The 72,089-nt window shown below is 42.9% G+C and overlaps 1 protein-coding gene across 1 annotated transcript; it reads left to right on the top strand.

Moving 5' to 3' along the window:
• Positions 1-37,018: 37,018 nt before the first annotated feature.
• Positions 37,019-53,137, top strand: EDN1 (endothelin 1). The gene is made up of 5 exons (XM_086966877.1): positions 37,019-37,440; positions 39,830-40,016; positions 47,462-47,608; positions 47,773-47,886; positions 52,018-53,137. Exons 1-5 carry the CDS (start codon positions 37,380-37,382, stop codon positions 52,157-52,159), a joined length of 651 nt encoding a protein of 216 aa, XP_086823003.1. The 5' UTR covers positions 37,019-37,379; the 3' UTR covers positions 52,160-53,137.
• Positions 53,138-72,089: the final 18,952 nt, after the last annotated feature.

The raw sequence follows: 72,089 nt of genomic DNA, 5'->3' as shown, positions 1-72,089 counted from the left end.
GGGGCCCCAACGCTTCAAGCGGGTCCCCATTCATCCCAAAGCAGATAAACATTTGTGAGATATAGGAGGGGCACGTCAAATTCTCCAGGGCGCCCCCGCCATTTTGGGTTATGCCACTGATTCGCATAATCAAATCGTCCCCAATCTTCCTTTTTAATTGTTATTCTCTTGAATATCAGAGCACTCGTTTGCAGTTTGTTCTTTCTGCCATCTGCATAATTTCACCACTTCAAAGTAATTCACAGAAAAGGCAAGTCTGCGCTTTTGAATAAAGTGCGGTAACAGGCAGCTAGAATCCCACTCTTATGAACTGAACCCCAGTGGGGCATTAAATAGATGTACTACCGTGAATTGACTGCAAATTACTGCGACTCTTCGTGAAGAAGAATCCAGAAGGGAGCTAAAAAAAAGCCAGTCTTCCCTCGCACAGTTTAAATGGCATTTATAATCCTGCTCATAAAGATCCTGTTACCACTGACTGATCGCTCAGATAGCAGTAATGTGGCTGCAGCACTCATCTGTAAAGAGATATTACAGTACAGCGCTGATGTCATTTCCGGTGAGTAGTGAAGCTTGATTGTAAATAGAAAACTGGATGCATATTTTTCTATCCAGGAACTTTAAGCTGTCAAGTTATATGATTACAAATGTAGAGCAGGGCCTAAAAACACTTACTTGTTCCAATTTACAGGTCCAGTTTAATTTTATTTGGACGCTCAGGACAAAAAAATATTCAATAATTTAACAGCCTATTGAAATCAGTTCGAGTACCGAACGCGCTCAGTACGAGCTTTCAAAATATTATTTAATTCATGATACCAGAGGGCTTTTTTCATTTCAGGTTCAATGCTGCCATCTCTTGGCCTTGCACTCCTTTACACTACTTTCAACTGAGCCCCACGAGGATAAACTGCTAATGAAAGCATAAGAAACTTCAGCGCGACTTTGTTCTGCTTGTTACTACCACACTGTCGTTTCATGAGATTATGAGAACAACATTTTCAAAGTAAATCCCAAAATAGACAGTAGCACACTCAGGTCCCTCTAGACCGAAAATCTGGGTTGGCCCCCTTAGCCAAAGCAAGCATGCTTTTCTAGAAACAGCAAAGATTAATTTAAAGGCCTAATCAAAAAATCTATTTTGGAGTACGTAATGTAGTTCTACTTTACTTACCTCATAATGCAGTTCAGAAACCTCTGGCCAAAGATATCTGCCTCTCCTGTCTTTTCTGTAGGAAGATCTCCACCTGGGCGAGGGAGAGCTCTGCACAAATATAGGATTTCCTAGTAAATGTGAGAGCAACAAGGGGTGAGTTTGGAAATTGGAGGATAAATACTACAAAATGGGTGGAATTTACAGAAATGTAAGGAGGAGATTAGAGAGACGTAAATACAATAACGCAACCACAACAAAGTTAATTGTTATTTACAAAATAGATTTTTAGTTCCACTCAGCTCTAAAACAGGTTTGGACCAAGTCAGGCACCACACTCGCCTAAAAATCATTGAGGGAAGGAAAAACTATAACAACACATGGGAAAAATATGGAAATAAAAAGGAAATAGTACTTGTTTAAATTTCTAATTTGTATAAATAAATAATTAGCATAACTTGAAATTACAATGAACTTTTTTTAACAAAATATTGCAACTGGGCTCGCATGATTTGTAACACACCCGCTATTGCAAGGGTAGGGAGTGAACAGTTGGGACTCCGCCACACATGTACAGGCGTACCTCATTACAACAGCAACCAATCACATACAGGCTACCACATACAAACTGAAGTCACACACCAAAAAACATGTTTGGTTTACTACGTTGGTGAATATCTTTGTAGCTATTCCCCTCACTTTAAAGAGTAATTATTTGACAAGGAGAAAGAGAGTTTACAGACAAAGGATCAGCATCTTTGGCATGTCCAGGGAAGTAGTCATTACCAGGTATAGCTTCTCATGTAAATTGATCCTTTCAGACTGGGAGTAAGAGTTTGATTCACCTGTAGTCCACTCCGACGCCATACCTGCCGATATCAAAATACTGGCTGCACTCCATTTCATAGTCTCTTTGTCTTTCGAGAGAGTCAGTGGGGACACCTTGGGTGTCTCACATACAAGCCAATCTTGATGTTTGCAACAGGTATGCAGATGCAACTCCAGTAGAGAACACCCGATTATTGCCATGCCATAGTCCCTGGCCGAAAGACAACAGAACACAAGCATATTTTATGCCATTGAACTCTTCACTCAGGTTTTAGGTGCCATTAATAGCACCATGTGACACTTCAGCACCACACCACAGGAACCAACATTTCTGCAACAGCCGTCACTGGTATTCCATGATTGCCAGGGGCTGCTACACTGATGTATGAACTACTTTTCCTGAAAGCACACACAACAGCTGAATCTTCCAACAGTCAGTCATCTCTTGCACGTTCAATGTTAATGGGCATGTTGGTGATATGTGGCTCATAGGTAAATTATAATAACTTACACCCTCTCGAAAGACCATAAGTTAAATGTACACCCAAACAAAAACAATGTCCTCCCACTTGCCATGGTGAATGGTTGCAAGACAGTGTAGCTTGCACAGATGAACACATTTTCTTACCCTAAAAGAATTGCAAACTTTAAAAATATGCCCAATGTGGACAATTTCCTCTTGGATTCTTACACATAATGGCATGCAAACATGAAATAATGGTTTAAAAAACCCAATTTTTCCATATTCATGTGTCAGAAAACTTGAGCACTTATAGTGAATGATCAATGTTTTACTACCATATGTTCCGACACTTCTTCGGAATCAAACACTGCCCTCCAAGTGTGGGTGGACCCAATGCACATCATAGGAATTAACCAAAGTTTGATGTTTGCAGGCCATTCTGGGTAAGAAAAAGTGGTAGAATCCAAGTAAGCCACACCATCTGGGCTTTATTTCAGAAATGTCTGAAGATGGGCAGTTTCCCAGGGTGCTGGCTGACCCTGGGCCCAAATAAAGCTACTGCACACAATTCCAGAAAGGCTGAAATTTCAAGGAACGATCTTGAGGTAATTGGGGGCCTTTCCTGTCACTGGTGATTTGTCCAGCCACACAAGTGGGGTATCATGTTTATCAGAAGAAAGTGAGCACACAGGTACTAGGAAGTGTGTTGATCCCCGCCAATTCTGTAAAATTTCCCTATTGGGAATGTGAGGAAATTCTGTATTTTAGCCAAAGTCCGATTTTTGAATGGCATTCTGGTTTAGACAAAATGGTGGGATCCAAATAAACAACACCATCCTGGACTTCCCCAGGTGTCTAGTTTAAAAAAATGCCTGGGGCTGATAGGTTGTCCTGGTTGCCGGATGACCCTAGGGTCAAACATCGCAGGCACGCACATTACCAGACAGACAAACATTCCAAGGAAAAATCTTGATGTCTTCTCATTGCATTTGGGGGGGCCTTTACTGGTGGGGGTGATTGATCAGGCTAGACAAGTGAGTGACTGTTTTTTAGAAGAAGAGTGGAAACACAGAATACTACAACATTTGTTATCTATTGAATTTCAATCCATTTTTGCACCAAATGTACGTTTTTATGAAAGAAAGAACACATTTCTCAAACCAGCTTCTGAATAACATATGTGTAACTCCAAATTCATTGATATAGGAGTAACCACTATTGCAACATTTAGATCATTAGGCTCGTTTCGAAAAATCCATCTTCCATTCCTTGGGTTTCACATTATAAATTGATGCATGACCTCTACACAATGAAAAATAATTATAAGCCGCAACGTGGTTGTTGGCTCTAGGTATCACGTTTTCAGACAAGTCGCGAACATTGTATATCCCTGTGAAGAGTCTATTTGACGTAGCAGTATGTTAATTTTGTAAATCAACCACCAGGGAAAACAATTGCATATGAAAACATTGTCACTTATTTCTATTTTTTTGTTCCTTCTTACTGTCATGAGTTTTTGTTTTCAATGATAGTTTCTTTAGTAAACTATGAGCAGTCTACACAACTGACAAACTGCAAACGAATGAAAAATATGGACTACCACATCAAAAAGTGGACAAAAGTAGTGACAAAAATGTTTCTTTACACCTCTACCTCTACCTGAGAGCTGGTGAGAGGGTGATCTTAGCACAGCATCCATTTTGCTGAGGCCATATTAAGAAACATACACACGATTTCTTGCACAGCACTTTTTCTTTTCAAAAAACAATTACTACATTTTTATTATTTTCCCAGTTCCCTCAAGGGGAATCAGCAAACCCTTTACAATGCCCAGCATGTGTGAAAAAGAGTGAATGCAAATTGGCTTAGATAACTTTTGAGGAAAAGGATTATGCACAAACTGCCCAAACTATTTTAGAGAAATTGACTCATCAAAGGGAGGGAGGAAGGGAGGAGTTGAGCAGTTATGAGGTTGAACCAAACACAAAAGAGCAGACGGTAGACCTACCAGCCTCTACCCTCTATCTGCTGTCTGTGGCCTGTTGAAGGGTCTGTGCAGTACTAGGAGCAGTCGTATATGTGATGGAAGGTGGTGGATGGGAGGATAACATAAGTCCTGGAAAGGGGAGCCAGTAATTAAGGACTAGCTATTAGAGCCATTACTAGACAAAGTAAATGACAGTTGAATAAATAATCAAAGCTTAATCAGTCCAAGAGTGAGTTCTGCATTGTTACTTTACAAGTAACAATAAAATACAAATAAAGCATATTTTGGTGCTGATGTGTAGCGAAATAACATGATTGTGTGTTGTACGGCTGTGTTTTGAAACAGGCGCTCTGTGTCCCCCAGAAATGGGTGGATCCACTTATGCCCAGTTATAGCAACCAACGCGTTTGTAATGGGGATGATATAGTACAGAACCATTGCATGAAGATTAATATAAACAGTTTATAAGATTCAGAGTGGAGGGGTTTTAGTGTCTGAATATGACGGATGTGTGTGATTTATGTGTTTCTGTGTACGTTGAGGTAGGACAAAGTAGTTTGAGTGGTTAAATGAGAACTAGTTGACAATAGGGGTGTTCATTTCTCGCCTGGCCTAATGCTAGGGTTCTCTGAAACAGGCAGGCCATCTAGCAGGTCAGGATGCATGGTGGAGAGCCCTCAATCCTCAAGGGTGGTGATTTGGAGACAAATGTATGACGTTACAACGCATACATTTACAACGCATGCCTTTACAACACAGTTTTTACATCGCAACATCCTTTACAACGCATTCCATTACATCGTATGACACTACATCGCATTTTTGGAAACTACCTTTACAAAGCATTCCATTACATCGCATAAAACCTTTGCAACGCATACCATTACAACGCATACCATTACATTGCATTAAATGTAAGTATTGGATAGTATGGGGTAAAAATTACTATTCCAACTCCAGGGGGTGCAACCGTAGGGTAAGTGGTTGATAGTGTAGGGGTTAAAAATTACTATTCTAACTCCAGGGGGTGCAACAGTATGGTAGGTGTTGGATAGTGTAGGGGTACTATGCGTTGTAATGGTATGCGTTGTAATGGTATGCGTTGTAATGCCTGCGTTGTAGTGACATGTGTTGTAAAGGATGTTGCGATGTAATGGCTGCATTGTAAGTGTAGTGAGATGGAATGACTGCGTTGTAAAGGTTGTTTCCCGATGGAGACGCGGTCCAAGTTGACCTCTAGGAATAGATGTTACCACCTGAATCCTGAAGAACTTCTCCTTCACGTCACCTGCCTTCACTCATCCTGCAATTTCTTTTTAATGTCATGAAGAGTGCAGGTCTCCTCCCCCATGAATTAACTGAGTCTGTATCTTCCTGCCACGTGACTGCCTTGATCCACTTCTGTGTGGTTGTTCAGAAGAATACCAAGTCCAAATATAAGACGATAGAAACTCGGGCGCAGGATGTCTGACCTGTTGGCAGAGAACTCCCCAAACAGGCGTATGATAGTAATACGAGTATAGAGTTACTATTAGTAACTCCACGGTCGTACATCCAGTTGTAAGAGACTCCACTTCCTCATTTGAGGGTGCGGAGACTCATAAGTGCATATCTAGGTGGAAATCTGTACATGGAAATGGTAAACTCTATCAATAAGGAAATATGCACCTAGATATAGGCGTAGATTTCCAAATGAGAAGATCTCCATATTTAACTTACCTTTGTGGGTAGTCCATTAGTTTCTTCTTCTAGTTCACCCCTTAAGCTTCAAATACATTTTCTTGACCTTTCTCTAATTGCCAATGGACGCATCACTCTGGATGCAAATTAAATGTTGTTGTAGACTTATCGTTTCTTTACATTTTTCTGGGTTATTCGTAGCACATACTCTTTAGACTTCACAGACACTTTTTCAGTCAGCTACAATGATGTAATGTTTCATAGGGTATGGCTAGTTTAAAAGACTGCATTTGGTGTGAATATATTGCAGCTGTATCATGCGGTAAGTAGAGTAAGTCAATCAAGAGCAAGAAACTAAGGAACATAGGCGTTGTAAAATTGAAGCAAAGGAGGGGATGTACAGAGCGCTGTGCTCCTTAGTGAACATAGAAGAGTATTTCATAGTTTCAGAAAGTAGAAAGTTGTAATATTTGCTCCCGTAATTTTCTGAGGAGGCAAATATTCTATTAATACTGTTACTGCTGCTACTACTACTGCTACAATTAGTATTACTACTATTACTACAACTACTAGTACTACTATTAACCTTTTCGATACGTCGGACAGCCGGGGGCCGTCCGACGTCAAGGTGGGCGTGTGCGTTGGACGGCCGGGGGCTCTCCAATCTGCACACTTGTCGGATTCGGCTGCACCCCGGCGGAATGTCCGCTGCGGTGAAGTGATTAATAATAATAATATTAATAATAATTATATTGCTGTTGTGTACTAATAATAATGATGATGATGATAATAATAGTAATGTTATTATTATTATCATTATTCCTCCAACTACCCTAAATATCATCTGTATGTCAAATTATCATATACCGAAATCTCGTCTGACATACATATTGCTTCCTAAAAATTGTTTCCAAAAATATTGTGCAATTGTGCAATTGGGTGTTGATTTTCTATTATTATCTCAGTGGGGTAATATGTTGGCCAACATGTATATTTGCTGTTATTCGCTCAGTGGGGTGATATTTTGACAGCAATATTGTAGCATCATACCCTAAATATCTGCCGAAGATATCTAGCTCTATACATTTACAACTTTGGCCAAGAGAATATGATTGATTGCTTCTGTGTATTTTCCCATTTTTCAGTTCTGTTCCATGCATCTACAAATTGTACAATAGGGGGCACATTTACTAACATTTCCTGTAACACGGCGCAGCAAAGGAACTAGCTGTGCTGCATTGTGTGAAAGGGAGAGCACAGAAAGGATCCATACATACAGAGATCAAAGCCACTCGCCTCCAGTGAAGAAACAAAAGAGACACAGCGGGCCGATTTCAGAGATATGGAGCATTTCTGCTCTCCACATGCACTGGCGCACTGTGTGCCGCCTAGAGACAACACAGGCACCCTTGCACAATAGTGCAAGGGTGCTTGTGTTACGAGCAGGATTGTTTTTGTGCAGGAATGCATACCTTCCAATACAAACACAATCCTAAGGCATATTTCTATTTCTATGTGTGCTGAAGAATGCAGCACACATGGAAAGGGGAAGTAGCAAAGAGAAAATAAGATAGTTTTCCTTGTTACGCCTCTGTCAGGTAGGTGCACCATTTTGGCCAAACTCATGTTTACAAGTCTTTGTAAATCTGGGTTTGCTTCACAGTACATGGATGTGAGTTTGAGAACACCCATACTCCATCCACATAATGCCTATCCGACGTAAAGTAACACAAGGCAGCTTTGTATTTATTAACTCCTTCGCTGCAGCGGCTATTCCGCCGCAGCGCTAAGGGTGCGGGGGGCCGCGCGGTGCTCACACGCTGGTGACAGAACCGCTCCGTCACCAGCCTCGGTGAGCTGTGCTGATGACGGAGCGGTTCCGTCATAGCCCCGCCCGCTCAATAGAACACGCCGCGCAGGCGCGAAATCAGCGCCGCGCAGGCACGTCAGGCGGGCCATGACGGAACCGCTCCGTCATCAGCTCAGCACCACCGCGGCTGATGACGGAGCGGTTCCGTCATCAGCATCAATGTGGTTAAACTCCTCCATTTGCGTGGAGCAGTAAATGGCCAAAAAGATTTTGCGGAGGGCTTTGAGCCACAAAAGTGATGCAACCCCGGCGCAAATTCATAGTAAATATGGACATAGGTGTTTAACGCAAAAAAACAAAACAAAACAGGTGGTTCTTCTTGATGGTAGCATTTAGTTTTGAGTCCAAGTTATTTTTCATGGAAATGACTTGAGTGTCTAATGTGTAATGTGAGTTCTAATGTCTTTCACATTGCAACTAATCCCTCTTGAAAGACCACCCTCTAAGTTCCTTTTTCAAACTCAGTTTGCATTGCAACTTACCCAGATTAAACAACTGGTTGCAAGAGTTGACTTTTGTCATATAAAGGCAATAGCAAAAAAAAAAATAGTGCGCTTATCTCCATAATAAGTTTGTTATAGATTACTTTTTTTTTAAATGATCCTCACTAGCTAAAGATAATTGGAAAGTTACATATTGTAAGTTGGTCAGAAACACGTTTGGTCATGGGTAATTGTAATTGTAATTGTAAAAGCATTTGTAGAGCGCGTTGCTGCCCGAGAGCGTCCAAGCGCTGAGTAGAAGCAGGGAGTACCTGGAGGGGATCTAGGGGGAGTCGGATTTAACAAACAGCAGGGTCTTTAGACTTTTACGGAACGAGAGTAGGTCTGGGTTGGACCGAAGTGAGATGGGGAGAGCATTCCAGAGCTTGGCAGTGTTCAAGGAGAACATCCTGCCCCCGGACCTAGCTCGCTTCACTCTGGGAACAACAGCGAGGAACGCTTCTGTGGACCTGAGGTTCCTGTTAGGTTGGTAAGGGATGATAAGGTCAGTATTGATGGCTGGGGCTGTTTTCCAAAAAGCGCGGTGCGCCAAGCACAGAGCCTTGAAGGTCACTCTCTGCCTCACTGGCAACCAGTGGAGAGTTTTCAGAGCAGGTCTGGCTGATTGAGTGCGCGGGAGTTTCAGCACGGTGCGGGCCGCGCAATTCTGGATGACCTGTAATTTCCGTAGGGTCATCTCTGGTGCCCCTAGATACAAGGCATTGTTAGAATCCAGGCGCGACTGGATAAGGCCTTGTACCGCCACCCTTTTGGCCTCTAGGGGGAGTAGCGGGAGGACCTTCCTCAAGATCCTAAGTAGGCCAAAGCAGGTGGAAGACAGTTTTCTGGCCTGAGTAGAAAAGGAAAGTTTGTTGTCGAGCCATATCCCCAAGCTTTTGACGCTGTCCTTAGGGGTGGGGGGGGGGCCCAAGGCACTGGGCCACAGTGAAGTGAATGGTACGGGAGAGGTTGGACCTAGGAGCATAAGCTCCGTCTTATCACCGTTTAATTTTAGGGAGGAGTTGGACATCCATCCCTTAACATCCACTAGGCAATTTAGGAGGTCGGCTGCGGAATGCCTACTGTTCTTGGTGGCCAGCGAGACCACAAGCTGGGTGTCGTCGGCATATGACACAATTTTAATGTCATATGGCTCGACAACACCCGCCAGCGGCCTCATGTAAACGTTGAACAGTACAGGGCTCAGGGAGGAGCCCTGTGGTACTCCACAGCTCAGGGGTTTACTCGAGGACACCATCTCTCCGTCAAAGATCTGGAACGACCTCCCAGACAGGAAGGAGTGGAACCACCTTAAGGCGTCACCTGAGACTCCGATGTTATGGAGACGGTCCAGCAAGGTGGTGTGGCTGACCGTATCGAAGGCAGCACTTAGATCAAGGAGGATCACTGCCACTGATCCTCCCTGATCCAGTATCCTTCGAGTCTCTTCGGTGACGGCCAGCAGAGCGGTTTCAGTACCATGCTTTGGTCTGAAGCCCGTCTGGGATGTGTGAAGTAGAGAGTGGTCCTCCAGAAACTGGACCAGCTGCAAGTTTATGTGTTTCTCTAACACTTTGCTGGCCCAAGGAAGAAGGGAGATGGGACGGTAGCTGGAGTGGTCGTCTGGGTCCAAGCTGGGCTTCTTCAGCAACGCCCTCACCATAGCCTGTTTCCAGGCCGTGGGGACTGAGCATGCGGATATAGAGGCATTTAAGAGATCCAGAATGACAGGCAAGGTGGCTAAACTTGCCCGCATTAGGACCTCTGGAGGAGCAGGGTCACGGGGGGAGCCGGATTTTACTTGTTGTGCCACTTTGCTTAAAGTATCTAGGTCCAGAGGCAAGAAGTGGTCCAGTGCAGGCTGATCTAAGTGCCGAGGTGATTTGGGGGGGGGAGCGTGGGATATATCCGGAGTGGTGTCTATGGCGGGGAAGGTGGAGTAGATTTTAGTGACTTTATTGTGGAAGAAATCCGCAAGCTCGTTACATTGATCCTTGGTTTTGTTAGGTGGAGGTGCAGTGCTGGTAGTGGAGCAATGCTTTATTATCTGGAAAATTTCTTTAGGTTTAGATTTAGCTTCTAGTATTTTCTCAGAATAATAAGTTGCCTGGGCTGTTCTGATCCCTTCTTTATAGGCTTTAATCGCCTCTTTGTAAGAGGCCTTTTTGTCTGGGAGAAAGTCTAAACGCCAGGCTCGCTCTTGTTGCCTACAAAGTCGTTTTAGTTGTCTAAGAGAGTCAGAAAACCAAGGGGCAGTTTTCTTTTGTCTGTTAGCGGATGATTTGTGGATCGGGAGAATCGAGTCTAGCGAATGGGTGATCCAGTTTTCGTAGTTGGAGTTAGCTGCGTTGGGATCTGGACAGGGTGAAGGGCAAGTGGAGTCTAGTTTATGTAGCCAGGCCTCCAATGGAAGTTTGGACCAGTTCCTTCTAGAGGAGATTTGGGGAGGGAGCTGGGGGGTTTTGTGTTTGACCCAGGTGAATGGGACTAGGAAATGGTCCGACCATGGGAGGGGGGTGGGAAGATCAACAGTTAAATCCGGACAGTTGCTGAATATGGGGTCGAGTAAGTTGCCCTTTTCATGGGTTGGAGCAGCAACCAGTTGGGACAGTTGGAGGGCTTCGAGATCCTCTAATAGTTCCTGGGCAATGTGGTCTGAAGGGGAATTGAAGTGGAGGTTGAGGTCTCCTAAAATCGTGTAATTGGCAGCGGACAGAGATCTTCCAGCTATGATCTCAGGAAGATACCTGTGAAACTCTTTTACAGGCTCAGGTGGCCGGTAGATCAAGGTACCGGAGAAAGTGTTGTTCGCATTGAACTCTATATGGAATGCTATGCTCTCACATTCAGGAATGGTCTCTGCTGTGGAGCGACATCGGTACTGGTTCTTCAGAATGATTGCCAGACCTCCGCCTCTTCCTACCGGTCTATCTGCTCTAAGGATATAGTATCCTACGGGTAAGGCTTGGACTACGTCCGGCTCTGAGTGCCCGGTGAGCCACGTTTCTGTCAGAAACACCACATCTGGCCTATGTTCTTCAAGCAGCATGGCAATCTGTATACTGTGTTTGGGCAGGGAACGGCAGTTTAGTACGTACATGCGGTACGTTAGTGCTGTTGCTGGCGGGGGTTTGCGGAATGTGTGCTTACACCCTGGACATTGGGCGGGCAGCTCCAACGGAGCGAAAGTGTGGGAGCACTGAAAAGTGGCAATCCCACCTATGCTATGTAGGGCTGCCGAGCTGTATGTCCTGCTATGGATGTCATGGGGGCCAGGGTTTGGGGCCCCGGGTCCCGGCAGGTCGCGGACGGGCGCAGACGGGCTTGCCTTTGGCGCGCCTTCGGCGCACCGCCGGCGCGCCCGCTGCGCCCGTCCGCTGCGCCTCCGGAAACAGCACATTCTAAAATATCCGAAGGAAGGGCGTGGCCTGATTCGGTGGGCGGAGCCCGGGAGGTCGCGGCGGTTGCCTGCTGGCTGCTTCAGCGCCTCACTCGGCTGAGCAGTTACACAGGGCAATCAGGTGAGCAAGTGCAAATAGCTTTTTAAAAACACAGGAGTCACAATAACAGTTTTAAAAAATCTCCGCTTCAGGAGTTTCCCTCGCTCTCGGCTTTCCGCCTCAAGAGCTTGCAGCTAAAAAACGGTATCCAGGACATGTGGGAATTGAACAATAGCACAGGAGTCTGCCTTAACCTCTTGCTGACTGGTACCAGGTTTGGTTAAATCTGTTGTGCTGTGTTAAGACGAACTGGATTGCAATAATACAGATCATGCACTTTTTGACATTTCATCTACTTGGGCAAACTGAAACAGTCTTGGCACTTATGTGCGACGTTTATGACTATTATGAGTAACACGTCTGCCGAACTCTAAATCAGTTCCTTAGTCTCTGCCTTCGTATTACAACTTTTATTGTGGCTACTCTTTGGGGGAGTGGGGAAATGGCTCATGTGTTGTTTAAAAACTTTGAAGAAATATTTGAACCTGTTTTCATTACGTACAATTTTTAAACACATTTTGCGCAGGCACTCATATGCCGCACGTTGCTTAGTAGGAATTAGGTTGAGTTAATATCTATAGGTGTTTGCACAGTTCTTAACTACAAAAGGCCTACTCTACCTGCATTATTGGGAATTTATCCCTACATGGTGCAAAGGTTTCCGGCACTTCACTCACATCAAGTTCTGGCGCAAACAAGGGTTTGCTCATGAAAATCAATCATGCACATAGCCCCACTCAGCATTGCATGTCAACCTGTGGTGACATAGTAAATCTTGGCCATAGTGTATGGTTGTGGATTGACAGTATTCAAGAAATAGGGCCTCATTATGATTGTGGTAGGAACGCCACCGTCAGGCTGCAGGTGGCGGCCCCAACGCCATTGGACTATGCAACATCGCCTGCCACATTTAGATGGCGGGCGAATGGTCGAGGGCAGAGAGACCGTGTGACACTAATATAACGGGCTCAAGGAGCCCATCGGACAGACTGTAATCCCAATAATGGTGGTGGTGCCTGCTCAGGCACCACCATAGTGATTACAATGTCAGCTTCCGCCGGCCGTTTCATGGTGGTTAACCCGCCATAAAAAGGTAGGTGGAAAGTGACTTGTGGGCCCATAGTCGGCGCCCCTTTCCCCCTGGACCTCTGCAATGGGTCCTGGGGCATCTATGATGCACCCCCTACATAGCCCTGCACCATGTGGCAGGCACCGCATGGTGCATATGCAAAATGTGTTTATGTTGTATTGCGGCATGTGATGCAGCCCGCGGGACACGCCGCAATACAAAAGATACACATTGCGACCGCCTTGAAGGTGGTCACATCGTAATACCCAAGGTGGGACTGCCGACAGCTAGTCGGGCGGTCCCGTTCCCGACAGGATGGCAATTGGACAAAAGTCCAACCACACTTAACACAGTGAAGGCATAATTTTCTAAGCATTTTAGCGCATTGCGTTAGCATTTAGCTTTCAGATGTGGTATATATGTTTTCATTTACTTTATGGTAAATGTGCTATTTTATCCCAAGGTCTGTAGCTATTTCGATGTTTTTGTGCAAATACTTTTGCTTGGGAGGAGGGTGGGTTGGACATAGGTGGATACAATTGTTATTTGTAACACATTCAACTAATTCCTTGAATTAACTTTAGTGTGCTTGAAAACGAATTACCTCCCAGGCTGCGTTTATAAAATATTTTCCACATGTCTTGGAAAAAAACAAGAATTTGAGAAATTACATATTTTATGCCGCCTTGCCTCTTCCTCTGTTTTGCCTTCAAGCTCATTGCTGCATGGCATTCGGATGATTTTTCCACTAAAATGTTTCTATTGTACAAACATCCATTAGAGGTACTGAAAGACAGTTAAGAAGTAGGAGTTTACATTGTTTCGCCAGAGTACGCACTTTTCACAACCACCACCTGATGACGAGTCTTACTGGACTACCGTTGATTTTGAAAAGGATTTACTATATTTGTCTATTCTGGCAGAGAGCGTAAACTGAGGAACGCACAAGTTGTCTGCCACACGTTTTTCTTTCTTGCAACTCAGTATCCCCTCACTCAGACTAGATGGGAACTTCTTTTCTAGGGTTCGTGACTGAGATATCACTTGCTCAGAGATTAAAAATAGGTTCTTTTGACAAAAGTGTTTTGGGACAAGTTTTACATGCGCTTTTCTATGAGTGATCCCTTTATTTCTCCTACAGAACATACAGTACGTGATGTCTTGGGTGAGAACCACTCCCGAGATTCTAGAACGAATTTACACACATTTTTGTGTGACACATTTTTTTTTCTTACAATTCTTTTTTTTCCGCGGCTTATGTGTGACTTACTCATAAATGTCTAGGAATATAAGTCTTCCTCATGAAAAAAAACATTTTAAATCAGGTCCGAATGTAAGCATGTCTCATTTTAGCGCAATTCTTCTTTTACTGTTGACGCACAAATGATTCGCATTCTGACAGCTGTCAGTTCTATCATTGATTACTGCAAAGGGAATCCAGGCAAGAATCTCTGATAGATTCATCCAAGCGCTCCAAAGATCTCAAAACTATGCCACTGGTCTGTTCCTTGGCCTGGACAAAATCGATTCCACCTCTTTGGCACTACTGTTGCTCTGTAGTTATTAGTTAAGCAGAATTATATTGTATTTATATAGCGCTTACTACCCCTGATGAGGCATCAAAGCACTTTTTCGTAGTAGCACGCTACTCTGGAACCCATAAAGCATTAGAGGTGAATTAGTATAGTGAAATATGAAAGTGATTTGAGAGATGGATATGTTAGTCAGTTATTTGGATTGAAAAGATAGTGGAGGGATAGAAGAGAGAAAATGTTTTTTTAATTCAAATCTCTTTCTCTTGTCGTCCATGAAGCCAGCCTGTCCACCTTCTGCCTCCATGCTGACACCTGTGACTCTCCAGCTATATATCACTGTTCTCGATGAGGTGCAAATGATTTGTGAGGAGATGTCTGAACTTATCAGACTCGTTCCTTTGGACCGTGTTACCGTGGCCGAAGTGCCTCAAGGAGAACTTCAGGGAGGAGTGAAAGAGCTTAAAGACTTATGGGGCTTATTTACAAGGCCCTTGCCCCACCGGTACGTCACTTTTCCCATGCGCTGCCGGCACTGGTAACAGTTTTCTGGCGGGGCGGGTGGGAGTTGAAGTGGACAGACTATCGCTGCATTGCCACTCGCCGATGCAGCGAGGGCAAGTTTGTGGGTTTTTTTTGCGTTCCCTACCCTGTTGTCCGTCCACCATTCCCCCACCTGCCCCGCCCCGCCCGCTCCACTGCTGGTATCTGTGCCAGCGGCTCCTAACTTTACCCCATTATAAAAGTGACATACCTGCGGCACAAGGGGCTTATAAATAAGTCCCATGTATTTTGACAACCTGTTGCATCAAATGACTTCACTAAGCATATCTCTCGATTCAGTCCAATCATTCAACTCCCCAACTGTCCCTCTTCCCATGGTTTTACCCCTCCCTATTTTTCAACTGCCATGTTGGTTTCTGTATTGCCCTACAAAGAAATTAATTCAATAAATATTTACAGATATTGGACACTTTTTTTTAAATATTGTGATTTGACGCGGTTAGGTGTAGTAAACCCCAGACAGATTCAAAGTCTGTTTTAGGCAATCAGAATGGTCATCCAAGAATGAAACAGCCACGAACGGCATCGTGGATTAAACAAGTGAAAGGATCCCAAAAGATCCGTTCCCAAATGAATCAAGCAATGGCAAATGAAAGTACCATAAGATCCACTAAAAACGCAATAGTACAAACAACAGATACAGCTTGTGCAAGTATCTAGAAAAAGCTTTTTTGGAGGAGCTCTTTATATCCACAAAAAAACATGAAAAGGGGCACTTCTGAGTTAGACTTCGACAGATCATAAAACATTATATTTCAAAGAATATGTTCACACCAAGGGAAATCATTACAGAAATAAACTTTTTTTTATGGAAACGTATTCTAGCAATTCTTTAGAAACAGTTTCCTAATATAGGTTCATCCGTCAACTCAGGCTCGGTCATGTATTCACGCAATTGAGAAGCCACTGATCAAATATGTGGAATGAAAATATAAAGAGATTAAACCTAGATTACATTTTGTACCTCCAGGAAACCACAGAACTCTTGATTTGTTTGATGAAGGAGGTATGGAAGATTTCTGAGCACTTACAATACATAAAACGTCTGAGCAATAACCATAACACTACATTAAAAAAAGGCATGGCTGATAAAGGGGGGGGGGGCAATTCTTATGTAATGAGAAATGCATTATATGAAGGCAACATGATGGAACATTTAGGAGACAGCAATGCTTATGCCAAACTGATGAATTCAAAAACATTTTGAACCACATTTTGAAACATACAAAGAGCACAGATTTGAGTTATGATAAAACGGAAATCTTCCTAAAACAACATTCAGTTATCCTTTAAGAACTCCTCTTATTTCTACTGTAAACAATATGTGGGAGCGTTCTATGCAACCCATCATTTGACCCATAAATACAGAACAAGAACCTGTTAGATAAGAACTAGTTTCACAAAATCCACCCTGCATATCACATTATTATTACAGAACAGATGCACACAAATCTATGCCCCCCCCTTCACCTCAGGACCTCACCCGCTCTTCTGAAATTCAGGAAAGGGCTCAAGACCTGGCTGTTCAACTGAGCCCCTCCACCCCAAGCTTCAAGGTTCTCAGCGCCTAGATACCCTCTCAGGGGATTCACCACACTTTATAAAGCCTGTTTGATTGATGTACAGCAGACGCCAATGCTCTGGTTACTTCCATACCAAATAAAGCGAAACTAGCATCAATAGTATGTAGTTTGAAAGACGCGGCTGAGGAATTCAACATTTCATTGATGGATAACAGACGACAATATAACCACTTCAAGTATAAGTTTTATTACATAAAATCTTCAACTTCAAAGCACTCATGTTGATGACCCCCATGCCATTACCTTCATATTCGCTTTTGCACTCGCACCTTGATCGATCTTCTTTATGCCTTCCACTCCTCGCCTGTCTCCTTCTTCTTTTTGTTCCCCTCCTCTGATTCCTCACCAGCTAAATCTTTTCCTCTCTGCCAGTCTAATCCCTAAGATGGCTCTGTCTGGTGATGGGCCCGTAAGCGTTTTGGGTGTCTCCTCCAGAAAGATGGGTCTTTAGCACCCGTATATTTACTTAGTCTACCTGTAAACTTCATCCTGATGTGTATCTTCAGCAGATCTAAGAGACACATTCCATCCCTTGAACCCAGCCCTGCTGTAGCCATTACCCATGACAAAGAAACACTCCCCCTCATACAGTTTTCCTTCTAGCCTCTTACAGTTCACAGAAAGAGACCCCTTTCTAAGTGTGCCATGATGCCATGATGTGTGTTCATATTTAAATTGCAAGAGGGACACAGATCCAGATAAAACCCACTTATAGGCATAGGTTGAATTCAGGGGAGGTGGGGTGACAACATGGACCATTGAGCCCCCGATAACAGGACAGTGTTGTGCCTTTGTCCCATCCTTTGACATCCAACAAGCTCCTATCTACTGTTGGCAAGCTGGAGGGAAGTTACAGCATGGAAAGTGCAAAAAGTAAACAGGGTTCCAGGTACTGTGTTTACTTTTTCTTGCTGTTTCTGCCTCTTGGCCCGAGACCGGTGGTAGCAAGGGCAGTGTGAGGAACACCAAGGGACAATCACAGGGGGTATGCCCCTTAGTACCGCTGCTCCCCTTTAATGCCTCCAATTTATGGCCCTGGTTTCAAGTTTATTTTGTTTTTGGATAGTTAATTAAAACCATTGCTAAAACATCCTTGTTTAAAACCAATAAAAAGCCAAAGAGAGATAAATCATTACAATTTAAAATCACAGTTCGGTTGTGCTAGTTAAAGAAAGTCATTGAGTCGCTGGATGCTGTAATGTGCTTCTCTCAGATTTTCCTAACTCCAGCCCTGCTTGCCCATTTTTTGCATCTTTCAAATGGACTATGCTTATTGCAAGATTTGTCCCTCTGCTGCTGGTAGGCATCCTTAACAAGGTTTCGCTAAGTCCTTTTACCCGTCTGCTGGTCAGCTTGCAGCGGCGGGCTTTGTGGAGCATTTATGGCCATGGGACAGAGAGAAAGTTTGGTGCCAACAAGGACAGCGCAGACCTGAGGCTACCATTTGGTATGAGGTGAGAATGGCACTGTGTTAAATAAACGGGCTATAGGGGTCCAGATGATCAACACCGTGGGTGTATGTCTGTGGTGGCCAATGCTTCGAAATTGGCGCCGAAATCAATTAGGAAAGAGTTGCACATAAGATTTTTGCAAACCACCACAAGAGGCATAACACATATGAAAAGAAGAATTTCACCAGGAATAGTAAGGTTAGCGATATTTGATGTAACATTTTCAGTGCCACAAGTCCTACTTTTGCATAATTTGTCTGATTTGTTCTTTTGTACTGAGTATAGAAAAGCTAGGCTCTTCCCCTGTTGTCTCAGCAACCTGCTATTGACAGGGATCCGAAGCTTTCACTGGTTGCCTTTGCCCCAGAAATCCTGGACTGAAGTGGGCCCTGCACCATGTGTTCCCAACATGTCACAAACGCCAACTGGATTCCTCACCATGCTACCAACACAGGGCCTCACATAACAGCCAAAAAGGCAACCTAGGTATGCTTTGAAGTTCTGGGAGTCCAGTCATTTGAGATGTCATCAGTGATGTCACTGACCATGTCATGAATGATGTAATATATGACGTCATCAGCAGTGCATTGTGGGGGCGCGAGTTATAGTCAGCTGAACTACCTATAACGGTCGAATTTCTATGGTTTTGTATTAGTGAAATGTCCAACTAACTATAATGTCCTTGAAACCTTTGGTTTTTTCAGTGAATTTCTAAGGTTTTTTAATGCTAATTTCTAAATATAACGTGCCTGAAACCTATGTTTTTTTCAGTGAATTTCAATGGTTTTCTAAATGGTAATTTCTAACTATAACGTCCGTGAAACCTATGGTTTTTTCAGTGAATTTCAATGGTTTTTTAAACGAAAAATTCTAATTATAATGTGCCTCAATCCTATGCTTTTTTCAGGGAATTTTCTAAGGTTTTATAAATGCTCATTTCTAACTATAAAATCCATATTAAGTCTCCTTGAATCCTGAGGGTCCCTGGGGGGCAATTACTCCACCAGGTACCTCCAGTAAGCATCACAAAGCTGCGTTGCACAGGTGTTCCTAAGCCATGCATCTTTTTGCACCATGCTGCAAACAGGGCTTCTGGCGCACTGCTGCTTGGACGCTGAAGTCCACTTGTGTCCTGAGGTCCTCCGTTGGGGATCGTGGGGGGGAGCCCCAATGCCCCCACAGTCCCTGCCAGCTCCCCACCTTCTGTGGGAGCTGGCATTGCTTTTCCACAAGGGGAGCTGCTGACATGCAGCTCCCCTTGTGGAAAAGCAATCCTGCTTTGCTTCATTGAAGCAAGAGCAGGTTTCCCTGCTCTCGCTTCAATGAAGCAAAGCAGCGTTTGCAATGACAGGGCGGGAGATGCATGGCTTCTGCCCTGTCATTGCAAACAGCAGTGTCCTGGGGTGGGCACCCTGGGACACTGCAGGAGCCGGCTTTGGGGGGTGGCGGTCGTCCCCAGGGCCATGAAGGGCTCCAGAAGGGGGGCCGTGCGGCTCCCTACCAATGTTTGCAAAACCCCAGGGAGGTGGTGGTCCCTGGGGGTCTGTAACAGAGCCCCGTATTTAAATACAAAGTGCCCCAGGGAGGTGGTGGTCCCCGGGTCAGTGTGGGGGGGCTTGAGTGGTGGCAGTCCACGAGGCCCCACGACTTTAATCATAAACAAGCCCTGGGGGTGGTGGTCCCTGGGTCAGTGTGGGGGGGTGGACCCCCCCAAGCATTATTTGTGAAAGTAGCCCCGGGGAGGTGGCGGTCCCTGGGGCTGCGGGGGCCACACGCCCCCGCCCATAATGAGCATAGCCCTGGGGAGGTGGTGGTTCCCGCTATAAGTTTTTGGCAATGCTCCAGGGACCTGGGCCACCTGGGGGCCCCATTATAATGAAGAGCGGGAGCTTGCGCTTCATTTTTTTATAATTTCGACGGGATTCGCAACCCCAGCGCGAATTCTTCCAAAATTATTTTAAAATATGCTATTTTTGCCCATGGGGGGTACTTGTGGGACCCCCTGAGCAGGCCTACAGGGTCAGGGTGTTTCTACCCTGCCCCCTTTTCTTGTTATTCATCTTTTTGTCACTGTTTTCTTGTGACTCGCTTCTACTGAGTCACAGGATTGCTGTCAACACTTCCTTGTTTGGAGTGTTGGTAGCCAATCACAGTGAAGCTTGTACTCGGGAGGGTTCGCGAACCCACCGCGGCCATAGACATCGAAACGTATTCTTTTTCTAATTTCTCAGGAACTACTGAAGGGATTTACACCATTTAAAAAAAAGGGATCTTTCTGAACGAAGACCTACCTTTTTGCCAAATTTGGTGTAATTCCGTTCAGCATGTTCAGGCTGTAGTTTTGTCTAAAGTTTCCTATGGAAAATAACATGGGGAAAAAGCGTTTTAGGACCCCATTTTTTCTCGCCCCCGCTTGACGATTCACCCAAAACTTTCAAGACAGGAGCTGACCGGATCGCCCCACTAGTTTTGAAAATTTCAGGAAGATTCGTCAACCGGCGCCAAAGTTATTGGGAAAAGAAAAAAACGCTTTTTGAATAGAAACAATGTCCTAACTATAACTACCTACTGGCGACAGGTAATATATATATATATATATATATATATATATATATATAACCTACTGGCCGTCGCCAGTAGGTATATATAGTTAGGACCTAGTTACCATAGGAAATTCCGAACATTCTATTGGGAATAACTTTAGCGCCGATTGAGGGATCTGCCTGTAATTTTCCTTAAATTTGCCTCGCTGCGCTCCGCTCCTTCCCTGAAAGTTTCGGGGGGATTCGTCAAGCAGGGGCCGAGAAAAAAGGGGGGTCCCAAAACATGTTTTCCCCATGTTAATTTCCATAGGGACATTCTGACAAGGCTACAGCTCGAACGGCTAAACGGAATTATACCAGATTTGGCAAAATGGTAGGGACTGCTATGCAGCAGTGCCTTTCGTATGTTTGGTGTAAATCCCTCCAGTAGTTCTTGAGAAAATTGAATTTGAAATTTTTCAAATGGCATTTTCTATGGGACCTTTAGACACGTCTACAGCCCGAACGGCTGAACGGAATTACACCAAACTTGGCAAAATGGTAGGGACAGGTATGCAGTAGTGCCTTTTCTATATTTGGTGAAAATCCTTCCAGTAGTTGTTGAGAAAATGAATTTGAGCAAATTATATATCTATATACGCTCAACATTCTATTGGGAATAACTTTGGCGCCGATTGAGGAATCTGTGTGTAATTTTTCAGAACTTTGGCCAGCTCCGCTCCTTCTCTGAAAGTTTCGGGGGGATTCGTCAAGCGGGGGCCGAAAGGGAGGTCCCACAACGTGTTTTCCCCATGTTAATTTCCATAGGGACCTTTGGACACGGCTACAGCCCGAACGGCTGAATGGAATTACACCAAACTTGGCAAAATGGTAGGGCCTGGTATGCAGATGTGCCTTTGCTATGTTTGGTGAAAATCCCTCCTGTAGTTCTTGAGAAAATTGAATTTGAAATTTTTCAAATGGCATTTTCTATGGGACCTTTAGACACGGCTACAACCCGAACGGCTGAACGGAATTACACCAAACTTGGCAAAATGGTAGGGACAGGTATGCAGTAGTGCCTTTTCTATATTTGGTGAAAATCCCTCCAGTAGTTGTTGAGAAAATTGAATTTTATCAAATTATATATCTATATGCGCTCACCGTACACGCACCGTACGCGTACGGTACCCTTACGTGCGTGAGCGAGTTTCTGATTGGCTGGCAGTCGACTGTCAACATTCCAAACTGTCCAAACCAGGAAGTGTTGGCCACCATCTTGTTTTTCAGGAGAACTGAGGCACAAGAGAGCCCAAAACAAGAGTGGAAAACACGAAAAGGGGGCATGGTAGAGACCCCCCAACCCTCTAGCCCTTCTCAAGGGGTCCCAGAAGGACCCCCAAGGGCAAAAAAAAATAAATCACGGGGTACGCGCACCGTACGTGTAGGGTACGCGTACCGTGCGCATACCCCATGATTTAAAAAATAAATAAAACTGTTTTTGCACTTGGTGGTCCTTCTAGGACCCCCTGAGAAGCACTAGGGGGTCAGGGGGTCTCAACCCTGCCCCCTTTTCGCGTTTTCCACTCTTGTTTTGTGCTCTCTTGTGCCTCACTTCTCCTGAGGAACAAGATGGCTGCTCAGGTGGTCCCAGAAGGATAATAACATATATAAACGTTATCCGCTAATAGAATTAGCATTTACAAACCTTTGAAATTTATTGAAAAAAATATAGGTTTCACGCCTGATATAGTTAGGAATTAGCATTTAAAAAACCTTGCAAATTCACTGAAAAAAACCATAGGTTTCAAGCCTTATATAGTTAGGAATTAGCATTTAAAACAACCTTGCAAATTCACTTAAAAAACCATAGGTTTCAGGACTTATATAGTTAGGAATTAGCATTTAAAAAACCTTGCAAATTCACTTAAAAAAACCATAGGTTTCAGGCCTTGTATAGTTAGGAATTAGCATTTTAAAAACCTTGCAAATTCACTTAAAAAACTATAGGTTTCAGGCTTTATATAGTTAGGAATTAGCATTTAAAAAACCATTGAAATTGCTCCTATATAGTTAGTTGTACTAACTATATTTCGCGCACCCGCAAACCACTGCTGATGATGTCACATATTACATCATTCATGACATGGTCAGTGACATCACTGATGACATCACTTATGACATCTCAAATGAATCAAAAATCGGGTAGGATCTACTGGAATCCGAAAGCAATCAATAAAATGAACACCGTCATTTCTTCCTTTTCACCAAATCTTATAAGTAAAGAAGACGACCCAATAACCAGATATGAAGACATAGTGAAATCAGTTGTGACGACTCTCCATGCAAATATAATCAGCACGAACAAAGGCAAAACCTACCACTGTGGAAAGCGTACAGCCAATTTGTCAGCACACTTAAATAACTTGACCAGAAAGCAATTTTTATCTTTTGTGCCACAAGGAGAAATAAAAAAGCTGAAAATATTTTGTCAACGAAACAAAGTAAAAGGAAAACAAGCCCAAAAGGATCAAAACTGGGTTGACATCCACACTGCAGTAAAAAACGGAAATAGCAAGGCATTCTGGGAACATAGTACCCATATAATAAAGTAAATCTAAGCGTCGCCAGTTCCATTATCTGAATGGGAAAAACAAATTCAAAAATGATATCAATCTAACAATCAAATACAAGCCTCACCCAGCCAGTGCCCCGGACGAAAGGGCCAATCAGATCAGCACATGCTAGCTACTTCATCTACACAGATCACCACCTTTATTAAAACCGCCAGATCATCAGCAGCAAAGGGTGCAGGTAACATTCCGATTAAAGTACTTCAATCAAACCCTGAAGACTGGGGCAAATTTTTAACCCCTCTCTTTCAATACTTTTTTGACACTGGGAATATAACAAAATCCTGGCGAGGGAGTATTGTAGCCCCCCTTTTGAAAAAAAGGCTCTGGATTGAATCCAACCAACTACAAACTGCTCTGCTTGACGCCACTGGTAAGATCTTTGCAGCATGTGTATTGGACTATCTAAAAGACTGGGCATTTTGAAATACTGTGATTCCTGCGACACAGGCTGGCTCCGCCCAAACCACTCAGTCACGGACAACATCGCTATCTTTCAGACTGTCCTTGACAAGTATGTAGACCTAAAATCACAAATAGTTTATTGGGTGCACAGACAGAATATCGAGTTTAAAATGTCGACATACACAAATATTGAGTGTTAAATATCGTGATATGGAAATATTGACAGGAAGAATATCGTGGTCAAGAATATCGACTTGCAGTTAAGAAATGTCATTTTTGAAAATATCAAAGTCGTTAATATCTTTTGCAAAAATATAATTGTTTAAAATATCAATGTTTTAATTAGTGTTATGCATTATAGTATGTATTTTAAAAGTGTGATTTAATTTTTTTGTATAAAAATTTGATTTGTTTTTTAATATATGTGTTACATTTTTAGTAGTTATTGATTTTATCTTAGTTACATTTTGCGTTCTTAAGTTCTGTAGTGGATTGTTGGTTTACAGGGGAATAGGGTGTGACGTAATTTAATTATAATACATTAATGATTATTTTTATGTATAAGCATTTATTTAATTTAGATTTTATAGTGTTAATTATGGGAATTCATTTATTATTAATTATTAATTAATTGGCTGTTAATTATTAATAATTAATTATTCTGAAATTATGTTATTTGTGTCATTTTTTTAGGAGTGGCTTCTGGGTTTATTGGGGAATATGGTGGGAAGTAATTTATTTATAATAAATTCATTTTAATTTTTGATGTATTAGTATTCATTTAATTTAGATTTTATAGTGTTAATTGTGGCAATTAATGTATTATTAGTTATTAATTAATTGGCTGTTAATTAATAATGAATTCATTGGCAATTATGTTAATTGTGTCATTTTTTAGGAGCGGGTTGTGGGTTTTTAGGGGAATAGGGAGGGAAGTAATTTAATTATATTAAATGTATTAATATTTTTTATTTACTATTTATTTAATTTATATTTTATAGTGTTAATCATGGAAGTTATGTTATTATTAATACTTAATAATTGGTTGCCAATTATGATTAATTAAATTGTAATTAATTATGGTAATTGTGTCATTTTTTGTAGGTGTGGGTGGTGGGGTTTATTGGAGAATAGGGTTGAAGTAATTTATTTATAATTAATTAACAATTGTTTGTTAATTATTGCTACTTAATTAATTCAAATTAAAATATGGCAATTGTGTAATTAATTTTTGATGTATGTTGTGGGGTTTATAGTGGTAAAGGGTGGGAAGTAAATTCTTTCAAATGAATTAATAAGTTGTTGTTAATTGATATTAATTTATTAATGTAAAATTAGTTAAGGAAATTTTTTAATGATTTTTAGATATGTGTTGTGGTGTTTATTGGGGTAGAGGGTGGAAAGTGATGTATGTTTAATTAATTAATAATTAGTTGACTATTATTATTAATGTATCAATTGATAAATATTTATGGTAAGTGTTTATTGTTATTTTGTGTGTTTTGTTTTTATAGGCGTAATGTTTGGGGAGTAAATTATATTTTATTTGTTTAAAACAAAAAAATCATGATATTTGTTTAATTGATAAATAATTATGTTACTTATGGAGGTAAGTTTTTTTATTTAAATGTGGGTTGTGAATTGTGTGGTGTAATTGGGTAGTAAATATAAAATATTACATTTATATAATAAATCATGTTTTTGCTCATAAAACATTTCTATTAAACAGTTTTTTGTTTGAAATTATTTTTGCATTTTTTAAAAAGTATTTTTCTAGGTATTATTTAGATCTTTTTAACATTCTAATCTGTTTCTATCTTTTGTAATATTTAAAACTTGTATATATGTTTTATTTTAAAAATCTTTTGTGTTGTGTTAATTTGTTTGTTTTTCATTTTGAACTGACTCAAGTGACAATATTAATTTTTATTTAACACTAAGGAGGGGAGAGGGCTCGAAAAAAAAAAAAAAATTGGAAAAACTGCCCTCACTCACACACAATGTGTGTGACATGCTTCATCATCGGGTCTGCTTACAATACGCCCCGCGTAGCCACGCAAGGGGCGGAGCATAGGGAGGGGTAAACAAAGAAACACTAAAGACAAATACAGATCAACACAGAAGTGACAAACAGTGATCACACCAATAAGTTTGTCCTTAGGGACTGGGTGAGTGATAGACATAAAGTGCAGTTAGGTAGTGATCGTTAAAACTGGCAACTGGATACCTGTAGGTACTTTATTCATGGGTTCCAGGGTCAGGATAAAAAAATGTGAAGGATGGTTAGGTGTTTAGGCAGGAAGTCAAGATCCTAAAACACTCCCCCTTGTACTGCGTTGGTCAACATGTTTCAACCGTATTAAAGTGCCCTCAATTACGTGGGTCACTTTTTTAATTTATAATATAATGTTTTTTTATTAGATTTTATTTTATATGTGTATGTAAATATATATTTAGTTATACATTTTTATATATTTATAAAATTATAAAATAAATTCAAATTAATAGTTTATTATGTGCTTTAAAGGAAATATATATATATATATATAACATTTTATGTATGTATGTTTATTTTTAATAAATTTCTTTCATTAGATTTGTTAAAATGAATACTAAATCTAAATAATTTTTTTAAAGTTAATTGTATTATTTGTACTATTTAATATTCATTTTTATTTATATTTAAAAATAGATATTTTGTACATATATATTTTTTACATCAATATATTTGTTTTGATATTTTTGTATTTACAATTTTAAATATAGGATGTAGTTATTATTTACATCAATATTTTTGCATCAATATTTGTGTATGGCATATTTTGGGAATCGATATTCTATCAGAGAACCAGTTTATTGTGCATGTATTGACTTTCCAACCGCTTTTGTCAGCGTAGATAGGCCAAGGCTATGGAAAAAGCTAGAGAGTCTAGGGATACTCCATGACCTCCTGACAATAATCATATCTTTGCACACAGCAACATGGCGTAGAGTCAAAATGGGGGAGAAAGGGGCCTATCTAGTCCAACCCCTACAATGAATGTTCTGAAACAAGGTTGCCTCCTCGCCCCTTTGTTATTTTCCATCTATATAAGTGACCTACCGGGGTACTTCTCCAAAATTAATAATTTTCACCCTAAGCTAGTGCAAAGTGAAATCCATAACTCAATGTACGCAGATGATATTGTTATATTCGATCATACCCCTATTGGTCTACAAAGAAATTTAGTTAAATTAAATAGATACTGAAAGGAAAGTTTTCTGGTCCCTAACATCTCCAAAACTAAAATTCTACCTTTTACCTGGTCACTGGGAGGCAAACCGATTGAGATAGTGAAAGAATACGTTTATTTGGGCCGAATGTTTTCGTATAACCTATAAAACCCGTCCCATTTTCAGCACCTTCAGCGAATTTTAAATCCATACTGGAGGTCTACAGTATGAAAGTTCCACCCATTTTGTCTTATGTCTTGGAATATATACCTATTAAAACCTGACAACCAATAAAAGTCACCCAATAAGTCCCCGTAGAAGCCTTAAGCCTCGAGCTTTCTTTAACGAGCACATATGCTTGAGCCATTTCTAATATTATACGGTTGGTTTTTAATCTTTCACATGCAACTCCTGGCTTCTTAAGACATATATTAAAACTAGAGACTTTTAGAGAAGATTCAGCACTGCACAATTTTAATAGGAATCTCAAAATTGCCCTCGAGGTATCCCAATGCACCGTTGCACTTTTGCAGGCTTGGTCTCCAATGCATTTGAAGCTTTTTTTAAAACATACGACACTGAGAAAAAGCTTTGCACTAGATAAGGAGCACTAGACTCAATTAAAGTACTTTAAAAATGTGCTGTAAAATGTGTATATGAATCTTCCCAGCAGTGTCTACAGTTTCAGCTAGAACATAGAGTAAGGCACTGTATTTTTCTTCTGCGATTAGGAATTCTTACTTTAAAAGTTTACTCTTCTACATGGAACTACCTTGAACATTCTACAGGTATCTATGATTTGTGTAGCGGAGCTTTTCCACTTAGTTTTTGTTTGTCCAAATCAGACTTGGGGAGAGGCTTGTCAACGTTTCTATAAACCAGATACATTTTAGATATGTTATTTTAACTCAAGATTTAATTACGCTGGCGAGTCTACCCCTAATTAATTTGTTTGTTATAACTTATTTAAGTTTTTTATGAGTTTCTTAAAAAAAATGTAAAGTGTGGATACCTAATAATCATAAACGCATGTACTTGTATTTGTCAATTTTAATCTACTATGCCTATAATTAGTTTTAAAGCAACCCTAAAAGTTTACATCCAATTACCTCATATTATGTACTTGTATTTGTTGACCTCAGTCAAGGTCTGAATCATAGACAATGCATGGGGGAAAACAAATTGGAACCCCACTTTTTCTCAACCCCCACTTGATGAACCACCCTGAAACTTTCCATGCAGAACTAGGCAAAGTACATAAATGTGGGGGGAAACATTTGTGAAGATTTGTCAAATTGTGCCAAAGTTAGTAGCAAAACGAAAAAGCTTCATCTCTGGGAAAAGTTGTTCCTAAGTATAACTACCTACTGGCTATCGTCAGATGGCAATATCTCTTGCGATAGATAGATAGATAGATAGATAGATAGATAGATAGATAGATAGATAGATAGATAGATAGATAGATAGATAGATAGATAGATAGATAGATAGATAGACAGACAAAGTAGATTAAGCAAGGGTGAGGGCCAAACAATAAATAAAAAAACAAATTAAATAAGCTTAACATTTCATTATAAAAAGAAGTGGAGTTGCTCCCCCGAAATCCACTATTTAGAAATATAATATTTTCAAATAGGTTGTTAATTTTAAATATTTTAGATCAAATAAATGTGTTTAAAGGTGGAGGTAGGTTAGTATATAACATTTAGAACAAAGTAATTTTATGGCAAGACCGGAGGCTCATATTATGCTTTCTTATCTTGCTTTAATTCAAATAGCAGCCAAGATAAGCTCTAAAACGACAGTTCCAAGAGGGCCAAGCAAAACAACTGTCCAATGGGAATGCAATAAATCAGAACATCAGAACCAATCAGGCTGTAGCCACGTGTATAACGTCATAACTGACTGCAAACAGTCCTCTTTTCTTGCTGCTCGCAGTCAGATAAGGGCCTTCTTTTTGTTGCTCTGCTGTTTATGCATTTATATACTTATTTCAATGTTACCAATTGTTATTTACTGTTCCTGTTATTGAATGCCTATGTACTGACCAAGTTATTTATTTATTTTTATCTTGCGCTTCTTAGCTCTCAGCTGTTTCCCTCACTCGCGTGCGGCGATATTTGAGCCTACTGCGAGGAGTTCCTCTACTGTCCTTTTGCCCTCATAGCGCGCAACAGTATTCCGACGGCGCTCCCCATTCAAGGTGCCTTCTGCTGTCTCTTTCGCTTATGCGTTTACTTTTGTGTTTAACGCATCGCTCGAAGGTTGCCTACCGTTCCCTTTCCCTCAGAGCGTGCGTCTCCATTCTGATGGCGCTTCTCTCTCGGTGACCTCTCTGAGCCTGGTTTCTCTTCCCTCATTAACTCCTCCTTTTATGGGAGTGTCCTGTGCTAGTTTCTTTCCAAATTCAGCCTCCGGCTCCTCCAGGTCCCTCAGGTTAACCCTTGCTCTACTTTGGTTACTCATTTCTTCAATAATGGAACTTGACAGTTCTTCAGGGTCCGAACTGCATAATGAAGAAGGCAAAGCCTTTAAAAGTAATTTAAGTGCATTTAATAATACTTCTGTGAGGAATGCTGTTGAAGCATCAATGAAACCCTTTTCCAAAGGCATGGAAATCTCTATGCTCAGTATGTTGTCTAAAGCTTAGACCCAGTCTGTGGGGTGTAGCAGAATGAGAAAATTGGTACCCTCTCCAAAAATGCGTCACGCTTGATTAGCGAGGCTCCCTCGCACCAGAATGAGGATTCTGTTCCTCCCAGGCCTCCTTCTAAGGAGAGGTTGTCATCTTCTTCTGATGGAAAAAAAAAAGAAATCAAAAGCTAAACATGTTGAGGTGCCTAAAAAATTGGTGATTTCCACAATTATGGACACAGACGATGCTATGGGTGACGCAGATGACAATTTGTTTTGACGTTTTTTGTAAAGGAAGCCCAGATAAGGCAGCCATTTTATTTTCAAGATATCCATGGATATACAATATATCGATCTACGCTATGTTACAAAAAAGAAGCGTAATGATCATCTTGTCGCATTCATATACCGTTGACAAATGTAAGAGACCGTTTCAGCCAAAGAAAGTCCTATTTACAAAATATACCCATTCATATGCCGCCTTTTACATAGATATGTACACACATATATTACAATTTAAATAAACAAAACTGTCAACTGTAAGTGAGCATGGTGACGGCATGTCTCTATTACTTTTTATTTTAATTAAACAGAAGTACTGTGATGTGAAGCCTTCTGTTTTGAGTTTTTTTACATCTCAGACCCTCCTTCCCCCTTTCTAAGAAACTCAAATCCAACTCCGTTGCATTTACTCCGGTTTTGGAATCTGATGGAGTTCCCATGTTTGATCCTTCCACTAACCGTCATCCCAACTCTACGGAGTGGTTCCCAGCTTCGCATGTTGGTGATTATATTTCAGCCACACTTTGGCTTCCCTTCAACAAGTGAGCCCGATTTAAGTTAAAATCCGAATGTCCCAAACCTTCTTTACCTTCCAACATTACAGTGGTTCCTTCCATCGACCAACCTCTCCTTACCTTTTTCTCAAAATTTGGCAAAGACCAACACTAAGGGGTAGATAAAGCTTGGTCAACCTGCCAGGACAAGCTTTTGGATATAGTGGGCCCTTTGGCTCGCATTTTTGACCTAGCAGAAGCTGCTCGCTTCGAGGGTCATGATTTGAATGCTGAGGACATTTCTTTGTGGGTCCAGCGAGCCTTCTGTCTTTTAGGCAACGCCAACGCGGCTATCACTCACGAACGCTTTAAAGGGCTTCTTATCAAACTTGATCCAAAGCTGGCTAATCTGGCTCCTCTAGATCCCGGCATGAAGGCAGATGGACTTTTGTTTGGGGATTCCTTGGTCAAGGACCTCAGTAAATTTGTCACTACCTTCGCCTCTTTGGATAAGGCTCAACAGTCTATTAAACAAGGGATAGTTACCTCATGTCCTCGACGCTGCTCTCCTGGTTTTACCAAGCAGCAAAATGGCGGCCTCAAGCATGCGAAAATTTCGGATTCGGGAGCGTGTTTTTGGCGTTTCTGAGTGACGGATGACGTCACAGGTGGAAAGAACGCCAAAAACACGCCCCCGAATCCGAAAGAGACAGGCCTTGAGTGACGCCCCTCTCGTTCAATGGCTGGCCTCCATTTAGGAAGCCAGCCAATGGAGGAGAGATGGAGGAGAGAGGCGGGTTCAAGCCCCGTACTAAAAAATATTAAATCTCCGACCGGAGACTGCGCAAGCACAGCCTTTCGGTCCTCGACCTAAAAAGTATTTTCCCCTCTGGTTTTTGGGAGGGCCGGCAGGGGCAGAAGTCGCTCTTCAGGCCACTCCTATCCAAATCAAGGCTCCAGAGGCTCCTTCAATACAAGCTACCAGGAGTACAAACCACTGTTCTACCTCCAGCGAGGTCGTAAACAGAAAAATTTCCGACAAAACAGCAACCAACAAGGTAGGTCTTCCCCCAGTGGGGGGGTGATTTGAAACGCTTTGTTCAAAAATAGCGCACTTTCACCGTAGATCCCTAGGTTCTAAACTCCGTCCAAGGTTATCTTATAGACTTCTACGTGCCACCTTCTCAAACTACTTTGCCTCCTCCTCTAGTTTTTTCGGCAGACATGTCTTACCTCATTGCCGTGGAGATCCAAAATCTTCTCCAAAAACAGGCCATTCTAGTCGCCCCTCTAGATCTGTCAGGGTTTCTCCGTTCCATTTTCCTTGTACGAAAGAAAAGCAAGATAATGCGTCCTGTTATAAACCTAAACTGGTTCAATCAATTTGTGGTGTATCAACACTTCAAAATGGAAACTATCATTCATTTACAAGACACTCTTCGCCCAAACGACTGGATAGACAGGTTAGACTTGCAAGATGCTTATCTTACCATTCCTATTCACGCTTCTCACACCAAATTCCTTCAATTCCAATGGTTAGGCGTCACCTACCGTTTTGCTCCCTTCCATTCGACCTTTCGTCAGCACCATGGTGCTTTACGAAAATCATGAAACCAGTAGTGTCTTACCTACGGTCCCTCTGGATCAGACTGATCTTTTACCTAGACGACATTCTGCTCATGAACTCGACAAGCAGAATCTCTTGTCAGACTTGAACACCACTCGATCTCTCCTTCTGGATCTGGGTTTCCTTCTCAATATCGAAAAGTCTCTGCTCATTCCTTCTCAGAGTATCGAGTTTCTGGGTTTTCTGGTGGACTCGTCCACAGCATCTCTTCTGCTCCCACAGTTGAAGGTCTCAACCATAAAGTCAGAGATTTCTCACATCCTTCAAACCTCTCTGATCTCCCTTAGATCTCTTGCGGGGATTGTCGGCCTTCTCTCTGCTTCCATCCAGGCTATCTTTCCTGGGCCTCTTCATTATCGCGCCCTTCAATGTCTAAAGATTCGGCACCTCCGCTAAGGTCTGGCTTATTCCGGAGTCATTGCTTTAGATCAAGAGTCTTGCGTCGAGCTCCAATGGTGGATAGACCATTTAGATGCTTGGAACGGGCAAACTATCTTCGCTTCGGCCCCAGATCTTGTATTAGAATTCGATGCAAGCCTATCGGGTTGGGGCGCCCGTTGTGGTCCAACATCAACTGGCGGTACATGATCTTGCGAGGAGTCAAAATTGCACATCAATTGTTTAGAGATGCTGGCAGGCTCCTTTGCAATCCAAAGCCTCATGAAAAACAAGGTACGCTGTTCCATTCTCCTTCGCATGGACAATGTTTCTGCGGTCTGCTACATAAACCATCTAGGTGGCACCAAGTTCAAACCTGTAGCAGAGCTAGCAAAGAGTCTTTGAGTATTGCCTTTCAAACAAACTATTGCTCAAAGCAGAGTATCTTCCTGGAGATCTCTACTCCATAGCAGATTGGCATTCTTGCTACCTTCGAGAGTCCAGCGACTGGAAGCTTCTTCTATCGGTTTTCCGATCTCTTTCTCAAAAATGGGGCCCTTTTCATATCGATCTTTTTGCTTCTCACCACAATGCCCAATTGCCTTGTTTCTTCAGTTGGAGGCCGGACCCTCTGGCTTTAGCGATGGATGTGTTTTTCCAGGACTGGTCCCTTCAGCTCAATTATGCCTTTCCTCCTTTTCTCATGATCATGTTCTTTCTCAAATTCGCTGCCAATCGACCTCCCTGATCATAGTAGTTCCTTTTTGACAATCACAGATTTGGTTCCCGTCTCTTCTAGAGATGGCGGTAGACTTTCCGGTTCTTCTCCCTGTCTGCAACTATCTGCTCCTGAACCCCTTAGGCCTTCCTCACAATCTCGTCCTGGACAAATCCTTGCTTCTGTCCTCCAGTCTGTCCCTCCTGGCCTCTTCATTTCGCAAAAAGCTTCTCTCTTTATCAGTAAAGCCTCGGCCCCGGGCACCTCCAAAGCCTACAAGTTCACATGGTCTTTATTGTCAAGCAGGTGTCTGGAAAGACTTATCGATCCCTTTTCAGCCCCTCTAAATCTTGTGGTCAACTTCTTAGCTTCTGAAGCCAGTGCAGGTAAGTCCTGTAGAACGGTCAATATTATATAGATCAGCCATTTCCCTCAATCACTGTCCTATTGATGGCAAGCCTGTTGGAGTTCATCCGCTCATTTGTCGCCTTCTATGAGGAGTATGTTTTTCCAAACCTCCGTAGGCTAAGTATTCTGAATTATGGGATGTTAATTTGGTCCTTAAGTTATTTTCTGATTGGCCTGACAACTCTGCTCTTTCTCTGAAAATGCTCTCTGCCAAACTTACCATGTTACTTTGTCTTGTTTCCATTGAACGTGTTTCAGACGTTAAGGCATTGGATATTTCTTCTCGCCAGTTTTCTCTGACTGATGTTTTGTTTCAAGTTCATAAACGTACTAAAACAAATTTGAATTCTGGGTTTTACCCTCATTTCCCTTCCTGTCCTAAACCATGTGTAGGTCAATGCCTCAAGGTTTACGAACAAAGAACCCCTGATCTCAGAACGTCCTCTCAGTCCCAACTTCTCATTTCTTTTCGCAGACCCCATCTTCCTGTTTCCTCTGCTACCCTGGCCCGTTGGGTTTGGTGGGTCATGTCCCTTGCGGGCATTGACGTCTCCATTTTGGGGCCTGTTCCACCAGGAGAGCCATGGCTTCCAAAGCTTTTTGGGCAGGCTCCGGTTTGGAGGACATTCTGAGATCTGTGGATTGGTTTAGTGATAATGTTTTTCGCATGTTTTATTGCAAGCCACTTGTTTCTGCTATTTCTTTGGTTATTGATATACTTTGAGCAAGCATAATATGAGCCTCCGGTCTTGCCATAAAATGTAGATTTTCCTAGTAATTTATAACGGAAAGTCTTAATTTTTATTAAAGACACAGAGGTGAGTGTTATCCAGCCTCAACCCTTCTACTCTGTGTTTCTCCCTCCCTACAGCGACTCCAGCGTTGCCTCCTGCATCTTCGTGATGGGACTAATAATCTGCAAGAGTGTTCGTCACCTCTTCGTGACGCCTCTTCTTCCGGCTTGACTTCCTCCACTGTGATTCTGCTGTTCGACTATCCTGGTTGGATGTTGGTCATGAGATTTGATCCTAGACTTTAGCGTTTTGTATTGTTTTATTGATTATTCCACTATTTATTGACTCTATCTGAGCTGCTCGCTAGCGAAAAGAGGACTGTTCACATTTAGTTATGACGTTATACATGTGGCTACAGCCTGATTGGTTATGATGTTCTGATTTATTGCGTTCCCATTAGCCAGTTGTTTTGCTTGGCCCTCTGGGGACTGTAGTTTTAGTGCTTATCTTGGCTATTTGAATTAAAGCAAAATAAGAAAGCATAATACTCCCCTCCATGTCTTTAATAAAATTGAGACTTTCCGTCATAAATTACTAGGAAAATCTACATTTGATATACTTAAAAATACAACTATAAGAAAAGAGTTTCATTTGCAAAAAGGAAGAATAAATAATTAAATAAATAAACAAGTGCTTAATAGCGTCAATGTAGCATGTTCCAGGTTTCAAGGTTGCAGTAAAATAAATGTAAAACTTACTGTCACGAGGGAGTGCTGGTGATGTTATTGGCGGTTGATGTAGCAACATCAAACCCTCTCTAACATTACTGCAAGATCTGTAACCTTTATATGTAAACAAGGCCGGACTGGGATCGCAAACCGGCCTTGACAATTACATCCGACTAGCCTCCAGGGGGTTGTGGGGGTCTGACGGAACGCTGCTGCGCTTTTGTTCTAAGGGGTCGATTATGCAGCACTGCCGCAAAACCGGACCCCAGCAACAAAAACAGCCCCCACTCTTCTGGCCCACCGGGGAAACACCTGGTGCCCACTACGGCCAGTCCGGTCCTGTTTGTAAAGAAGTGACAATAGAAAATGCAGTCATTCCCCTCACTCTCTGTCACATTCCTTGCTATACTGCTTTCAATCACACTGTCTAACTTTACATCCAGATCCCTAGGTGGCTTAAATTGGAAGTCCGATCTGTCTGTTGAGACTTTAGGTTCTTGGGTTCAGGGGCATTGTGAAGCCCCCGCTGTAGTAGCTACAACTGGGGTGGGGTTCTTTGTGGCCCTCTTCTGTCTACAACTCAGCAGACAACCTCTCATAAATAAAAATATAAAGGAATCAAAGCCTCAGCAGGAGGGCAAACAGGAGCAAGGAAGAACGAAAGATGGGTAGATAGAAAGGGGAAGAAAGAAGCAACATTAAATGGAAGGAAGGGTGAAAGGATGGTAGGAGGGTGATAGGAAGGTTGGATAGGTGGGTGGATGAATGTTTGGGTAGATGGATGAGTTGTTAAAGGATGAGCGGAAAGATTAATGGATGGGAGGGAGGGAGGAAGGGAGGGAAGGGAGGGAGGGAGGGAGGGAGGGAGGGAGGGAGGGAGGGAGGGAGGGAGGAAGGAAGGAAGGAAGGAAGGAAGGAAGGAAGGAAGGAAGGAAGGAAGGAAGGAAGGAAGGAAGGAAGGAAGGGAGGGAGGGAGGGAGGGAGGGAGGGAGGGAGGGAGGGAAGGAAGGAAGGAAGGAAGGAAGGAAGGAAGGAAGGAAGGAAGGAAGGAAGGAAGGAAGGAAGGAAGGAAGGAAGGAAGGAAGGAAGGAAGGAAGGAAGGAAGGAAGGAAGGAAGGGAGGGAGGGAGGGACGGAGGGAGGGAGGGAGGAAGGGAGGGAGGGATGGAGGGAGGGAGAGAGAGAGAGGGCACCTGCTTCGCTTGCTTGGCGCCATCAGGGCGTTGGTTCAAAGTGCAGGTGTCTTCATTTTCTAGGCGTTCCCTTTGCATTGGGCCTAATGCTATATCCACAATGCTCATCCCTCATTCATCTATCCTTCTCCCTCCAGCCCCTTCATCCTGATCTTGCCCAATTCTGATGTGCTTTGAGGCGACATAAGGATCCCGAAAAGCACTATACAAATTACTAACACAACGTCAGAAGACATGGATACGGGACAGACAATGCGAAAAACGTGGTAATGAGGTGGCAGGTGTACAGTAAAATACAAGGCTGCTCCTTCAAGCGATGGTCTAGTCTGCAAAAAAATCAACACATCCAAGAACATCCACTTACCAGAAAGCCCATAGCGCTACGAGGCCAGAGCTATGACAGAAGCGTTCTATACAAATACAAACTCATGTCATATAGATTTTCTGTTTGCTTGTCTGCTTTGTATCGAAAGGTGTTGTGTATATTTGCTATGTTTGTGTTTGCTCGGTGTGCATATTGTTTTTATATTGGTTTTTTTTAAGTGTGCATATTTTCTTTGTGTGTGTGCTTGCAGCGATTGTGCGGCTTTGCCCTGTATTTGTGTGTACTGTGCATGTTCATATCTGTATGTATATCCATGTAACTGTCGTTTCTATTGCTGTGAGCCCTGGCTGTGTGTTTACTTTGTCTGCGCGTTTTCTTTCATTTTGGACAGATGACAGCAGTGCCTCTGGTCTGGCGATGTGCTGTGCGGAGAGAGCCGTTTCCGGCGCCCTCTGGCGGCCGTCCTCTCACAGCATACCCTGCCTCCTGCAGTAGCTCTTCTTTTCACCGGTAGCCCTGCCCCCGGTTTGCCAGACGGCGACTCCCTCTCTGAAGTTTGCAGCAGTTTCCTTTGCAAAGCAGGCTTATCACGGTCAGCACGTTGTCGCCGAGTGACTAATAACACAATAGCATTGTCTGAAGATAGAGAGAGAGCCAGCAACGAGCTGCCGACGACGGTCTGTGAGGTTTCAATATATAAGGAGCACAAGCCCACACAGGCGCACACTTGTGGCTGGCACGGAGCACCAGGACCTCGTCCTCACAGGATCCCCGGCTCGGAACTCATCATCAGCCTCCAGTACCTGCGCACACAGACTAGAGACTCTTTCGCGGGAACCGCACTTGACAGTTCTGCATTTTAGTTTTGCCATTTTTTTGTGGTTTGTTTTCTTCTTTTGCAAGACCACCTGCGTGATTTTTAATATGGATATGCACTCTATCGTTTCCTTACTGCTGGTGATTTGTCACGGGCTATTGGATACAGGTAGGTGACTTTTCTGCTTTAAGTTTCTTTAATATTGATGTATTTCTGAGGGTCTTGCATTTTGTTTCACTCTGTACACTCGCATTTGACATAACGTGCGTTTCTTTCTCCCGATTCCAAAAGTTGCCTGGGTGTGAAGAAAACCAGTGGAAGGGAATATATGGCGGATGAGTGCATTGTGGCTCTTTTTTGTTTGTTACAATTATCTCACTTAATGATGCACATTGGATTTTCCGGTGCCGGCCTCACGCCAATATGACTGCTGTATTGAACCAGTGCGTCCGAGGACAGTGTGGAGACGTGAGCGCGCTCCACGTGGGCTGTTCGACCGCTGTGACGCCTCATCTTTCACGCGTCCAGCGCCTACAATAAGGCGCCTCGAAATCGATAACTGAGCTCTCAAGTGCCTCAGATTTGGCGCGTTCAGCCTTCCTTTCCTGCTTCCACATTTCGCCTCCTTCGCTCGGCAGTTTGTTGGTTCTGGTAGCTACATTTTTTTCAGCCATTGGGAGAACTGCTAATGACTTGGCACACCTGTCTGTACAAACATGCAGGGTTTCTCTTTTCTTTTTAATATTTTACATTGAAAGAGAACGCGTTCTTGATTTCAGTGATTAAAGTGATCATAATGCACTTTGAAAACCCGAACGACTCGGGCTAATGAACTATTGTGGTATATAATAGTGGTTTTACACGCCTGTAAATCATGGTATATTAAGTATGCTTATCGGCATGTGCCGTGTGTGTGTTGTCATATAGATTCACCATACACACGCTGTCGCTCACATCTCTACAACTGTGTATCACACACACTCACGGTTGTAGAAGAGATGTGATATTGACAACATCTGCTGTAGAGTAAGGGGTGCAGACCCGCTTTTAAAACGTTTAGAGGTACGAGTGGATTCAGCGCTAAAGTGTCCCCTTTGTCTACAAGCAGTGGTGCGCCGTGGTCATGAGTTACTGACAACTGGAGTCAGTGCGTACACCTAAAGGTTTGATGCTGTTAGTGCTGTCAGCTAAAACGTTGTGTTTTGAGGTAATGTGTACAACTACACGCGCGTAGTTTATAAGTGTGACGAGCTACAGGCGTGAGGTGTTGGTTAGTGTATACATCAGTCAATGGTGAAGATTCGCTGATACGCGACTCCAATAGTAGAGGGCAGAAGCAAATCACGGTGGGTGTCTATCCGAAAATTGATCGTCAGGTTTCCAGCAGAATCTTTGCTGAGCAATGGTATTTTGAATCACCAAAGCTTAAACCGAAAACATTAACTCACCGCTCCAGAGGTGCTGTGAGCTAATGTGGTAAAGGATTTGTGTAAGGTGTATTGCTCAACTCTGAAGATTGTGCTGGAAACGTGACGAACAATTTTCGGAGAGTCGCCGTGTGATTTGCCTCTACGGTTGGAGGGTGGCCGTGTATCCGCGAATCTTCACCCGGCCAGTGACAGGCACCGGGCTCTGCTCCTGGAGCCGGCAGCAGCGGGGCGCAGACAGGCGGCACAAAGACACCGCGCCTGCCCATCCATCCTGCTGTCAGCGCGGCCCAGCTCTCAAAGGGACCCCGCCGGAAGCCCCCGTGACCTACCCGCTGGGGGCCACCCCGACCTTTCTTCCGGATGAAAGGAAGGGACACCTGATGAATTGCGAGACCCGGCCGCTCGGAGAAATCTGCGTTATTAGCAGCATGCAAAGTCCTTCTCTCTATACTCTGTTTACCCCCTTCCCAGACTAGTACAGTGTGCCCAAATAGTCCTCCCCGAAGGTGGAAGGATTTTTTTTTAGCACAAATTGATGTTATGTATTTTGCTTGCTTTCTCTTTCATAAAATGCCTCACCCTAAAATAAAAATATGCAAATCGTGGCATTCTCTTCAGTTCTAGAGTATTTTGACAATTCGTCCTTGTTGAACTGTAAAAGGCTGCCTTTACTTGCCTAGCTAGGTTCGTTATCTGTCCCGTGTCGAGGAACACACTGTGCCCGCCTCGGGCATCATATCTCTGGCCTCTCTGAGAGTCCACGTGCAAACAGTTCACCCTCTGAATGCAAAAAGGGCCAAGCCGTAGCTCGAAGTTCTTGTGCCCTGGCTGCAAATCAATATATTTGGCATATTATGTTAATGATGCATTTATGTAATAGGTTTATATTATTCACATTATGTTTTATAGTCAATAAACTGATAACAGAGGCCTTGGAGGGAAATAACCCATATTTCCGTCTTAATTGCAAAAACAGAGTTGGCAAGCTAATGGGAGGGTTTTACTGACGAAGCTGTTGCACCGGCGGGCATGGGCGGCCCTCAGCCCAGCCGGATTGAGCTCGCTGCGTTTTGTTCTTAAGGGACACCTGTTTTATTCAAGGTTTCTTTCTCCCTCTTTTCCCACAGTGTCTGCAGGTGCCGGGCTCCCCCTGCAGCTCACAGCTGGTTCTGCACCCCAGTCGCCCGAGCCCGCCCGTCCTCCAGGCATCCCCTGGCGGCCTCGCAGGGTCAAGCGCTGCTCCTGCTCGACGCTGATGGACAAAGAGTGCGTGTACTTCTGCCACCTGGACATCATCTGGATCAACACCCCCGAGTAAGTATGCAGAGATCTCGAGAATACGTGGAAGGGCAGGGAAACACCAACCCATCGCATTAAGGGAACGCATGACAATTCCGAGGTGTGTTATTTACTCTGCTATTGGGAGTGGTCCGCGGGTGGAGCTGTGAAATCCGAGGCGTGTAACAACCAGTGAGCGATAATTCACATTTCTGAATTTCTAATGGTTGATGGGGACCAAAAGCAAAGAAAGGTGGAAAGCAACTAATTCCATTGAGAGAACCAATCCTTGAGTCTAGGTTGGCCATTAGAGCCAAATCACGAGCCGAGCCTAGAGCGGGCGACCTCGAAGCTGAGGAACCAGGTTCGATCACCGCAGGGATGCTCAACATTCTGTGATTCTGGGCAAATCAGGTTATCTCCCCGTGCCAAACAAAATGAATGTGTTTGTCTAACTGTAACACAACTGGTGCTCATGTAAAACGCTCTGATACTTCCGGGTCGGGTTCGAGCTATATATATATAAAAAAAAAGTTGGACATGTAAAACACTTAACAAAAGTAATACAAAAATAGGATATAAACTCTTAAATAGATTCAAAAGAAAAATATTATTTATTTTATATGCATGTTCAATACATGAGATAGTAATTAGTTCAGTGACATTTAATTAAACAATATTGTCTAAACAAAACTGCATAGTGATGGAAAGGGCTAGTGATTGAGGTACGGTATTCCGGCTCTGTGATGAATGAACCATTTCGAAACCATGAGAGGGCACCTAAGTAGAACATTCTGAAACACTGGTTTAGACCATGATTTATAGATAAAGACACACTAGGAAGGCACCCACAACTAAGTAGGCCTAACTCAAGAATAGGATGTTTTAAATCATAACCAACATTAGGGTACTGTCCATATTTTAACATGTACAAGGAAGCAACGTTTAAAAAGCAGCAAACATACACAGCAACATGCTATATATGAAGTGTAATAGAAAAACATACACATTATTACTAGCCTTAATTATAAAACAACGGAACTGGCCCCTAATTTAAACATCAAGATGCACACTATTGGCATGCACAATTAAATATACATGCCAATCGGATGGGGCCCATATTTACATCATGGGATGGGGCACATTTGAACCATTTCCAAACAATTGGGATTGGCTCCCTCGCAGTGACACATTCTACATCAGTTGGATGCGGCATAACTTAAACATTAGGAAGCACTGGGATCCCGCTGTTATTTCAAGCTGCATACCGCTTCTTAGAGAACAATATCATAATCTTTGAAAATGCGTCTGGTTGGAAGCAACTGAATTACATAATCCCCCACCGCCATCCAGCAAACGAGTTAATTGGGCAAAATGCTTTGAAGGCAGAGGCTTTCCATGCTCGCTGTAAATGCCGCTCATGATGTAAGAAGCTGTGAGTCGGTGCCAGAGAGCCGGGCCCGGCTGCATGCCTGAGACGAGGCGCTCACTCCCTGGTGTCCTAGTGAACCTGACGCTGAATGCCTCAGAGGGCATTCCGACCTCCTGCGTCTCGACGTAGTGCGTAGTCACGTTACGTACAATTAAAGGTCACGGGTGCAGAGTCTGTGCGTAGTCACGTTACGTACATTTAAAGGTCACGGATGCAGAGGAGGGCTTGTAATTAGAGCCCTCGCAATCTAGGAGTTGACGCTTTTCCAGTAAGACGAGCATGTGAATGTGCTGTTTGGGTAATAAGCTTTAAGGCTCCAATTGACCCCTGTCAGATGAAATGTGAGAGCCAGAATGCTACATTAGAATAAAATTAACTTCCAAATATACCAGAAGATGGATATTAATGCAGATTTGGGTGGATCATGTCACCTATAGCGCCAACCTAGGTTGACAACTTTGAAACGTAATGACAATGCTGCGGCCACCTCAAACTTTTTGAAAAAGCAAATAGGATGCCTTCAGTATAAGTGTACTGCCTAGCCTGCTGGTGGTTTACAGTGGTTAGTGTTCTGTTTTCTTTCCTTAGGCAGTTCAGAGTAAATATAGGCTGTTCAGATTCACACCCTATGGACGCCATCAGTACTTAAGGACATTCACCCTTGAAGCATTAAGGTGTGGTCTGCATTTAGCATGTGCAAACTGGGCCCACACCCAGGGCAGCCGTCTTCAGGGGAGGAGGGGGGCAGGACTGACTCCAGCACTCTCCCTCTGACTTAGCTGCAAAGAAAAAGTGTGTTAAACACTGGCAGCCGCATCCACATTTTGTCTGTTTTTCATCTCATGCCTTCCTTTCTTTTATTCCCCCCTCACCTTCACCCTACACTTCCCATTCTCCAAGACACCCGACAGTGGGTGGGAGAAGGCGCTAGATTGGGTTTTGCTCAAGACACTGTCTGTCTAAAGGCCACCTCTGCATCAAGGCACACACCAAAGTCACAGTTAGGAACTCACATGCCAGCAAATGCACACATTTTCACCAGGTAAATCACTCACGAAAGAGCTGTGAACATTCTGTACTATTTCACCCCAGGCAATCTTACCCTGCTTGAATCTAGAGTTGCATTATGAGTTTTCAAGTAAGTGAAGTAAACATTTAAGTAGAGAGTTGCACATGTTTGCAGCTATTTTTGCTCAGTTAAAAGCACACAGAAACACAAACCCTCAGAGAGTTCAACTACATGGTTGATATGAAGCCGCCATGAGAAGTCTATGTTAAATTAAGCTCCATTTTGCAGCTGCAATTTCGGTTTCAAAAGGAATCTGCAGACAGGGCTGCTTAATGTACCCTTATTTCAGCTTGGTCCTTCACATGTGAGCTTCATATCACTTTTTCCTTGCAATGAGTGCCAAGAGTGTTTGCTGTGAACAGATAAACACAAATGTGTCTTTGGTATGTAGAGCTCGTGGAAGATTTCTCAACACTTTCTGCTGGTGCAAAGTCACAAAAAGTGACACAAAGTTGCCCAAAGTGTTGATAAAGTATTTACTTTCAATCACAAACTTTTTTTGCACTCGAAAGTAGCTGTAAAAGAAACATAAATAGCGCTTTGTGCTACTTTGTGTTATTTTTCGTTAAGGGAGTGTCCGATGAGTAGTTCACAAGTATGCCCATGCTACTACTAAGGTTTTTTGATGCTAAGCCCTATCTAGTATCTTTCGTAGACAGGGCTTTCCATCAGAAAATAACACATCATCAATAGCAGGTGCTAAAAAGGAGAAATGTTTTTATATCTCGCTATTGTTCTCATTTTGCATCTGTGTTGCATTGTACAGCACGTATACATTGTGGGAAAAGTTTTAAAGTATGTCTACGTATTGCATATTGTACTGGAAGCGTGCCCTTCCAGTACCAGGCATATGCTCATCATATTTCACTTACTTTTGCACTATGATGCAAAGATGTGTACATAGTGCTAGGAAGCCTAAAAGAGTCTGAGCGCTGGGGAAAAGAACAAGAGTGCCATATCATAGTAGATCTGTATTTGCAACTCTCTCTCCCTCTAGGGCAGGGTTCTTCAATATCAATCCTGGAGGGCCAGATCCATTCCAGATTTTTAAGATAACTCTATTTATCTAAATGGGGATATGCTAAAAAGTTGGCATGGACCCGGCCCTTCAGGACCGACTTTGGAGAACCCCGCTGTAGTGCAACACAGCGAGTAACTTTGGTTGCTGCACTATGTGATTTTCTTTTAGTAAACGTGTCCTATAGTTTCCGGTCAAATACCTTGGAATTGTAGCTTAAGGGAAAGTCTTACCCCCAATATATACAGAAAGGGCCCAATGCACCAAAAGTTTTATGCTGACTGTGTCTTACTCCTGATTTACGCATATCCTACTTGTTAATGTGAAATAGTAAAACACAGGAATGAAAAAGGCGCTTTTTAGGTTGAGCCTGGGCAGCGCATGCACTGCTGTGAGGCATGCTGTAGTGGAGTATGTACTTGAAGCCCCGCCTACTCTCCTCCCATATTTGTCATTGGCTTGTGTCATTGTCCTTCGTAAATGCTGGCATCTGATTCATTATTAGGCTTGTTAGTCCCTCCTTAGTACCGCCTTGTCTTCATTTGTAACCTCCCATGAGGACTGGCCCTTTCACTTCGGTTGTTACACTGTACGTCTTATTTAGTCTGAAAGAACTCTATTCTTTAATGCGGTTCACCTACTGCAGGCACACATGTTTATTTGCAACATTAGCACGCCATGCTCGCTTTGACTTTACAAGCAGCCCTGGACAATGGCGGCTGAGGTCTCGCATTTACAAGAGTTTGAGCTACTGGCATTGTAAATGATAATGCCTTTTATTTATGTTTTAATTATCAAAACACATAAATAAAAGTGATTATCATTTACATTGCCAATAGCTTAAACTCTCGCAAACGCTAGACCTATTGCATTGCAAATGCTTGTTGAAAGTAGCCCACAGCCGAAGTCACACTATGGTCTAGATAGATGTACTTGTTTTACATTTGCAACCGGTGAATTCCAGATGCATGACATCAGCATTTTTAAATCCGGTTACATGCAACTGCCTTCATGGTCGTTAAGGTGGAACAATATAAACACACAATTGGACAAGTGCCAGATATCAGAGGAAAAAAAATCCAGCAAAACCTGTAAATATTTAAGTAACAGCTAGGGTTAAACACCGAAGTGTTAAAATAGGCCCAAAGATCGTGTTTATTTACAAGTACTTATCTGGACTTCAAACTCACACTCACACAAATGATTGATAAAGACATGACTAATGCAGACAGGCATGTCTAACCTGGCGTTTCTTCCCTCGCAACACACCTGGACAGACAGGTGCGTATATTAAAATATGAGAAACATATTTGGTTTGGTTGAGCTCTTTTGTGGCTTCATGTCTCTAAGAATACCTCCCGTGGAATTATTCAGATTTTAACAAAGCCAGTTAAAATGTGGCAAATATTGACCTTGTTTTGATTCCTTCAAGACATGTGCTTTCAGAGTTCAATGGTTTTGATTTCTTTTAGTTGAACACTGCACGTGTCTGTGGGCAAGCAGCAACCCGTGTTGGTGATTAGTCAGTGAGCTCGCGTGCCTCCGGTACTACCGTTTGGCACCACCAGTCAAATTCTGCAAGTACAGACTATGCCGGGTTGACCCCTGCTGTGTGCAATGTTGCCGGAAGCAGGCCATGGTATCTTGCCATACCTTTAATAATGGTATTCTTGGAACAGATAACAATAAGTGATTATTCAAATCTACTCTAAAGGGTAATTTGTGCGTACACACAGCGCACCACCAGCCCAATAAATACATTAATAAAACCCAGTAAGCTAGCAGAGTGAGTTATGCGTTTTTGCAACCTCCGTCATGCATCAGGCTCAGGACAGGCTACTCAGGTTGTATGACAGAAAAACGCAGGGAAATACTCTGCATACCTTTAGCACGCATTTTTTACCCCGCATTTTGTAGAACGCATATGCTTTTACAACGTATGCCTTTACCACGCATTGTTTATATATATATATATATTTATATATATATAAACACTGTATTTGTGGGGAGAGACCCCCCCCCCCCACATCCCTGAATTTATCTTAAATGTGTGGTAAAGGCATATGTATTAAACGTATATGCGTTCTAAAAACATGTGTGGTAAAAAATGCGTGGTAAAGGTACAACGTGGTAAAAACCTCATTGTAAAGGCTGTTTCCCAGCTACTCAACGTTCTAAAAAAAACAGTCCAGTTGCTTTCTTGCCATTAGCACCTGTTATTTGGAGTGCTACAATTCCATAAGGTCGAGTCAGCATATAGCATATAATAATAAACATTGTCAAAACCAATAGATATGGATTGCATTTTGTGTCCTGACTAAAACATCAAAGACAAGACAGATGCAGTGAAAAAAATAACATAATTGCATCCTCTATACAATGCATCTGTGAGATAAATAATTGAATGTGTGATGATTCAGTGTACTTATGAGATGTAAAATAGTCCCATACGATTTACAGTACAAATACCCCTTAGGAGGTGGAGTGATACACCACAACAGCTGATAGTATGAGGTGAGAGAGCTATACTGCTCTGTGTGAAGCAACGTCCAATCTATCTACATATGAAAGAACTGTTGACAATATGTCAACAGACAGCTGCTCCATCAAACCAGGCTTAAAAACAAAGAATAATGATTCAAAGAAAGCATATATGAGCAGGCCCTCTGTAATAAACAAATATTTGATGCATGTCAAATTCTACCTAAGCAAAAATTGTTTTCTTGTTCATGTCAGGTGTAAAAGGATCATTAGCTCTGCTTTATGGCAGATTTGCCCACAATTATACAAGGTGACTTCTTGGTTCTGCGTCAGTGGTGTAACATTTGCCACTGCAGCCTCCGTAGTGTGTGGGCGGCTCCGACCTTCAGGGGGGCCCCCTCCGGCACTGTGCATTGGTGGTGGCTGAGAGCTCCTGACTGGGTCCAGAGCGTGGGGGGCCACCTCCATTTACTTTGCAGGCCCTCAAGTTTCAGTACACCACTGTTTAGTGTGCATCAAACCTACGGCTATAGTAGTGCATCAAGAATGACAAAACAAAAAATAAACACATTTACAACTTCCTAATACTTCTTAATACTTATGTCATACATGCAGTTGCAGCAGAACGCACCAAGTGGCTCTGACTGTAGCAAAATACGTTTATATCGTAGATAGTCATTTCCCCATAGCGGTGCCTTCGGACTGGTGCCCTTGGGCAGTACGTGAATTGTGGGAAACAAACAATACCATTTATTCAGTAATGCAACCTTCTGAGTAGACCTGTAGTCAAGTGTGTGAGGTCTTTCCCAGTAGAGGGTTGAACATGTGTGCATTTTTACACCAGAAATTCAAAGAAAACATTAAAAATAACTCTAAACATGTTTGTAATACTATAGACAAGGACCCATGGGCATGGTCATAAAAGTACAAGGTTAAAATCAGTTATATACAGCAACATTGCAACTCATGGGCAATGCTATGAAAAAGGATGAAATCAGTGTTAATCAGCAACATTCCAAGTCTTTCATAGATTACTCCATTGCCCTGATCAGGGAACAGTTCCCAGTGGCACACTGATTCTCAAGGCAGTCACAGCATTGTGTGCGTCTATTAAATAAGCATAATGAGCACGTATGAAGAAGAACAAATAGCATTTGGTGTATGTTCCTACTTCAGATATCTGCATGACCTGCACAATTGACAGATTTGGATTTCACTTGGGATGGTTCCGTTTTGATTTTTTTTTCAATGGATAAAACGAATACCTGAGGTGGGTTATTATAGTAGCAACAGTTTGTCCAGCACTGTGAAGCTCTATAACTATGTGACGTGCACATGACGTCATTGATTTGTTGGTCAGTCATTGGGTACAGGCTAACGTGTTTTGAAGCATACTTTGCACACACGCTCATGTCACGTGACAATGTCAGTTTGTATGTCTGGCTTCAGAATAACAAAATGGCGCTTCTTGGTGATTTCAGGCACACAGTACCCTACGGGCTAGGAAACGCCCGATCCAGACGTTCTTTGAAGGACAAGAACCCATTTGGACCCAAAAGCAGATGCCAGTGCACGAGTGGGAAGGACAAGAAGTGCTGGGACTTCTGCCAAACCACAGCGGAGCTCAGGTGTGTACAGACTTTACCTCCTTTATCTGGGGCACACGCAAACAGACCGTGTCGAAGACAGTTATATCACTCCCCTTATCCGAACCGTGCTTATTGTGGAAAGGTGTTCCTTCGTGGCCTAGCGGTGTATTTAAACAAATGCCTTTCTGTTTGTTTTTGTGCAGGGCTCAATCTGTTCTGGAGAAAGGCGTGCCCCAAGTTAACAAAGAGGACGGGTGCGTTGGGAACGGGCTGGAGTGTGTACAGAGGCTGTCAGAGCACACCAAGAAAATGCGAAGGTGGGTATGTGTGCAGATGCCTTCACCCGCTTGTCAAAAGCACTACCTTTGAAATAAGCAGCTTTAGAACATTTAGATTTTTTAATGGAAAAAAACGTTCATTGCAGAACACCTGTGCTGTCTATGAGGCAGTAAACACTTGTGAATGTGTACAGATGGCACCCGAGTCATCCATAAGATAGGTCTCCTCACACAGATGAAGTGCTTAATTTGTAAAAAAAATGAAGCGCCAGGGCTCTGACCACGAGGCCACTGCAGTTTGCTCCACACATCGCCCTTGCCATTGCTGCAAAACAACTACTAACCATCTCTCTCGCATGTAAATGCAACAGTTCAGATTATTCCAGGTCCCTAAAGCTAAAGGAATGGCTGGGGAAGCAGTTATTACCAATTTTTAAATGTATATGGTTTTCCTAAAAACTGTTATACTGCTGATCTATAAATCACATGAGCAGCGCCACCATGTGGTGGACTGTTCTAAGTATGGTGTTGACAATTAGGTGCCGAGCACCTGAAACCAATTAAGTGTCAGTGCTCAGCATCGAAATGCACCGGCTCAAATTAAGCACTGCACAGATGGTTCTTGAGAAAACGTGTTCTCCAGAGAATGTTTGTGTCCGACAGAGTCTGAGTCAGCTGCGGCCCGTTCAGGTAAGAGCGGTGGAGCCAGGTTGGGTGGGGGGGATTTTGACGGACGATGGTGAGGGAACCTTAAATAAATAATGAATTTTCCCTCGTCATCGTTTGACGGAATCCCCCTACCCGGCCCTACCGCTCTTACCTGCACGGTTTGCGGCTGGCTTGTCGGTTTCTCAGCGCGTGCTTGATTGTCACAGACTGCATGGGTCCTCTAGAGAGGATTTGTTCCCCAAAGGATTCACATTCAATTGGGAATGTCCAGTGTACAGTTTCTACATGTTTCTCATATAGTATATGTTTTCTATAAAGCAGTGCTTCCCAAACATTTTAGAACCATTACGCAATTTTTAGAAGAACACACTTTTGCTACCCACCTAGCTTTAATGGACAACAGGCAGGCGAGTCTTTAATGTAACTAAAGCATCTTGTGGTAGCGCACTGTCATTTTCCAACAGCGCATTTTACATTGAAATGGCCGCTACATTCACACAGACATACCGTTTTACTGATAAAACTATTCTGCACACAAATGGGAATGTGTGGAAATCGGGTTTCAGTAAATACATATAATTTGTGCATCACCAAAGCAGTGCCCTGATTTGTTTTGATACTATTAAAATCTTTGCTTCCATCATATTTAAGAATTGCCCAAAAATTTGCTTAATTTTTGCTTTCCCAACTGCTGAATGTGTTACAAAAAAATTACATCTTACAACCTTTACTTTCGCACTTTCCCTACCCCAGCAAGATTGTCACATCATTCACTTTACTTTTCTTTCTTTGACTGCAAAGTGAAAGGAGTTTCTGAACACCAATCCCCATGTTAAGAAAACGCAGGAATTTGTCAGAAGACATAGCCTGACATTTGACCTCTGTTTTTGAAGCGCAGCAAATGCGAGGAGATGAATGTACAATTTAAAGGCATCGTGATTTAGTGCTTGAACGTTTTGTGACCCACCAAAAATCGGACCCACACCTACCAGCGGGTCACAACCCACAGTTTGGCAAACATTGCTATAAAGTGTATATGCTCCCCAGAGTCTGTTTGTCCTTCAGTGTGGATGTGTGTCACACCCAATGCCTTTATTCACCCTAGATAGTATCTGTTCTCCAGAAAGAGAGTTCCATAGACATTCTTTATTCATCAGAGAGTGTGTTCCCAAGAGTCTGTGCTTTCCATGAAGAGTGAGTGTTTCGAAGACTCTTAACTCCCTAGAGAGTGTATGTTCTTTGGTGAGTGTGTGTTCCGTAATGACTGAGTGTGTGCCTCAGGTAGTAAACGTGATCCTCAGATAGTTTGTGTGCCCAAGGAAGTCCACTTGTTTCCCATACGGAGTCTTTGTCCTCTAGATTCTGTGCCCACTTAGAAATTGCATGATGCCTAAAGAGTGTGGCTTCCCAGCGTGACTGTGTGTTGGCCGTATGAGTATTCCGCAGAGCTTATATATTCGTCAGAGGGCATTATTGTTGTCGAGAGCCTGCACATGTTTATTAATTAATTTATTTATTTATTTATTTATACAATTTCTAGAGCGCACTACCACCTAACAGGCATCTTGGCGCTGATAACTCTGAGACCATATCAACACAGGAAAATGTTTTCCTCAGAGAATTTGTGTTCCCTGTGTAGTATGTGGCCTGCAGAGAATCTGAAGGGCAGATTTTTTTTCATTTTTGACGCAACAGAACAGCCAAGGTTGCTCCACTGCATTCCTCAAGGAGAAGAAAGCAGCTCAGAGCCAAAATCATTAGAAAGTGTCTGCTGCTGTCACCCCTTTCCCTGGGGCGCAAGCAGGCTGCAGAGTATGATGCACAACTTTTGCTCCATGGTGTAGAGGTGTGAGTGTGATGTTTATGAATGTACTCGTAGTGCACGAGTGCATTTCCAGTGCACAATCCTGAAAAGGCAAAAACATTCCAAACACTGGATATATGTTGTACAGTGCAGCACACATGTAATGTGTGAAATGTTTGGAGAAATAAAAACATTTCTGCAAGTTAGAACCTGCTGCAAGGAGGCTTAATTGTTTGACAAAAGCCTGGTCTGACAATTGTAGTAGATCAGACTTTGAGTAAAAAAACTATGGTGTTTGCAAAGGTCCTCCCTTTTTTTACATCTATGTAATGCCTCCCTAATGAAAAGTGACATAAAGCACCTCAAAACACTATTCGAGCCAAGAGAAGATCCCCTTTCCAAGGTTTTTTTCCTTGCTTTGCATCGCTTTGTGATAATTTGCCCCAGAGCAAAGTCTTAGTAAATTTGCCTCCGTGTGTTTTCCAGATAGTTTATGCAATACGTAGGGATTGCGTGTTTCTTAGAGAACCAGTATTCTCCAAAGAATATAGGTGTTCCCCTGCATGTCTATGTGTACGCGCCTAAGAAATATTGAATTTCCAGGAGAGTTTGAGCGTTTTTGGACATGCCTGTAGTCATTGTGTCACCAGAGAGCATGCGAGGAGCCGTTCCAGACTCAGTCATTTCACTGGTTACTCTACCTGTTCCCCAAGGGTATCGTAAGTTAGAAATGCAAATCTTCCAGTATCCCTGGGCTCAAGTCAGTGTTTCAACATCCTCTGTACTGGTGGATTCTGACCAATGAAAGGGAACCATAAGCTTCCCACTGAATTCTCTGATAGAGTCAGCAGATCCATCAAGTATCGGATGATAATATGTGACTGTCGTTCATGTTTCTGTGAGGCGAAGGTAGAGAACGTGCAATGGTTTGGTCAGGAGAGTACTAAAGGTATACACTGACGGCCTGATTCACAAAGGTAAACGTACGCTTTTGTGTTAACTTTTATATTTTTGGTATTCGCAAACTACAAGTTAATAGTAGGTTGATGACTAAGGAGACTCCACAGTCGGGGCAGAGAACTCCGCACATAAAAAGATAGGCCTGTCCTATCTTTTTATGTGCGGAGTTCTCTGCCCCAACTGCAAAGTCTCCACAGTCATGAACTTACTATTAAATCGTAGTTTGTGAATAACAACAACATTTAAACTTATGCAAAGTGTATGTTTACCTTTGTGAATCAGGTCCTGATTGTACACATTCTTGAGGTGTATTACTGAATGTTCCTGTTAATAAGCAACAATTAATTATATATTTTGGTTGGGTATATTTATTTGGGCATGTGTAACACCGCAACCCCCCCTCCCCCGCCACAGAGCTACGCCCCTATCTACCAGATAACGGAGTGATTAATATAAGGGAATCCAAACAGTAATAAGGTTCAAATGGGGAAATATTTCATAACTTTCAGTGGTATTTATTTGTCTAGTGATATTTGAGACAACAGAAATTACATGCAAATTTAAAAGCATTGTTGATTTCATGTTGGCTAATTCTCCATACCTTAATGTATTTTGATGTCTTTTCCATGTTATTTCTCTCACTATCCACTCAGTTGAGGTGTAAAAATGGCTCTAATAGCTCTGCTGTTGTACAACAGTTACAGATGACAACATTAATGTTTTCGTATTTTTTGCAGGTATGAAGCTATTGAAAATACCATCAAAATGGCGTTTCGCATTGCAAAGTCAAAAGCCAGCCTGCGAGAGATGGAATCAACGAAGCATAGGCAAACACACAGGAAACTAGGTATTTGGGAGCGGCTAAAGAAAACCTCTTAGTTGGGAGTGACTCTTCGGCCATTGTAACACATTGCTATCCAGGCAGCAGCAGGACTTACACAGTATGGTGGTTCTTTTTATGGAGAAGGCTGTGTTTGGACAAAGACGCTTGGGGTCCAATTCCAAACCCTTTTGGAGCTGTTGGAGAGCGTCTTTTGTAAAGTCCTGCATCCGTGGAAGCCAGAGTGGCTCAAACTGTGGACCGGAAGTAGAGAACATGGAGATATTAACTGCTGACAGTCTACTGCAAGCCTATGGCACATCTCGGTAGGAAAGGCAGCAAAGAACATTCCGGGTCTGGAGCATCTCAACAGAAAACCGGGAAAAAATAAGGCTTAAGCCAGAAAAAAAACAAGCTAGATTACACTGGAGAAAGTAGTGACGAGCACACAAGTTCTTGTTGTGGATAGAGTGCGCCGGAAATTTCTTTGGAAGAAATCTCCCATTTTAGTGCATATAAGGATACATTTCACGATAACTGTATGAATCTACCTCACACAGTGCACTAACACAAAAATGCTTCTTTTCCATCAACTGTATCTGTGCTTGTCAACAACGCTCGCCTTGACCTTGGAGTTAATAGCACAGCAACCTGTAACACTGAACCTGGTCGGCCTTATCTCTTCTCCTTGGTTTAGTCATTTTCATGGAGCACTGGCAGGAAGTGAATGAAGAAGGCGATGGCTGAAATGTTGGCTACGAAAGGCTAAACAAATTCTCTACCTGTAGCACAAATATTTTCTCCTCAACAATTTTGTTACTTTCTGCGTCATTGGATTTTTTTATGCACCTATTATTTTTAAAGTTCAATATTTATATATTTTTTTGTAAGGTTTCTTTATTATATTCACTACGTGAAATATACATTGGGACAGGCCATATTGGTCAATGTATTTTTGCCGTATTTCTGTATGAAAGTGAAAAATGCTTCATCCCCGTGGCGGTAAAAGTGTTACAAATAAATATTTGTTAGCAATGCATTGTGTGTGCCTTTGGTTTGTGTGTTTTGTTAACAGTATGCAACGGTATCTTCACCACCATGGTTGGAAAAAGTGGGAGCAGGGCTATCATAAGCTTCTGTTTGTGTTTTAACACGCAGCTTGTAACAAAGCCCATTCACAGTGATTCTGTTTCAGAACTAAATCTCACCATTGTTAATTGTGATTTAAAAAGCCTATAGAAGTGGTTGAGCATACTAGTTGTAAAGTAATCAGTGATCATTATTTGAACTGAGATTTGTTGCAGTCTCACCACATACTAAGGCAAAAACTCTGGACCACACAAAGGTGAACTGGACGTATGCCACATTATCGAATGACAAAATATTGCCCTGCCATAATATAGGAGCTGATTTATGAGACCCTTGTGCTGCCGGCGCGTTACTTTTTGTGACGCACCGGCAGCGTAAAATATGCACCACACTGCAACATATTTACAAAGTGACGCATCTAAGCAGACGCATCAATTTGTAAACCCCAGCGCTACATTATACCTGTGTCAGGTATAATGTATGCAGGCTAGGCGTTCCCCGGCAAAAAAGGGTTGTAGAAGTGGCACAGTAAAATATATCAGATTTCACTACGCCACTTCTAGGATGCCACTGCGTCAAATCATTATGCCTGCCTCACAGCAGCCGTAAGACTGATGCAGGCCCTTTCACATGGGGCTTGCCCCATGTGAAAGGACACATTGCTGGAGTTGCTCCTGTTTTCAGACACACTCCAGCAATGTGCCAATTTTGTGCATACAAATATATCAGGAATACTGACGTGTCTGTAAATCCTTGCGACATGGAGAGCCGTACAGTAAATACGACACATCCATGGTGTTCAAGGATGGCACTATGAAAAGTGTTGCATTGCTATTTACATAGCAATTCAACTCTTTTTATAAATGAGGCCCTGTGAAGGTAAGTATACATAGGTAAGTATAGATTTACTATTCCTAACTCTACTCCTATGTACCTTGAAGATAAATATGGTGCCAAGGTACATGTATGTAGAGTTTTTGTAAACCTATAATTTAATGTTATTAAGATCTGTGAAACCAAACAACACAACCCAATCAAGCATTTTAAATAAAGAAATACCAGTCAAAAATGTGCAGGGGATGACATCTGAAAAAGAAGAAGTATGGAGAATAGTGAAAGAAGTAAAGGCACTAATACACTGTTGGCCACATATGGAAAGCATGAAGACACACCCCTTTTTGCGTATATTGGAGAAAGACAGTATAGTGAGTCTGATTGGAAAAGAGGAAACACTTGTAGAAGCTAATAAAAACATCAGCATGTTATATTAGTGAAATAATACCTTTGTTCATTGTGAGTAACAAAACTGATCGAGAACCAGCTGTTCCTAAGATACAGAGGAATAAATGAAGTCGAGGTAGATGACAGATCATTTAAAATAGAAAATCGCCTGTTTCAATTTGCAAATCATTTGATGGTTATGGTAATAGGATCTAGGCTCTTTTTCAGTTCAATTTACTTACTTTAAGTTGAAGTAAATAAACTCATCAGAGTATATATAAAAAATCATTAACCGTTTAAAAAAGATTAAATCATTTGCAAATGTTGTTATACTGTTAGAACTGCCTATACAGTGGTTGCCCTCAAGTAGGAGAACCTAAAAAGGCATCTAAATGTCTTTCTATAAGCGTCCATGTAGGCTGATACATTTTCAGAAATGTCTGTATAGCCTTTCGCACTTGTCAAAAGCGTCACTCTTATATTGGTGCGTATGTATTTTCAAATCTGTCTAATCAAATTCAAGCAATAGTTATACAACTAAAGGATATTTTATTATCTGAAAGTGACATATTTTAAATGCTTAGGGCCTTATTACGACTACGGCGGTCCACCCATAGATGCGGTGGCACTCCGTGGACCGCCAGACTGGCAGTCCACCCGTTGTGTTATGAGTTTGGTGGGTAGACTGCCACTGGAGCGCTGCAGCAGCTGGGGGTTCCTGATCCTGCGGAAGTGGCGCAGAGGTCCGAGGCAGAAATATGCTGACCTGTGCTGCTGCGGCACCACTGAGTATCTTACAAGTTGCCTCACCACAACCCTATCCATAGCGGTGAGCCTGCCATGGAAAGAGTGGTGGTAAGGCAAGGGCCCCATGCTGCTTTTGTGCATGGGAGTGAATGCAGGGGGCCATATGCTGTGCCCCCCTGCATTTCTACACACCCAGGGGCATATTGTCAAGGGGGTTTATCTCAGCTTTTTTGGCTTTAAAAGCCAAGAAAGCGGAGATAAAATTATCTCCCTATTACTTAGCTGTCGCTAACACCAGTTAGCGACAGCTAGTAGGAGATAGCGACCATCTTGGGCCCCACTTTGCATGTCAGTGATATTTATCACTAATGACATGCAAAGTGGGCGTGCCAAGATGTTAGCGACTGGAAACAGTCGCTAACATCGCTATCTCCTATTACCAACTTTTGGAGATATTCGCGCTAAGCGCGAATATCTCCAAAATCTAACACCTGCCCTGAGCAGTTCTTAGCCATGTTATCCAATGGGAGGTGGATAACATGGCTAAGAGCATTTGCTCGGTATTCATGAATATTGCTGACTTTTCAGCGATATTCATGCATTTCGGCCGATTTTTATCGCTTAGGAGATAAACCTTGATAATATCAAGGCTCCTAAGCGATAAAAATCATCGCTACACGGCGATAAAATTATTGCCGCTAAGCCAACTCAGCGATAATTATCGCTAGTTGTTGGTAATATGCCCCCCAGTTCCTGCATGTGAAGAAATGCATGACATGGTGCATTTCTTCCCATGCAGGAACATGCTTTGGCAATCCCACGGCGATGCATTCCATAGCTCAGCTTTTAGACTTAAAAAGGCACTGCCTTGGGACCACCGCAGCTCACTCCGCCCACCAGGATTAAACTCGTAATGGTCTGACCTCGAGTTTGGTGTTCTTACTGCAGGGTGCTGGCATGGCAGCCCACAGGATGACCACCAAACCCGAAATCAGGTCCTAAATCTAAATTACATTTAATCTTTACAACTGCAAATTCTACCGACCCTTTAAGTCTTTGATTCACTGCTGAAATCTTTTAAGACACTTTAATCTGCAATACGCAACACAATTGAGTATGAAAATCAAGTGGATCATTCTGAAGCTTACCTGCAGTTTTACCAATTCATTTCATTGCACTGAATACAAGCTGCTAATCGGTTCCTTCTAAATACAAAGGGGCCTACTTCCAAACTGCATTTTGTAATACAGTTAGTAGGACTACAGTAGTGCTACTCACATAATACAAAGTCCTGTTCACAAAACTATGTGCAGATGTTTCTGCTTCTGCCTCACTTATTTTTTCTATGTGCGGATCTCCTCTTTGACTGCAGAGATCTCCCGCTCATTGTACGTCTATGTTTCAGTGGTACATTTGTGAGGGACAGAAGGAAGTAACTGGAAAAAAGGGAATACTTACTTCAAAATGAGAGGAGTTTAGAGAGGACTGAAGTGGGGTTTGGAGAAAGTTAAGGAGGAATTCAGGGAGGGACACACATTCACCCAAAAAATGTAAGTCCATTGGGATTCGCAAACTACACTTCTGGATTTACAATAGCAAAACTGACTTAAAACAGGACTGGTGTAAGTCCAGCACCATAAATGGCCAACTACTGGCACTGAAACACCCCCAAAGAAAATAATGGAGGCAGGGGCTGAAATAGAACCCCATAGGAAATGTTAAATTACATTAATTTATGTAATTTAATGGGAACATCTATGAATAAAATGAAATATTATATTAAATGTTTTAACAACCTTTTTCAACTTAAAAATAAAATATCTTAATTTTTTTACAAAAAGAATTACATTAATTTAAATTAATTCTACACATAGCTTTTAGCAAATGTAATACCTATACACATTTTACTTTATCTGGGTATTTTTTATAAATATGACTGTTAATTTAATTAAATATGTTTAAGTTAATTGAATATTTAATTCAACATTAAGTTAAAACCACTGTAGCATATTTTGGTCGACATTTGCAATACATTCATTTAAATTAATATTTGAAATACAAATATTTTACTATTTTCTTTAGAGTTTAATTAACATTTTACAATTTTGATATACTTTACTAAAGGGTGCTCTTCACCTACCTCTGCCTACAAGTGAAAAGTTATCATTACAGCAAAAAATTAGGCTACAAGAGAGGGTGGAGAAATAACTGCACTTTTTAGTAACTTTACGCTCTGAAAATGTGAATAGTCAAAAGTAGTAAAGTTACTACAACGTGTTAGAGTAAATTTTCACATATAATTTACTTGTGTACATTTACCTTTGTGAATAGACACCTTTCTTTAATAGTAGATACTTTAAATCTATGACATATGGGTTTCAATAATGTTTTCTCCTTCACATTGTAAGGGTGGGTAAGAGCAAATCAAATGTGAAATGAACTCTGCTTTCTTATCCCAAAATCGTTTTTTTCTATGGCTCCTGACCAACCAAATCTGACATCTACTGCTGGGATTAGAAATAAAAATAACCATACACATTTCAAACAGAGGCTTTGTTTAGTGTTTGTGGCTGCAGAACTCTATATGTCTCCCATTTGAAATGAGCCTGTTTATATTAACAGAATCTCATCATGCCTACTTGTAAAGAAAGGGCTCTAACCATTTCTTTACTTTCATTTTTTGTCTGAGCAATAAATATATTTAGTTGCCTGTAGGCCGGACATGTTTTTTCCAATATACCTTGCTCATTATTGGAAGGCTTTGTTGTCTATCTCACTTTTGTGCGTCTCATTCTCTGTCTGTTTCACATTGTTCTGACTGGATGAGTTTTATCCTTCCACTGCTTACTTGAGTGGACTCTTTTATTTCCCTTTCAGCACCCTAAGGCAATGTGTGTGTTTTCCTGCTCTCTGCCTATGTGCTGCTTCCCCCTCACATTTCTACCTTCCCTTCCCCTCTACGCTCGTACATTTATTTTCCCGTCTCTCTCTATCCCACTTGACACTTTTTTTACTAGTTTTGAAAAAGATTGCTCCTTACACAACTCCTTCCTTGTCCCCCAATAACTTTTTCTGTTCAGTAGCATTTACTTTTCTCCCACTCCTGCCCACTCCACTATTGCTGCTTCACCCATCCCCATTGTATCCAGTTAAAAAATATATTATTATTAATTGTATGGAGTGCTCAACAACTTCAATTTCCTGCTGGTTTGCTACTTTCTTAAAATGTACTTCGTGATACATTTAATGATTTTTTAAAAGTTTACCACTCCAAGATCATGATGTAGTTTGAAACCAATAAATTCAGCTGAAGTTATTGATTTTGATGTGAAGCCCATTTCCTTGAGCTTTATAGACCATTTGACTGTCAGTTCCTGTACTTTCCTTGGTGAGAGTGTTAAAAAGACTTGGAGAGGTCAGAGTAACACCACTAAAAACCAAGGGGCTCATTTATGAGCCCCTGCGTTACTTTTGCGCCACCGGTGCGTCACTTTTTGTGACTTTACCAATGGCGTAAAACATGCACTATGTTGCGCCATATTACGCAAGTGACGCGTCTAGGTAGATGCGTCACTTCGTAAATACCTGCACTACATTATACCTGCTCCAGGTATAATGTATGCAGGGTGGGTGTACTCTCGCAAGAAAGGGTCGTAGGAGTGGCGCAGTAGGACGTCAGTCAAAACCTGAGGCCTGCCTCATGGCAGGCGTAAGGGTGACGCAGGCCCTTTCACATGGGGCTTGTCCATGTGAAAGGAACATTGCTGGAGTTGCGTCAGGCTTCTGACACAACTCCAGCAATGCGCCACTTTTTGCACTGACAGATACTGTCCTTCCTTGCGACATGATGCATCATATTGTGAATATGACGCATCATTGGTGTCGCAAGGATGGTGCACTGAGAAGTAGCGCATTGCTGCTTTCACGCAGCCATGCACCACTTCTCGTAAAATGAGGCTCAATGTATGCAGGGTGGGCCTACCCCCGCAAGAAAGGGTTGTAGGAGTGGCGCTGCGAAATCTATGAAATTTCACTGAGCCAGTTCTAGGACGCCAATGCGTCAAAACCTTACGCCTGCCTCATGGCAGGCGTAAGGGTGACGCAGGCCCTTTCACATGGGGCTTGTCCATGTGAAAGGAACATTGCTGGAGTTGCGTCAGGCTTCTGACACAACTCCAGCAATGCGCCACTTTTTGCACTGACAGATACTGTCCTTCCTTGTGACATGATGCTTCATATTGTAAATATGACACATCATTGGTGTCGCAAGGAGGGTGCACTGAGAAGTAGCGCATTGCTGCTTTCACGCAGCGATTCACCACTTCTCGTAAAATGAGGCCCAATGTATGCAGGGTGGGTGTACCCCCACAAGAAAAGGTCAAAGGAGTGGCGCAGCAAAATCTTTGAGATTTCGCTGCGCCACTTCTAGGACGCCAATGCGTCAAAACCTTACGCCTGCCTCATGGCAGGCGTAGGGGTGATGCAGGCCCTTTCACATGGGGCTTGCCCCATGTGAAAGGAAACTTGCTGGAGTTGCATCAGACTTCTGACACACTCCAGCAATGGCCACTTTTTGCACTGACAGATACGTCAGTTATACTGTAGTATCTGTCCTTCCTTGCGACATGATGCGTCATATTGTAAATATGACGCATCATTGGTGTCGCATGGAGGTTGCACTGAGAAGTGGCGCATCGCTGCTTTCACGCAGCAATGCGCCACTTCTCGTAAATGGAGCCCCAAGTTCTTTCACTAAATAGAAAGAAAAGTTTATAAAAACAGAATAAAAACATGTTTTGCAACTCATGTGTGAACATGAAGGACCATGGCAATTACTTTGCTTGGGGAACTCACAAAAGACAAACCAAGCTAAAGCTGTTGACTAACGACCAGAGCAGTAGAACATGACAGCAATGGGGGTCACCCAAAGCTTCTGTGACAATTCTGCTTTAAACACTCAAACATATTTTAATCGTCCTTCAGCTGGTTCACAAGTTAATCAGATGGTATACGAACTAGTTGAGTGAAAGACAGCAACAGGTCTAAGTGAAGGGAGAGACCCATTGGGAGTTATCTGGGACCATCAAGTGTTCATTGGCATCATAGTACGAGCGAATGGTATGGTGAACATATCTGCAGCGGACAGATTACACACTGCAACAGAGGCAAGAATATAGTACAATTTAAATGGAAGAGAAGCGTTGCTTATGGAGTGAAAATGAATGCTGATTCTGACTAAGGGGCACTAGGCTGATATGTAACAGCACTCGAAGGACATCCACCGCTGCATGCCCCAAAACACTGCGTATTGGCAAGCTACTAGGTTATGTACATTGCCTGCTGTGCCACTTGATTGAAGTTAGCCTGCCTGATGAAGGGTAAAAACAAAAAACTGGTCCCAAGATGCATGTTTCTGATCCAGGAAGGACCTGGCCTGGCAGTTCAGGCTGGACTGTTCCCATAAGGAGCAGGGTCAAGACTGATTTGCATATGGCTGGATCCAAACTGGGGTGTCATTGTGCGCAAATGAATGATAGATTAAACCCAGATCTGTGAGTGGGGGTGAGTGGTTGAAAAGACTCAGCATTCCATCCATCATCTTTGCCATGTTCACCCTAAGTGTCCATGGGTATGCCCAGATCTGGGTTCCTTGCTTACTGTACCACTGGATTCAAACTATCTTGGCTAAGGAGCGGTGAAACTCCAAAACCTATCCAAGTATGCTTGTTTTCGGTCCAGGGAGGACCTGGCCTGGCAGTTCGGGCTAGACTGTTCCCATGAAGAGCCGAGTCAAGACTGATTTGCATATGGCTGGGTCCAAAGTAGGGTGGCATAGTGAGCAAAGGAACAATGGACTAAACTCAGATCTATGACGGGGTGAGTGGTTGAAAAGTTTCAGCACTCTGGCCATCATGTTATTGTATTTGCTATGTGCATAAGGCACTCCATGACACCGGTCAAGCCACCTTGCATGACCAAGTAGATTTTTACAAGCCCACACGAGCACTTTGATCTTCAAACCTAGCTCTGGAGTGTGCTAGGCATATCAAAAAACCTAAAATGGGTGGTTGTACCTTTAACCATCATTCGAATTCCTTTCCTCTTGATCTACACCTTACTGCAGAGCACTTCATTTTTAGATGAGGCTGAAGACTTAGCTATTCCCTCTCTAGTGGTTGTTAGTGTACGGAGCTCTGTAATTTTGGTCGGCTGCCAGAATAACCCTTAGGGGATGATAGCGTGCTCTACAAAAACAGTAAATAAATACATGAGTAAATAAATGCAAACACATGAATTCAATGATCATATAGCACTAGAAGCTGTACAGGGAGAGACCCAAGATCTTAAAGTCTGCAAACACCAGATAATTGTTATCACATCAGCAATATTACAGTTGCAAACAATGTGACATGTATGTGTGGCAAACAAGTTGAATATTGAGGTGCACACAGAGAACATGAAACAAGGTCTGCAATCCTGCACCTTTAACTAATTTGGAGCAATGTGCAAAGATTTGTAGGCACCATATTCAGAATGCTGACCAACCGGCGGAGCCTCATTAACTGTAAAGCAATACTCTGTACTGTGCACAATTTGTAACAACTTGGAAAGTATTACGGTTCTTTATCCCCAAATACCTGTTCAGAACCTCAGAATGTACACATTAGTAAAACACAAGGCTTCAGGAAAATAGGTGGACACTTCTTTACCAATGATCGATTGCTATTTCCATCCATGCCCTTTATTATGTGGAGCTGTTGAAAAGAACTTGTCCATATATTGTTTTTTTACAATTGGCAAAAAGTTTTATTATTTTACAGAATCCAGTACTAAGCCAATGCCCACACCACCCACAAAGCAAGGTCTTTAGCCTTGTCGACCTGCAATAGCAATCAATCAAAGTCAGCATGCACCCACGCACACAAATCACTCTACGACATCGGACCAGATTGCCTCAACTCTCGACTGTCCTTCTACACCCCCTCCCGCCAACTTCGCTCTTCCAGCCAAGCCTACGCCACTGTACCTCGCATCAACAAAACCACCATGGGAGGCAGATCCTTCTCATACCTGGCTGCCAAAACATGGAACTCACTCCCCGCTTACCTTCGCCTCACCCAGAATCACCTAGCGTTCAGAAAGCAGCTTAAAACGTGGATATTTGACAAATAATCCTCCTCCCCTTCCTAAGCGCCTTGAAACCCTCTGGGTATGTAGTGCGCTATATAAATGTTATGACTTGACTTGACTTGACATGTTAGCACAGAATGTTGACTTCCTACATCACGTATGCACAGTGCCAACTCTACAGTACAAGGTATATGGCCAAATCCCATACCCAGTCTAACACCCCTGTAATTCTTGAACACTGCCTGCACCCATTGCCTTCAGCACTGGGTGCCGGCCAGCCTTCAACCATGCGCTGTGCCCAGTAGCTTAACCCTAAATTCTTCCTAGGCTTGAACTTCAGCCTCCACAACAAGTCCACGGCATCCGGGAAACAGCCTTTACAATGTGGTTTTTACCATGTTGTACCTTTACCACACCTTTTTTACCACGTATGTTTTTAGAACGCATATGCTTTTACAATGTATGCCTTTACCACGCACATAAGGTAAGTTCAGTAGTGTGGGGATCTCCCCCACAAATACGTTGGGGCATATTTACAAAAACTGGCGCATCCCTGCAAATCGGCAGGGATGCGCCAGTTATTGTGCGTCACAGCTCCGCCATCATGGATGCACCGCATTTACAATGCGGCGCACCATGGTGCAAAAACGGCACAGATGCATGGCGCATCTGTGCCGTAAAAGTGATGCATTGCTGGAGTTGTGTTGCAACCGCGACGCAGCTCCAGCAATGCTATGGAGGCCCTATCTAGTTAATGCTGCGTCAATCCTTACGCCTGCTTTAGGACAGGCGCAGGGTTTTGACGCTGCATGGGCCTAAAAGTGACTGAGTGATTTCACTCAGCCACTTTTAGGAGGCGTTCCTGCGCCGGAACGCCCAACCCTGCACAGGAACGCCTACATGTGGCGCAGGGCATTACAACGTGACGCATCTCCCAGATGCGTCATGTTGTAAGTACCCCTGCACCATGGAGCAGGATTCGCACCGCCACTGCGTCACAAAAGTGACGCAACTGCGGCGTAAATGAGGCGCAAGGGGCTTGTAAACCTGCCCCGTTGTTTACATCATCATCATCATCATAACTTTATTTCGATCACAAAGATCTTAAAAAGTACATAGAAAAAGGGACTAGTTAAGATGCATAAATACATAAAAGCCATAAAAGGGATAGATCTCTTCCATATATACAGATAAAAATACAATAACATTTTTTATACAATACATTTCGAGAGTTTGATCCATAGGGCTAGGAAAAATTTGGCCAAGTCAAAAACTATTACTTTACGAGTGTCTGTGGAGAGAATTTTCAGTACATCAGGGTAGTGACCAGGGTCAATGAGCCTACACAAGGGAATTATCCACTTCCCCTCATGGTCTTAAAATAGGGGCAAAAGAATAGAATTTGGACCAGAGATTTGGGGCTCCCTTTACAGGCTGGACATTTATGATCAGAGGGATCATTAGTGCACCTCTTATTACAGAACAGTTTAGTGGTAAGGGACTTGTATCTGAATTGGAGAAATAATTTACGTGCGAGGGGTGGAGCAATTTCATCAATGTTTTCCTCAAACAACGGAAGAGGTTTAAATTTCACAAACTCCTGGGTCAGAGACCCCATTGAATTTGTCACATCGTTTACCAAGGCGGACTCCCAATAAAGGGTTTTGAGCCTGCTCTTCGGAATTGAGCACATCTTTTTGGGGTTAAACCAATAATCCTCCATCTCTAGTTTCCTCAACAGATCTCTCAGTGTTCTAAACCAGGGAATTGTAGTTACTTGGGACTGTATCAAAAGGCCCCTCATCGCAACTCGATAGGGGGGAAGCTCCTCAAGTGTCCACAGGCGATGCCAGAACATTAAATGCTTGTAATCCAATTTGTGGGCCAGTTTTCTTTGGGCCAAGCCCAGGTAGACTGGGGTCAGGGAGGTACTAGTTGGTAGATTGAAGAGCGTTCTTATAAAGAGATGTTCTATGATAGTAAGACAAACAGCTTTTCCGCTACCCCCACAGTTCAGGTACATATAATCCAGCTCCTAAGGCTTTGATAATATTGATTTCTAATGCTGGGACCACTTTCCTGGACACCATATTTTTATGGATATTACTCATGTGAGCAGCCTGCTGGATTAGGGATAACTGAGTTTTCTCAATATGGGGTCCCCAACATAGGTTTGGTGTTAAACATATACCAAAGTAATCAAATACAGAGACACGTCTTAGTGTACTGTCCCCTACATACATACGTCTCTTAAATGGCTTAGAGATCCCCTTAGAAAATATAATGTATTTCGTTTTTGACTCCTAGAGTTCCAGGCCATGCTCATTACAAAAAAGTATAAAGTAATTTAGTAACTGTGTGAGACCTTGTGGGGACTTTGATATTAACAGCTTATCGTCAGCGAAGAGGAGTGCAGGCACTCTTCTCTCCCTGACTTTTGGAGCATCTCACCCACCCCTATCAAAGATGCTTACTACACCATTGATAAAAAGCGAGAATAGGGTAGGTGCTAGAATGCATTCCTGTCTCACTCCATAAAAAGCGGGAATAGGGTAGGCGCTAGAATACATCCCTGTCTCACTCCAACATTTACAGAGAACGGCTCAGTTAATTGGCTATCCTCCCCCCACTTAACTTGGGCTTTATTCGTGAGTGTAGGCAAATTTAAATATCAAGCAAATTTTGTGGGAGCCCCATGTCTGCCACCACCCCCAAAGTTTGGCTCGATTGACCAGATCAAAGGCGGTGCACAGGTACACAAAGGCTACATATGATTGATTGATTGATTGATTGATATATAGCTCTTATATAGCGCATGCTGTCACCCTACGGGCATCCTGGTGCTTCAAGACAAGGAACAGGCCGTGGCCAGAATGGAACAAGTTCACCACAGAGTCGGCACATGGGGGAACGGCAGCAGGCTAGGTCGTGGGATAGAGCCAGGTCTTTAAATTCCTGCGGAATTCTAACAGGGAACTGGTCAATCTTAGATTCAGGGGGAGCTCATTCCACAGTCGCGGGCCAACCCTACTAAAGGCGCTACCACCAAGCCTGGTCCTCTTGAACTGAGGAACAGGCAACAGACCATTGCAGGAGGAACGGAGCTGCCTTGCAGGGAGATAGCGTACAAACCTTTCCTGCAGGGGGATCGGACCGGCCTCATGTACCGCTCGGAAAACCATACATAAGTCTTTGAAATGGACTCTCTCCCTGACCGGCAACCAGTGGAGCTCCCTGAGTGCCATGGTGGATGAAGAGCCCCGTGGCCTGCCCAAAGCCAGTTTAGCTGCGGCAGACTGGATTCTCTGCAAACCCTGAAAGATGTAACCAGGGGCTCCCAAATAAAGAGCATTGCAGTAGTCCATCCTGCTGCCCACAATGCTGCTAACCACCAGAGGGCGTCTCTCTTTAGGTAAAAGAGGGAGTATCTTGCGCAGCATGCGGATGAGGGTAAAACAGACACCCCCTGGTTTATTTGCTTGAGATTCCATCTGAAGGTCTGCATTGAACATCACCCCCAGGTTGCAAACTTTCCTGACCGGGATAAGCACCTCATCCTCTGGTAGGAGTCTAAAGTAGCAAGGCAGCTGTTTAGATATCCTGCCTGCAGAGCAGAACATCACCTCTGTCTTCCCGTTGTTGAATTGGAGGGAGTTCCTTTTGAGCCAGTCCGACGTTTGCCGCATGCAGTGCTGGAAGGTATCCATCGATACTGCGCGGTCTCCCTCCAAGGAGAAAGCCAGCTGTGTGTCGTCGGCGTAATTAACTAAACTGACTCCAAAAGATTTTATAATGGTGAACAGGGGCTGCAAATAGACATTAAATAAGATAGGGCTAATTGCAGAGCCCTGCGGCATTCCATGAGCAACCGGGGATTTAGCAGAGGAGAAGGGTGCAAGAGTTACTACCAGCTGACAGCCCTCCAAATAGGACTGGAACCACTGCAAGGCCCGCCCTCTCACTCCCAACCTCTTCAGCCTGTCCACCAATAGTAGATGGTTTACCGTATTGAAGGCGGCCGACATATCGAGTAGTACTAGGATCGTAACGTTCCCGCTGTCGGCCTGCCTACGTAGGTCATCCATCATGGTGGTCAAGGCGGACTCGGTTCCATGCCCCGGACGAAAACCAAACTGGTTTTTATCCAGTAAAAAATTATCTTCCAAGAAGCAGGACAAAGTCCTGCTAACTGCCTTTTCCAAGATCCTCACCGGGTAAGGAAGAAGGGAGATTGGTCTAAAATTGGCCGGTACTGAGGGGTCTAGAGAGGACTTTTTAATCAATGGGGACACCACAGCAAGTTTCCAACAGGCCGGGACCGACCCCTCTTCCAATTACTGATTACAGATCTGCATCAGCCAAGGAAAGGTGTTACGCCCTAAAGATTTCCATAGTGTATGGGGGAAAGGGTCCAGAGGAGAGCCAGAAGAAACCTTATCACCTAAGTCACCAAAGGCCATATCTGTTAGTGACTGGAAATTATCAAGATAAGCCGATGAAGGCGGCTCCCGCTGAGTCATGTGATCAGGATTGGAATGCACAGAGTCGACATTGTCCTGTAAAGAGTTCACAATACTGTAGATCTTATCCCGAAAATGACGGTTAATTGCATCGCAGAGTTCCTGAGACGTTACAATTTTTTTTTCTAAATAGGTGGGGGGCGAAAGGTCCTTAACTATTTTGAAAAGGGCTTTGGTCCCATTGGATGCTTGAATGATGGAATTGGCATAAAATTCCGCCTTAGCCCTAAGAATCTGCTTTTTATATTGCAATTGAATCTGCATGAGAGCTATTTTATCTTCCTCAGCATAGTATTGCCTCCACTTCCTTTCCGCCTTCTTACGGCGTGCACGGAGCTGTTTCAGCTCCTCACCGTACCATGGGGCCGAGATTCTGCTTTTAATTTTAATCTCTTTCATAGGGATGGCTAGATCCAGAGTGTGCTCCATATACTTAGAGAACACTCTGTAGTTCTTATCAACTGATAAGGTGTTTGTAAAATGAGAGACACCCGATTCCAATATAATGCAGCCAGACTGCTCCAGCTTGTACCATTCCCTACCTCTCCTAAATGCCCTTTGCCGACCTATCCCTGTACCTGAATCTGGCAACCTGAGCATAAACTGAATGAGATAATGATCGGTCCAGATTTGGGGAGTAATATTCCCAATCTTCGTCGTAGTCTGATTGGAGAATAAAAAGTCCAAGGTATGCCCCCCCTGGTGTGTAGGGTACACTACCAACTGTGAGAGATTTAGATTAGCACAATTGAGCCTTAGATCGTGCAGATGGCTATTGACCTTCCCCTCTTCCCAAAGGTTAAAGTCTCCTAAGATAATCCTATTAGAGTGGGCCAGAGTTAGATTCGTAATACTGTCATACAACTGTTGATAGTTTATGGGCCCTCCTGGCGGGCGGTAACAAACCAATCCTATAAGGAGGTTTCCGCTGAGAGAATAGAGAGAGAACCCCAACATTTCCATCCCCTCTATCTTATCCACCTGCAAGACTCTGAAGTCCAATTCCTCCCTAACGATCATCCCCACTCCCTGACCTCTGCCCCTGGTTCTTGGTTTATGGAGGATTTTATACCCACTCGGGCAGGCGTTGTCTAGAGCTACAGTGGACTCGGCTTGGGACCAGGTTTCCGTTAGAAACAAGACATCAAGGCTCATATCCTCTATCAGGCATGAGACCTCAGTGGCATGTTTGATCAAAGACCGACTATTAATCAATCCCCCCATGAGTTTTTTACCTGGCACTGTCGCCTGGGCGGCGGGCACAGTCAATTTCGCCTTATTAAGTCCCAGCAGCTGTTCTCTATCATATACTACCCGTCCTTCGACGCAGCAGTTGCGAGATGCCGTCCTGGCGCTGAGAGCCTCCGGAGCGCGGACGGGCGCAGACGGGCTTGCCTCTGGCGCGCCATCGATGCGCCATCAGCGCGCCCGCTGTGCGCCAGCATCTCCTGTTTATGAATAAGGTGGCCTGAAGGAGCTATCAACAACTAGAGCGTCTCTCAAAATGGCGCCTGAGGATGGGACCTGGCCACCCCTCCCTCAACCAATGTGGCGCAGGAGCTATTAAGCTACACGTCGGATTTGTCCACGCCAAAACGGCGGGTGAAGATGTTCAAATATTTTTATGGTGCAGGTATGCGAACGCTAACACACTCTAACAGGATCAGATTAAAAACATTTATTTAAATGCGAAATTAAAAAACAGACTAAAAGTAAGCAGTAAATGCGGTGATTTAAAAAGCACCTCTGTGCTATGTTCCACGCATCTGTGCACTAACACTGAGGCTGGCGAACAAGTTCAGAGTCTGGCCCGCGTGCAGCTTTCCCACATTTAAATAGAGTGCCCTGGGGAGCTATCAACAACTAGAGCGCCTCTCAAAATGGCGCCTGAGGATTGGACCTGGCCACCCCTCCCTCAACCAATGTGGGGCAGGAGCTATGAAGCTACACGTCGGATTTGTCCACGCCAAAACGGCGGGTGAAGATGTTCAAATATTTTTATGGTGCAGGTATGTGAACGCTAACACACTCTAACATGATTAGATTAAAACAATTTATTTAAATGCGAAAGTGAAAAACAGAGTAAAAGTAAGCAGTAAATGCGGCGATTTAAAAAGCACCTCTGTGCTATGTTCCACGCATCTGTGCACTAACACTGAGGCTGGCGAACAACTTATCATGTTTAATGGCAACCTCTCTCCAGTAAATGCAGAGGAAGCGAAATACCTGATCCAGGGTAGTAATATTGGCACAAAAGCCCACCTGGAAAACAGACAGGATATTTGATTCTAAGATCCAATCCTGAACGCGAGCCAGTAACTGCTTGCAGACGATTTTCTGCAAGGAATCGATTAGGCTGATGGGTCTATAGCTGGCCGGGTTTGCCCAATCCCCTTTCTTATAAATTGGTATAATCTCAGCTATATTCGAAGAAGAAGGGATTTCCATACCTAAGATGATAGCGTTGGTTAACATATTAATATTTGGGGCCCAAACTTTTAAATTCTCTCCATATAGTTCGTTGGGGATTCGATCAGGGTCCGGGGCTCTGGCTGGGATACAGGAGTTAATGGCTACTTGGGTTTCTTCAAGAGAGATTTCTAGATCTTAAACAGTGACAGGTAAGGCTTTCTCTATTGTGCTTTCACACTCCTCTTCCTCCCCATTTCTTCGAGCATATAGGCCCCAAAAATGAGCTACCAACTCTTCTGCCTGGACTGTAAACTTCAGAGCCAACTTGGATCCATTCAGTAAACTTCAGAGCCAACTTGGATCCATTCAGACGGAGGGTCGCTTTTCTACAAAAGATTTTGTTGTCTTTTGCAACCAGTGCACTATGTAGGCAGGACTATAAGGAACATTCCCATTATTTCTTGGCAGACTCTAGTGCTTCTCTATATCTAGCTCTACATACCACCATATCACTGCAGATTTGGGATTTTATTACATGTAGGCGCTCACCCTCTTCTTTTCTACAATCCTGGTTGTACCAGTCTTTCACATGTGTCCGCCTTTTCCCTCTTTTTTTCAAGGTATTTCGTCCCTTTTTTTGGTTGGCCCAGTGAGTGTTTCCCTGATCCTGCTATAAATGTTTGTTACTCAGCTTCTCTACTATTTCTACTTTAGGGAGTTTGAACAGTGCTTCCAATGCCACAAGAACTTTGAGTTTAACTACTTCCAAAACCCCCAAGTTTTCCTCCACCCAATCCTATCTGATTGTTCTCAAATTATTAGTAATGGACAGCTCACCCAGGTCAGACCGACCCCTAATATCGGGTTCCCTCTCTCCGTGGTTTCTGAGGGAAAGGATCAGGACATTATGATCGCTATCAGATCTTTTGGCCACTGTCACTTCAGATAAAGATCAACCAGAGATAGTCAATTCTACTGGCAAAGCCAGGTCTGTTAAAGGTCAGTTCGCCATTTGGGTCAGATTTCGTCCTACCATTAGTGGCCCTCAAATCAGGTTGCAGTGTAAGGGCCAACACCTAGCCTCCTGTTTTTAACCATATAACCAGTGGGAGATCTAGCTGCAGGATTTGCCAAAGACTGTCTAACTCCTCTGTCAAATTTAAGGGGGCAAGGGCACGAGGTTTGAATGTACAATCGAAGTCCCCGGCTACCAATAGAGGGGCGTTTCCGGTACATTCTGACAGGGCATAGTTTAAAATAGGAATAGTATTGGTTTCCTCAGAGCCCAGGACCACTCTATTGTAGACATGAAAAATTCTCATTTTAAGCCCAGTGTATAGTGCAAGATCAATTGCTAAAATATCCTGGGAGTCCACAGGAACTAATTTGACTTTGTACCTGAGTGCAACTTTCATCCAGATTGCAAGGCCTCACAAGGGTCTCCCCATCTCTTTCCTTTTAGCATTAATGCCATAGGAAGAATACCCACACCTGTGAGGAGTATGTAGGCTCCACATTTCCTGGAATAAGAACACATCATGGGACTCCACAAAGTTAAAAAAATGTATTTTATTACATTTTCTAAACAAGGTACACATGTAGGTCATTGCACATTCATATCACAGTACATGCTTATCAGTAAGTCGGATATAGTAACCGGAAGCGATAGTCAAAGCAGTCTGGGGCATCTAAACATTGCAATTTCTAGGTTTCACGTAATAGGACATATCACATACAGGAATATTCCATCACAAGTATATAAGAACGAAGCAGTGGGCAGGCATTATTTCTCCCCTAAGCATGTGCAACAATTGTTAACAGTTGTGTACAGGTCACTCTGTAGATATATCCCATCTATATTCAGCCATGTCTTGACCAGTCCCTGGTATTACTCTGGTAGGATAGCACATAGGCTCTGCTGTCACAGCATTAACTTCACCCAAAGGTAAAGCACAGCCATACAGTACATTGTAAAGTACATAAGAAAACATATGAAAACAGGGAAAACATATGGTGTTCACTACTAATTATTCTTGAGGGCGTGCCAATAAATAACTCGTCAGCGGTGCACAAATATCCCGGGGTCTGGAGGCCACTGGTAGCAATTCTGCGTATATCACCAGCTGTTCCTGACAGTGTATAAGGTCACTGATCCATTCTTTGAATTTGGGTGCCCTTCCCCTGCCCCAGCGACAACCCACTCTTCTTTTGGCAATCAATAATGCTAGGGCCACAAATTTACGGTGTGAGGCCTGTATCGCCTTAACGTAACCTAATAGGGCCATCTGTGGAGTGGGTTCAACCCGCGTATTTATCATTAAGGACAGGGCTTCAAAGATTAACATACAATACTCATTTACTGCTGGGCAATCCCATTAAGAGGCATAGCAGGATGGTACATCAGCGGCAGCAGAGGAGAATAAAGCATGGGGTCATCCAACAGTTTGCTGATAGTGGCCCATGCCGACGCTGTGCAAGTAACCGTGTTTGGAGTTCTGTCCCTGACCGTGAGTGGAACATGCAGTGCTCCTTCAATGGGAACCGGGAGCACGAGTCAGTGCTCTGCTGCCATCTGAGGCATGTATAGCGGTTGATGTATCCAATAATATGCATAATGTGCCTGTGCACTAACATAATATAACTCAAAGTTGGGTACCCCAAACCCCCCTTTTGAGTAGGGCTTGGTGAGAACACTCCACTGCAACTGTGGTTGCTTCCCCCCCATAATAATCGCATTAATTCTCGATTTAAGCTTCTGAAAAAAATAAGCCCCTGGATGAAACGGTATGTTCATAAACAGATACAACAACTGGGGGAGCACCACCATCTTAATCAGAGACACCCGCCCCGCCATAGAGAGTGGTAGTGT

This window comes from Lissotriton vulgaris, chromosome 4_1 (genome assembly GCF_964263255.1).
Source record: "Lissotriton vulgaris chromosome 4_1, aLisVul1.2, whole genome shotgun sequence".
Classification (NCBI taxonomy): Eukaryota; Metazoa; Chordata; class Amphibia; order Caudata; family Salamandridae; genus Lissotriton; species Lissotriton vulgaris.
Note: the sequence above shows the minus strand (reverse complement) of the source record. Positions and strands in the feature narration are given on the sequence as shown.

Excerpts from the sequence above, each read along its gene's own strand:
- EDN1 (XM_086966877.1), top strand. The coding sequence starts at position 37,380 with ATGGATATGCACTCTATCGTTTCCTTACTGCTGGTGATTTGTCACGGG. Across the intron at positions 37,441-39,829 it reads TCACGGGCTATTGGATACAG|TGTCTGCAGGTGCCGGGCTC; the intron begins GTAGGTGACTTT and ends CTTTTCCCACAG. Across the intron at positions 47,887-52,017 it reads CACACCAAGAAAATGCGAAG|GTATGAAGCTATTGAAAATA; the intron begins GTGGGTATGTGT and ends TATTTTTTGCAG.